General features: G+C 45.6%; 1 protein-coding gene and 1 long non-coding RNA gene across 3 annotated transcripts; both read left to right on the top strand.

Moving 5' to 3' along the window:
- Positions 1–27,804: 27,804 nt before the first annotated feature.
- LOC125512804 (uncharacterized) lies at positions 27,805–54,215 on the top strand. Its single transcript, XR_015609364.1, has 3 exons — positions 27,805–27,836; positions 27,952–28,124; positions 54,023–54,215. It is a non-coding gene; the product is annotated as an uncharacterized LOC125512804 (long non-coding RNA).
- Positions 36,903–38,759, top strand: LOC147964485 (uncharacterized). 2 transcript variants are annotated; one of them, XM_087531125.1, is made up of 3 exons: positions 36,903–37,476; positions 37,577–37,635; positions 38,611–38,759. In XM_087531125.1, exons 1-3 carry the CDS (start codon positions 37,021–37,023, stop codon positions 38,690–38,692), a joined length of 597 nt encoding a protein of 198 aa, XP_087387251.1. In that variant the 5' UTR covers positions 36,903–37,020; the 3' UTR covers positions 38,693–38,759. The 2 variants fall into 2 exon arrangements, 1 of the variants encoding a protein (XP_087387251.1); XR_015609363.1 differs by lacking the exon at positions 38,611–38,759 and adding an exon at positions 38,022–38,580 and having other exon boundaries at positions 37,389–37,476; positions 37,577–37,858.
- Positions 54,216–72,089: the final 17,874 nt, after the last annotated feature.

Genomic DNA, 72,089 nt, shown 5'->3' with positions numbered 1-72,089 from the left:
CACCAAAAGGAAGCGACGACGAGGAACGTAAGGACGCAGCAAAGGATCGTTCGCTAGAAAAGCACTCAAAGCGGCGGCGCAAGCGCCGCCCCAAACCCCGCCTCGACAGAAATAGTGGTCATGCGGACCCAGCGATAGAGTAGGGTAAGCCGGCGGACGACGAACATGGCATCGAACAACCGTCCGACCAGGGCGACACGGATAATCAAACCGAACTACCCGTCTCCGGTGAAGATAACAGCCCAGATGACCTAACGCCGGACAAGCTCACGAAGTAGCAGAACCTCCATAAAAGGCTCGTCGCCATAGCGCGTAGCCTGAAAAAGCAGAAGTGGAAGCTCAAGACTGTGGAAGATGCACTCAGAATCAGATGGAGCAAAGTACTCAAACCCACAGACAAATATGGCAGCAGTCACCACATCAAGAGCTACCCAAAGCGAAAGCTACTGCCTGAGTTCGATGAGGAGGCCTTAGAGCCCCCGCAATCAAAAAACCAAGCAGCCATATGGTCGGATAGACGACCTCATGGCCAACATAGGGAGGCAAATAATGCTGCACACAGGCCAGCACACGATCCACATAAGGGCTTGCATCCAAAAAATGGCCCAACTAGATCTATCTACGGGCCAAGAAGGCATGCTCCAGCAAGCAATGCAACACAAAGAAAATCCGAACACCTCGGTACACCCAAATACAGGGGTGCCGCCCATCCCCTATGTTTCACCGATGAGGTGCTGGACCATTAATTTCCAGAGGGATTGAAACCCGTAAACATAGAGGTATACGACGGAACGACAGACCCTGGGGTCTGGATTGAGGACTACATCCTCCATATCCACGTGGCTCGAGGAGATGACCCCCACGCCATCAAATACCTACCCCTCAAGCTCAAAGGGCCAGCCAGGCATTGGCTCAAAAGCCTCCCCAAAAACATTATTGGAAGTTGGGAAGAGCTCGAGGACGCCTTTCGGGCAAATTTTCAAGGGACCTATGTCCGACCACCGGATGCAGACGATTTAAGTCACATAACTCAGCAGCCCGGAGAGTCAGCCCGAAAACTTTGGAACATGTTTCTTACTAAAAAGAACCAAATAGTCGACTGTCCGGACGCCGAAGCCTTAGCGGCTTTCAAACACAGCGTTCGAGACGAATGGCTCGCTAGACACCTTGGCCAGGAAAAGCCAAGAACAATGGCCGCATTAACAAGCCTCATGACCCGCTTTTGCGCGGGCGAGGACAGCTGGTTGGCAAGATGTAGCACCAGCGACCCAAGTACATCCGAAGTCAGGGACGGAAACAGGAAGCCACGACGCAGCAAAGACCAGCGTCGGAATAAGGAAAACAGCCCGAAGAGCACGGCCGTTAACACCGGATTCAAAAGCTCTCAGCGGGGTCAGCAAAAGCTGCCTCTCAAAGACAACAGAGACGAACTATCTAGTCTCAACAAAATTCTGGACAAGATATGTCAAATCCACAGCACCCCCGATAAACCTGCAAATCATACCCATGGAGAATGTTGGGTATTCAAGCAATCCAGCAACCTCAACGCCGAACACAAGGGGCTGGATACACCAAGTGAAGACGATGATGAACCCCGTAAGCAAAGCACTGGGGAACAGAAGAAATTCCCATCAAAAGTAAAAACAGTAAACGTGCTACGCGTGACAAAGGGGAGAAGCAAAGTGGTGCCCATAGAGATATGTGCCCTAGAGCCTATCACAATGGAGTTCCGCCACTGGTCATCCAAACCGATTACCTTCGACAGTCGGGATTACTCTGCAAGTATCCGGCACGCAGGATGGGCTGCCCTGGTGTTAGACCCAATAATTGACGGATACTACTTCACACGAGTCCTGATGGATGGCGGCAGGAGTTTAAACCTGATATATCAGGACACGGTCCGCAAAATGGGTGTAGACCCAACAAAAATTAGCCATAGAAATATTTCCTTTAAAGGAGTAACACCAGGCCGAGGGGCTCATTGCTCAGGCTCCCTCCTACTAGAAGTCATATTCGGCTCTCCCGATAACTTCCGTAGCAAAAAGCTAACCTTCCACATCACTCCGTTTAAGAGTGGCTATCAAGCACTATTTGGACGCGACACTTTCGCTCGCTTCAACACAATACCGCACTATGCGTCTCTCATGCTTAAGATGCCCGGTCCACAAGGCATCATTTCAGTAAAGGGAAATATTGAACGCTCCTTACGTGCGAAAGACTGTGCGGCTGCCTTGGCAGCCACACACTAAACTGCCTCACCAACCAGAACGCCTAATAGGTCGTTAAGACCACGGACACGGCTGGACGAGTCCGGCGTAACTGTATAATTATTAAAGGTTTGATGGTTATACACCCCTATACAAGGCGCTCCGCGCATATAAACAAGCAGCAATAAAACTCAATTCTTCCCACCTTGGATCATACTTTGTTTACTTATTATAACACACATTTCGCACGACTACTTTTTCAACTAAGTTCCTCTCTTTTACAGATGAACATCATGCTACACCTGTCTAGGATACGACACAACGGAGACACAGGCGCAGACGTGTAGCAGGGACCCGTTCCAAGGATTATTTTTATATTAAGGCCCTGCGTAACCCTTTTTTTACTGTCTCTCATTGATACACATCTCCCGTATTCTCAGAATGACCGCGGGGGAGGCTGGCGTTTTGGCATGTGGCCACGTTAGAGTATTGCATGTACCTGGACACCAGGGGCTTATTGCAAAGGGCGCCGTTCAGCCCGTTTTATATCAAAAAAGACCGAATACCCTAGGGAGTATTCGGCGTCACGAGTTTGGCCTTATATGCATCAGCTCCGAATCATGTCTTTGGTCAAATGTTGGGTTTGCCCGGCTCCTGTGTTTTGCTGCCTTATGTTCCGCTCTATCGGCTAAGGCGGCACCAGGAGAACTACTGCGATTGTGCCCCGGTTCAGCCAGGCGAGCACCTCAGTAGAGAAAGCCAAAAACTGACTGTCATGATATAGCGTGAGACTGGTCAACCACTTAATGACCTCACGGAATCTTTGAGATTCCTCCGCCTTAACGAAGGGCCGTTTCCCGACCAGGCAAACACGCGCCCCGAATCCGGGTGAGCGCGGAGCCACCAGGGGCTATATAGTAGCCCCACTTTCAAACTCCTATGGCTAAGTGAAAGTGATAAAGCATCACAGTCTGATTGCCTAGTTCGGTGCGCTATCACCTCCTTAGTGGACCAAGACGTTGGATCAAGTGTGAATGTGCATCTTCTGCGAACACCCCCACATTATATGCGTGGGGGCTGAAGCTGACGACTACCATCTTTCAGGTTATATACATATATACATAAACGGCCGCACAGGAGGTATAATAATTCTTGAAGGCACAAGTATAAAATAGCCTTTACATATTAGCAAAACATTGTTTTCAATGGGAATACATGGCATTAGAACATAATATTCTTCGAGCACTGCGCCTCTATCGAACGAGCGCGCTCCAAAACTTCTTGAAAGTAGTGCTCGGCAGGTACACGGCTTTTGACCGAATGATGGGCTGCAATGGCGGTGGCTTCCTTCTCTGCCCAGTATGTCTTGACACGGGCAAGGGCCATCCGCGCGCCCTCCACGCACGCTGACCTCTTCATCGCGTTGGTATGCGGCACTACACCAAGGAACTGCCGCACCAAGCTAAAATAACTGTTCGGCTTTGGCCTTTCTGGCCACAGATGATCCACAACATACCTCATGGCAATTCCGGACAATCTATTCAGCTCGGCCCATTCGGCCAGCTGATCAGTCAATGGAAGCGGACGCTCCGGATCATTAAATTGCGACCAGAACAGCTTTACCACTTCGCGATCCTTTTGATCTCGGAAGTGTTCGGTCGCATCAGCAGCACTCACTGCTAAGTCCTGATATGTGTCCGCAGAGCTCCACATCCGGTCCAGAGGAGCATATTTAGGATCGCCGAACTTCATCCGCAGCATAAAGGGCTTCCCAGCCGCGATATCTCCGGCCTGACGCGGCTCCTCCTTCAATGCTCTCATCGCAGAGCGAGTATCCTTGGCTGCCACCGTGGCCTTCTCTAGGTCCGACCTCCTCGCTTGATCTTCCTTTTCAAGAAGCTCGTAACGGTCAGTAGCACTCTTCAACTCCACAGCCATTTTGGCCATTTTCCCCTTGCTTCGGCGGTGAGCAGCCTGTTCGGCTTTCAGCTCCTCGATTGCCTTTAGGGTAGCCGCATCGCTTCTCTTTGCTTGTTCCTTGGCTCGGGCAAGTTCCGCCCGAAGGTTCTCCATGGCCGCAGCTCCATCTGCATTTAAAACATATGTTATACATACTGGCATCATGCTCCTCTTATCATGTGTCACTGGAGAATTACATACCTTGCGCCTCGTCAAGCCGTTTGTTGACAAGTACGATGTCGGCATCCGCCACGTCAAGTTGCTGCTTCAGCTCGGCAAATTCGTCAGTCCGGCTGGCCACCGGACACTTCGCTGCCTGCACATTAAGGCGGCAGGATCAAACCTGGGAATATGATCCTCTGCGCACTGTCGTCTACGACAGCACCCAGAGTCTCAGGGGCTACCATCTACACAGGACGCATCTTAAAGTATGCGGCATCACCAAAAAGGTACAGCATTTCACGTACCTCAAAACCTGTCAGTAGACTCATGACAGCTTCATGCAATCCGCTCTCCGCGGACGAAATTCTTTCAGTTACTATACACATCAACGTACCGTGCTCTTCTGAGATGGACGCTCGGCCTAGCAGATCCCTCAGCACTCCCGACCATGCACCATACAGTGCCAGACTCATTCGGCTGCTTCTTCCGACAGCCGGATATTGAGGGCTTCAGGTGGCCATATGACTGCCTTCTGGCCTTGCCGGATCAGGAGAAACCCTCCGTGACGACACCTCGGGGTCGCCCGCCTCATGAGGCGGTACAGTAGGGGGAGGCGTTCCGCTCTCCATCATCTCCGGAAGAAGATCCCTCGAAGACGAGCTCTGCTGAGAAGGCCTAAGATCCGAACTGCAAGATAAACGCTTCGGTTATTTTCCTCAGAAGTAAAACACGGGTCTCTCTCATTATTAAAACACCCTTTTACTTACGGCTCGGTGGAGGGCTGACCCCCTTGAGGGCATAGTACGGCTGGGATATCCCTCGGTGTAGGACCCTCTGGCGAAAATTTCATCCCCCGCTTTGAGACCATTGTCTCCGGGTCTTCAAAGGTGGTCCTCTTTTTCCCCTGAGGAGGGGAATTTTTGATTCCTCCCTTCTGGTGAACCCCCTTCGCAAAGGCGGTAGCTTCCTTGTTCCCCCCTTCATCTTCTCCCGAACGTGCGATCTCCAGCATCCTGGTTAACACGGGATCCAGCGAGGTCTCAGGGAGGGGGGCCGGACACCTGATCATCTTTGCCTTCGCTATCCACTCCTGGTTCAAGAGCGGATCTTTTTCATAGAAGTAATGTTGCGGTAAATGAATGAATAGTGTGTTCGGACACAGAGCTACTTACTTGGGTATCCGGACGGTTGCAGCTTAGGCCTGCATCCTCAGTAGAGTCCGGACACATCGTTTGTGGTCCTAAGAACAATTGGTGCATCTCCGCGGGCGTCATACCGAGGAAATGCTGAAGAGCTCGCGGTCCCTCTGGATTGAACTCCCACAAGGAGAGGGGCCGACGTTTGCAGGGGAGAACTCGGCGAATTAACATAACCTGCATCACCACGACCAGACTGACATCTCTCTCCAAGAGGTCTCGGATGAGGCTCTGCAATATAGGAACGTCCTTTGCCAGCCCCTAGTCTAATCCCTTGCTGACCCATGACGTTAGTTGTGGCGGGGGACCCGAGCGAAAAATAGGCGGAGCCACCCACTTGGTACCCCTGGGAGCTATGATATAAAACCACTCTTGTTGCCATAAGCTGGACTCCTCTAGGAAAGAGCCCTCGGGCCATGGGGCGTCAGCATTCTTGCTTATTACGGCGCCTCCGCACTCTGCTTGCCGTCCCTCGACCGTTTTCGGCTCCACCTTGAAGGTCTTGAGCCATAATCTGAAGTGAGGGGTAATACGGAGGAAAGCTTCGCACACGACTATGAACAATGAGATGTGGAGGATAGACTCCAGGGCTAAGTTGTGGAAGTCCAGCCCATAATAGAACATGAGCCCCCTCACGAAGGGATCCGGCGTCAAGCCTAGCCCTCAGAGGAAGTGAGAAACAAACACGACGCTCTAACCGGGCTTGGGAGTGGGAATAACCTGCCCTTGAGCAGGTAGCCTATGCGGGATTTCGTCGGTCAAGTACCTGGCCTCCCTTAGCTTTATTATGTCTTCCTCTGTGACGGAGGAAGGCATCCATCGACCTTGGAGGTTGGATCCGGACATGATTGAAGGTCCGAAGCGTCTGAATCTGAAGCTTCGGGTGTTGGAACTCGAGGTGGCAGGCGGATTCGATTGAGATCGAGAGAAAAAGTAAGGCCTTGGTCTCTTTATAAAGAGGTGGAATACCGAGAGCCCTCCATATGACCGTTTGGGACTTACCTTCGATCGAGGAGACATACCAACGGGCACGGCTGGGTTACCCACGTCCGTATTGATGAGAATCCCGTGATAAGGGGACACGATCTCTGCTTCGACAAAACGTGCCAACGAAACCGCCTCGCAAAACGCACTGAGGTGGAACAGTAAAAAACGATTCGAATAAAGGCTTGGCTGTGGTGTGATGTCATGCTACAGAATACGTCAGCATATTAGATTTGTGAGAATATTACTCTCTCTACGGTGGTATGTGGAACTTGTTTTGCAGAGCCGGACACAATCCTCGTGTTCAAAATCTTCTATGAAGTATTCGGAGGAGGAACCCGCCTTGCAATGCCGAAGACAATCTGCGCGCCGGACTCATCTTCAATGAAGCCTGGTTCAGGGGCTACTAAGGGAGTCCTGGATTAGGGGGCATCCGGACAGCCGGACTATAACCTTTGGCCGGACTGTTGGACTATGAAGATACAAGATTGAAGACTTCATCCCGTGTCCGGATGGGACTCTCCTTGGCGTGGAAGGCAAGCTTGGCAATACGGATGTGTAGATCTCCTTCCTTGTAACCGACTCTATGTAACACTAGCCCCCTCCGGTGTCTATATAAACCGGAGGGTTTAGTCTGTAGGACAGAACAATAACAACAATCATACCATAGGCTAGCTTCTAGGGTTTAGCCTCTCCGATCTCGTGGTAGATCAACTCTTGTACTACCCATATCATCAATATTAATCAAGCAGGAGTAGGGTTTTACCTCCATCGAGATGGCCCAAACCTGGGTAAAACATCGTGTCCCTTGTCTCCTGTTACCATCCGCCTAGACGCACAGTTCGGGACCCCCTACCCGAGATCCGCCGGTTTTGACACCGAGAGCTTGCGTCACGGGCTCCTCGCGAGGTGCCCCTTCCTTGATCTCTCCGCCTCCTCGCGAGCCTGCCTGATGAGGCTGCCTTTGAGGAAGCTTCCTGTCGTCCGCCCCACGAGGCTTGGCCCCTCGCGAGGGTCTTGAGCTTGAGTTGATGAAGATGGGCCGCGCTGGGCCCCCACTTGAGCCACGCCGCAGGCCGCAGGCAGGCAAGTCTGGGGACCCCCGTTCCCAGAACGCCGACACCATCATATGCATATCATATTTTATTTGCATTTTGGTTGCGATCCTAAAAATCCTAAGCAACTCAAGGACCCACGGAGAGAGTTGGGGATTTCATTTATTTTCATATTTGAATTTTTCTCACATTGGAAAAAAGGATCATTTTGATTTTAATAAATTTTCTCTCCGAAATATTTCTGATATTAAAATAAAAAGAGAGAAGATAATATGAATTCTTCAAAAAGAGAGAAATATTGGAGGAAAGAATTTTAAAATCAAATAAATATTTTATTTGGATTATATTCGAGATTTATTTGAATTAGAAAAAAAATATGCATTTTGCAAAATTGCATTTTTAGGCAAGAAAAATGTTCACTTTGTTCTAAATATTTTATTTAGACGGTGAAAATTGTTTTTGGTATTTTTAGAATTTTTCTTAAATTTATTTAGGATTTTTCTTCGGCGGAATTTATTTTTAAAAAAAGTTCTCGACCGGCCCGAGCCGAGCTGAGCCAAGCCCAGCCGCGTCGCCGCCTTGCCCGCGTCGCCCGCCGTGGAGTCGCCGGACTCCCGAAGGAGTCCAACTCACCGTCGCCTCGCCGACCCCCTCTCCAAGTTGGAGAACGAGGGGGGCTTTATAAGCAGCCCCGAGGCCGCCGCCTCCTCCTCGTCTCGCACCGCAGCCCCGCCGCCAGCGCCGCCACCGCTGCCTTGCGTTGCCGCCTAGCGCCGCTGCCCACGCCGCGCCGCCGCTTCCCCGCACCACCGCCCCGCCTAGCCGCCGAAGCCGGAGCCGCCGGATCTCGCCGCCACCCGCCGGATCTCGCCGCTGGTTTTCTCCCGTTAAACAGTATAAAATTAGTTTGGTTTTTTTGGTTTATTTTTTTAGATCGGTTTAGGTTAGATCATTTTTTTATTTGTTCATTAATTAGCGAACGTTCGTCAGATTAGTTTCTGTAATGAAGGAATTCGTTCATTTAGTTCTGTTAGCGAACGTTCGGTCGTTAGTCTTTTTCTTTTTGTTTTATTTTCGGCCAGGGACTTATCCGTGATTATTTTTTATCGCAGATTAGCCCCTGATCTTCAAACCCTCGCAACTTTTTAACCATTCGTCCAAATCCAGTGAAACCAACGCCAAAATATTCGACTCGAACCCCTATTTCCCGTTAATCAACTTGAAAATGATTTTGACAATTTAAAATTTTCTTGCAAGCAAACTTGAATTTGAACTTCTTTTGATCGTAGTTTGAGTTTCGTAGCTCCGGTTGGAGTGATTCTTTTTTCACATCGAAGCTCTTTAGTTGAACTTTCAGTTTAGACTTTCTCATCTGAGCTTTACCCTTGCATCTATGCTTGAGTGCGTATGTATGCTATTGTTTATTTGTGATAGAATTTCTAGAGTGCGAAGCATGCTATTACGAGTCTCTAGGGTTTGCGAATCATCAGCAAGGCAAGTAACACTTTGATCATACCCCGTTTTTACCCAAGTTTTTATGCATTAGTTTCAACCCTCAAACATTGCATGAGTAGGATTGATAACATGTGGGTATTGGGAAGTAGATGATGAGGTAGAACCTATTGTCCTTTATATCAAACCCTGGGAGTTACTTCTATGTTATGCTTATACTGCTATGCTATGCTCGTAGACTTGGTTTGGTTTAAGTGATCCATGACAGATGTGAGAGATGTTAATTAATGGTTAACTTAAGGTGGCTACTTTAATACACATCTGGGTGGATTGGTTGCGGGCACCTGGAGAATCTAGTGTTGTCCTAGGATATCCCGGAGTAACCGTGTGATCATCCTATGGTTCGCCACCCAGGCTCAAAGGGATCATAAGATTATTCATGCTAGAAACTTCCGTGTGCAGCCACAAGCCATTACGGGCTCTGACATAGTTGAGTATGTTGTGTGACCTCTTTCAGTGGTAGGCTAGCAGATGTAGAGGATGTAGGTGGTACTATCTACCCAGAGTAAAGATTTAATGCTTCTGAAAGACTGTGTTTTGGTCATTCGTTTCTCAAACACCATGTAGTGTGAGAAAATCCAACAGAGGAGATCGAGTCTTGTGGGGAAAAGTGCGCAAACCTCTGCAGAGTGTACAAACTAATCATGATTAGCCATGTCCCCGGTTATGGACATCTTGAGTATCTGGTTCTTGAATTATTGATTTTGATCTCATCACTTTAAATTAATTTGTTGGGTACTAAATACTGTTTAATTGGGATTGAGTTGGAGGAACCTTCTCAATGTTTATCAACTACCATGATCATTAAACAAAATATATTCCTTTGTTGTAGGGAAAAATTGGCTTTATGCAAAAATTTAACTTAGAGCTTTCACCAGCCAAATATGCATGCAGTGATAGCTATTTTTCATCATTATCTTATGGTGTGAATTTGCCAATACATTCAATATACTGACCTATATGGCTGCAACGTCTCATGTTGCAGGAATCTTACGACAAGTAAGTGATACGTTAGGGTTACGATTTCTACACTCAACTTTGCCGTTGGTGTTGATGGGAATCCACAACCTTGTTGTTACTTCCGCTATTTGGATTGAGCTAATAGTATTTACGTTATTTCATACATGTGATTTATCTCTGTTATAAATCCTCGAGTATTGTGTGTGTCAGCATACCGATCTAGGGATGACACTTAAGCATAGAGACTTGACCCATTCGGGTCGGGTCGCTACAAAATTGCTCTCTCTAAATATGTATGATCTATTAGTGTGAAGAAGATAAGCTTTATACGAACATGTGATATGTAATAAATAAAAGCGATGGACTGCATAATAAAGGTCTTTATCGCAAGTGGCAATATAAAGTGACGTTCTTTTGCATTAAGATTTTGTGCATCGAACCATAAAAGGGCATGGTAACCTCTGCTTCCCTCTGTGAAGGGCCTATCTTTTATTTTTATCTCCTACCCTTATGCAAGAGTCATGGTGATCATCACCTTTCCTTTTTACACTTTTTCCTTTGGCAAGCTCTATGTGTTGGAGCGATCCGGATATATATATCCACTTGGATGTAGGTTATCATAAAGTATTATTGTTGACATTACCCTTGAGGTAAAAGGTTGGGAGGCAAAACTATAAGCCCCTATCTTTATCTGTGTCCGATTAATACTTTGTACCCATAAGTATCACGTGAGTGTTAGCAATTGTGAAAGTTTATATGATAGTTGAGTATGTGGACTTGCTGAAAAGCTATTATATTGATTGTTTTCGATGTTACGATAAACTGCAATTGCTTCAATGATTGAGATCATAGTTTGTTAGTTTTCAATGAAGTTTCTGATTCGTAATTCGCCTTGTGAATGAATTGTCACTTTATCATAAGAAATTATATGGCAATATATGTTGTTGTTCTAAAGATGATCATGATGCCCTCATGTCCATATTTTATTTTATCGACACCTCTGTCTCTAAACATGTGGACATATTTATCGATATTGGCTTTCGCTTGAGGACAAGCGAGGTCTAAGCTTGGGGGAGTTGATAAGTCCATTTTGCATCATGCTTTTATATTGATATTTAACACATTATGGGTTGTTATTACACATTATATCACAATACTTATGCCTATTCTCTCTTATTTTACAAGGTTTACATGAAGAGGGAGAATATCGGCAGCTGGAATTCTGGACTGGGAAAGGAGCAAATATTACAGACCTATTCTGCACAACTCCAAAAGTCCTGAAAGTTCACGGGGCTTATTTTTGGAATATATAAAAAATATTGGGCGAAGAAAGAACTAGAGGGGGCCACCAGCCAGCCACAAGGGTGGAGGGCGCGCCCCCCGACCTTGTGGGCCCACTGGCAGGCTTCCGGTGCCCATCTTCTGCTATATGTTGTCTTTTACCCTAGAAAAAATCATAAGGAAGCTTTCGGGATGAAGCGCCGCCATCAAGAGGCGGAACCTGGGCAGAACCAATCTAGGGCTCCAGCGGAGCTGTTCTGTCGGAGAAACATCCCTCCGGGAGGGGGAAATCATCGCCATCATCATCGCCATCATCATCGCCATCATCATCGCCATCGATCCTATCATCAAGGGAGGGTCAATCTCTATCAACATGTTCACCAACACCATCTCCTCTCAAACCCAAGTTCATCTGTTGCATTCGATCTTGGTCCCAAAACCTCAGATTGGTACATGTGGGTTGCTAGTAGTGTTGATTACTCCTTGTAGTTGATGCTAGTTGGTTTACTCAGTGGAAGATCATATGTTCAGATCCTTAATGATAATTAATACTCCTCTGATTATGAACATGAATACGCTTTGTGAGTAGTTACGTTTGTTCCTGAGGACATGGGAGAAGTCTTGTTATAAGTAATCATGTGAATTTGGTATTTGTTCGATATTTTGATGAGATGTATGTTGTCTTTCCTTTAGTGGTGTTATGTGAACATCGACTACATGGCACTTCACCATGATTTGGGCATAGGGGAAGGCATTGGTAAGTAATAAGTAGATGATGGGTTGCTAGAGTGACAGAAGCTTAAACCCTAGTTTATATGTTGCTTCGTAAGGGGCTCATTTGGATCCATATGTTTCATGTTATGGTTTGGTTTAGCTTAATACTTCTTTTGTAGTTGCGGATGCTTGCGAGAGGGGTTAACCATAAGTGGGAGGCTTGTCCAAGGAAGGGCAGCACCCAAGCACCGGTCCACCCACATATCAAATTATCAAAGTAATGAACACGAATCATATGAGCATGATGAAAACTAACTTGACAATAATTCCCATGTGTCCTCGGGGGCGCTTTTCTTTATATAAGAGTTTTTCCAGGCTTGTCCTTTTCTACAAAAAGGATTGGGACACCTTGATGCACCTTGTCTACTTCCATTACTTGTTACCCGTTATGATTTATCCTATCACAAAACTATCTGTTACCGATAATTTCAGTGCTTGCAGAGAATACCTTGCTGAAAACCACTTGTCATTTCCTTCTGCTCCTTGTTGGGTTCGACACTCCTACTAATCAAAATGACTACGATAGATCCCCTATACTTGTGGGTCATCAACCACCTTTGGATCTGTGCCTTCGGCGTTGTTGATTTTTATGGCACTGGAACGATAGACCTCCTCGATAATGTAAGGGCCTTTCCCATATAGAGAGAAGCTTTCCTTCAAAAAATCTTAAATGAGAGTTGTATATCAAATCATGATCACCTACATTAAAGTTGCACTTTTGTATCCTTTTATCATGCCATCTTTTAACTTTTTCTTTAAACAACTTGGCATTCTCATAGGCGTGGGTTCTTCATTCATCATGTGAGCTAATGTCCAATAACCTCTTCTCACCGGCAAGTTTGAAATCATAATTGAGCTGTTTAATAGCCCAATATGCCTTATGTTCTAGTTCAAGAGGTAAATGACATACTTTTCCATAAACCATATTATATGGAGACATACCCATAGGATTCTTATAAGCAGTTCTATAAGCCCACAAAGCATCATCAAGTTTCTTAGACCAATTATTTCTAGATCTATTAACAGTCTTTTGCAAAATTAATTTAATCTCTCTATTTCTCAATTCTACTTGACCACTAGACTGAGGATGATATGAGATGCAATTCTATGGTTAACATCATATTTAGCAAGCATTTTATGGAAAGCACCATGAATAAAATGTGAACCACCATGAGTCATTAAATATCTAGGGACTCCAAACCTTGGAAAAATAACTTCTTTAAGCATCTTAGTAGAAGTGTTATGATCAGACACTACTAGTTGGAATAGCTTCTACCCTCTTAGTAACGTAATCAACAGAAACTAAAATATGTGTATACCCATTAAAGGCAGGAAAAGGTACCATATAATCAAAGCCCCAAACATCAAATGGCTCAATAACAAGTGAATAATTCATAGGCATTTCCTGACATATACTAATATTACCAATTCTTTGGCATTCATCACAAGACAATACAAACTTACAAGCATCCTTAAAGAGAGTGGACCAATAGAAACCGGCTTACAATACCTTGTGTGCAGTTCTATCTCCAGCATGGTGTCCTCCGTAAGACTCGAAGTGGCACTTGCGTAGGATCTGTTCCTGTTCATGCTCAGGTACACAACGTCTAATAACACCATCTACTCCTTCTTTATAAAGGTGTGGATCATCCCAAAAGTAATGTCTTAAATCATAGAAAACCTTTTTCTTTTGCTGGTATGTGAAACTAGGTGGTATAAATTTAACAACAATATAATTAGCAAAATTAGCATACCATGGAGTATTCCGAGAACCATTTATGACATTTAGTTGCTCATCAGGAAAGATATCATCAATAGGTACTGGGTTATCAGGAACATTTTCTAACCTAGACAAGTTGTCTGCAACGGGGTTCTTAGCTCCCTTTCTATCAATAATATACAAATCAAATTCTTGTAGCAAGAGAACCCATCTAATAAGTCTAGGTTTAGCATCTTTCTTTTCCATAAGATATTTAATAGCAGCATGATTAGTGTGAACAATTACTCTGGGATCAACAATATAAGGTCTGAACTTATCACATTCAAATACAACTGCTAAAAATTATTTTTCAGTGGTAGCATAATTTCTTTGAGCAATGTCTAGAGTTTTACTAGCATACTGAATAACATTCAGTTTCTTATCAACTCTTTGACCTAGAACAGCACCAACAACATAATCACTAGCATCACACATGATTTGAAAAGGCAAGTTTCAATCAGGTGGCTGAACAATAGGGGCAGAAATCAAGGCTTTCTTTAGTATTTCAAATGCTTCCACACAATCATCATAAAAAACAAAAGGAACATATTTTTGTAAGAGATTAGTGAGAGGCCTAGAAATTTTAGAGAAGTCTTTAATAAACCCCCTACCTCCTATAGAAGCCAGCATGACCAAGGAAACTTCTTATACATTTGATATCTTTAGGACATGGCATCTTTTCAATAGCATCTACTTTATCTTTATTAACTTCAATACCTCTTTCAAAAATTTAATGCCCCAAGACAATGCCTTCATTAACCATAGAGTGGCACTTTTCCCAATTCTAACTACTGCAGGATGCTGCTAACGTGACACTACGATCAGAGACCCTTCAATGAAACTGTGTGCGATGCAATAATCGTAAATGGTGGTGTAAAAGAACCATCAAAAAGGTGCAAAATGTTTGCTATGGCGGAGCCATCAAACACTGTTCATATTTTAGTTGCGTGTGCGATCCAGGGCATACGGTTCAGTCCAATGAACTGTTTGCGATGAGGCAGAACAAAAGAAACGGGCAACCTGATGAAGGCGTGTGCGATATAGAGCATACAATTCACTCAGATAAACTATTTGTGATTAGGCAACACAAAAGAAACGGTCAGCTAGGTCAAGGTGTGTGTGATTGAGGGCATACACTTCAGAAGGATTAACTGTTTGCAATTAGGCAACATAACAGAAACGGGTCAGCCAGATCAAAGTGTCTGCGATTGATGGCTTACACTTCACATGGATGAACTGTTTGTGATTGGCCACAACAAACTGAAACAGCTAGATAGATCAACGTGTGTGCGCTAGACGGGCACACACATTCTAATTAAAAGAAGCATGTGCGATGGTAATAACGAGCATGCACGGTTGTTGGAACAAGACGTGTGTTGACTAATGTCTACTACACAACCTTCTTCTTGTAGACGTTGTTGGGCCTCCAAGTGCAGAGGTTTGTAGGACAGTAGAAAATTTCCCTCAAGTGGATGACCTAAGGTTTATCAATCCGTGGGAGGCGTAGGATGAAGATGGTCTCTCTCAAGCAACCCTGCAACCAAATAACAAAGAGTCTCTTGTGTCCCCAACACACCCAATACAATGGTAAATTGTATAGGTGCACTAGTTCGGCGAAGAGATGGTGATACAAGTGCAATATGGATGGTAGATATAGGTATTTGTAATCTGAAAATATAAAAACAGCAAGGTAACTAATGATAAAAGTGAGCGTAAACGGTATTGCAATGCTAGGAAACAAGGCCTAGGGTTCATACTTTCACTAGTGCAAGTTCTCTCAACAATAATAACATAATTGGATCATATAAATATCCCTCAACATGCCACAAAGAGTCACTCCAAAGTTACTAATAGCATAGAACAAACGAAGAGATTATTGTAGGGTACGAAACCACCTCAAAGTTATTCTTTCGGATCGATCTATTCAAGAGTTCGTAGTAAAATAACACGAAGCTATTCTTTCCATTCGATCTGTCATATAGTTCATACTAGAATAACACCTTAAGACACAAATCAACCAAAACCCTAATGTCACCTAGATACTCCAATGTCACCTCAAGTATCCGTGGGTATGATTATACGATATGCATCACACACTCTCAGATTCATCTATTCAACCAACACAAAGTACTTCAAAGAGTGCCCCAAAATTTCTACCGGAGAGTCAAGACGAAAACGTGTGCTAACCCCAATGCATAAGTTCACAAGGTCACTGAACCCGCAAGTTGATCACCAAAACATACATCCAGTAGATCACGTGAATATCCCATTGTCACCACAGATAAGCACATGCAAGACATACATCAAGTGTTCTCAAATCCTTAGAGACTCAATCTGATAAGATAACTTCAAAGGGAAAACTCAATCCATTTCAAGAGAGTAGCGGGGGAGAAACGTCATAAGATACAACTATAATAGCAAAGCTCACGATACATCAAGATCGTACCACCTCAAGAACACGAGAAAGAGAGATCAAACACATAGCTACAGGTACATACCCTTAGCCCCGAGGGTGAACTACTCCCTCCTCGTCATGGAAAGCACCGGGATGATGAAGATGGCCACCGTTGAGGGATCCCCCTCCGGTAGGGTGCCGGAACAGGGTCCCGATTGGTTTTTGGTGGCTACAGAGGCTTGCGGCGGCGGAACTCCCCGTCTATTCTGCTCCCCGATGTTTTTAGGGTATATGGATATATATATATATATATATATATAGGCGAAAGAAGTCGGTCAGGGGAGCCAGGAGGGGCCCATGAGGGTGGGGGGCGCGCCCAGGGGGTAGGGCGCACCTTCCTGCCTCGTGGTATCCTCGAAGCTTCCCTGACGTCTACTCCAAGTCTCCTGGATTGCTTCCGTTCCAAAAATAACTCTCCCGAAGGTTTTATTCCTTTTGGACTCCGTTTGATATTACTTTTCTTTGAAACACTGAAATAGGCAAGAAAACAACAATTTGGGTTGGGCCTCCGGTTAATAGGTTAGTCCCACAAATAATATAAAAGTGTATAGTAAAGCCCATTAAACATCCAAACAGGAGCCTATTACTACTCGGTTATAAATACTACTACTCCAAGATGACTGCACATACCTCCTCAACTCCTCATCCACAAAAACAAACAAGTCATTCATCATCGTTCCCTTGCGTCCGCCATGGCCAGCGTGAGGTTGCCACCAGGGGGAGGCGAGTCTGGAAGCAGGATCACGAGAGATGTCTCGTCTTGCCGCGAAAGCAACCAACATGTCCCGCTGCGCGGCCGTAGCAGCAAAGAGGTCCCGCCGCGCCGCCGAAGCAGTAGGGAGGTCCCACTGCGTCGTCGATGCAGCAGACTGGTCCGGCCGCACCGCAGAAGCAGAAGAGATGACCCGCCACGCGGCGAATGCAGCAAAGATGTCCTCCCGTGCCGCGGCAGCCTGGGAAAATGTCTCGTAGGTAGGCGAGGACTCTTACAGGCGCATGCGTGCCCTCGTCCTTAGGCAGCTGGACTAGATCTCCAGTTGGGCGAGGTTGCAGGATGACCTGAAAGCCTCGTTTGAACAGTCTACGGCGTCATCCGACAACTAAATGAGAGCAATGTGAAGCTCCGGGCCGAGCGCGACCTGCTGAGGGCGAAGATCGTCGGATGTGTGGAGCAGCAGGAGCAGACCACTGCCTTGATGAAGAAGACCGGCGTAATCATCGAGAAACTTATAGACGAGAATGCCATGCTGCGCATCGAGCACAGAAGGCTGGTGGAGGAATCCGTGGATGCTCTCAAGCAGCATCTGGAGGACAAGAAAGAGCTCATCACCGCTTGCCACGGAGACTAGTTCCCGCGGCCTGCAGCAAGGCATCAAGGAAGTAGAGATCAGCGAGCCAGATCGTTCTCTTCCTTCTTCTTTTCCCTTGTGTATTTCGGGCGTCACCACATGTGGCTTTTTTAATTATGTTCCTAAATATGTAAGACAATTATTATCCACTGTCATCGTCCTTATATTCATCATGCTTGCTATAAGTCGCAGTCGATGCTATATAGGTCCGTCGGATCTTACATCAAGATCCGTGCAAACCTTTCTTTTCAGATTTTCATTTTTCTCTCTTAAATCTCAGTCCAGTGAGACATATAGACACGCCGTAGAACAGGTGCTCGGGCGCCATTAATGCAGACGTTGGGAGGGAGGTGCGCGGCGGGTAGCGGTCAAAGGGCTCTCCTCCCGATGTGCACACGCAGGGGTCTGATCGCACGCCCCCCGTACTCAAATAGCTACCCCACACGGCACCTCCTAGCCAATAAAAAAAGGGGACGCGTGGCGGCACGTAATTGGTAAGTAGAACGCCCACGGTTTCAATAATACTTGTTTTTCCGATTTGTAACGTGACAACACTTGTTCCAAAATGACTTTGTGATTGTTAATGTGTGCGCCTTCACAAATCGGATAGAAAAATTACCACAACATGTTGGTGCCATGTCATGACACCATGCCAAGTTTCATGACTTTCAAGCGTGTTTTGGGTTTATAGGAATTAAAAAACCAAGTTTCACAATCTTTCCGGCCGAGCCACAACGCTTAGTTGTTTGAATTTCATTCCCATCTCTTGCATACGACCTAGAAATTCACCCAAGGACACCCATGTGATTTTTCAAACAACTTTGGTGCACTGGAGCATGTGCTTGTAGTTCCAAAATTTGAATTATGCACATTAAATGCGCAGAAACTCAATTAATGTATAAAAAGGCCAAACGAATCCGGAATAATTCCAAAATTTAGCACGATACTTCTATTCGGTCTAATATGCCTGTGTAAAAAAATTAAGGCGGGAGAAGGCAGTGTACGTATGTCGTTTCGCACATGGAGGTGACATGTTCCCTCTTGGAACCATGAGCCTTCTTGAGGGAAGCTCCAGTTTGCAAGAAGCTTACGCGAAAGCTTGTCTCAATTCGGCCAAATAAATTACCGCAGCATGTCGGTGCCATGTCATGACACCATGCCAAGTTTCATGATTTTCGGGCGTGCTTTGGATTAATAGGAATTAAAAAACCAAGTTTCTCAATCTTTTAGGCCGAGCCACGACGCCCAGATGTTTGATTTTCATTCCCATCTCTTGCATAGGACCTAGAAATTCACCCAAGGACACACATGTGATTTTCAAACAACTTTGGTGCACTAGAGCATGTGCTTGTAGTTCAAATTTGAATTATGCACATTAAATGCGCAGAAACTTAATTAATGTATAAAAAAGGCCAAACGAACCCTGAATAATTCCAAAATTTAGCACAATACTTCTATTTGGTCTAATTTGCCCGTGTAAAAAAATTAAGGTTGGAGAAGGCAATGTATGTATGTCGTTTCGCACACGGAGGTGACATGTTCCCTCTTGGAACCACGAGCCTTCTTGAGGGAAGCTCCGGTTTGCAAGAATCTTACAGCAAAGCTTGTCCCAATTTGGCCAAAAAAATTACCGCAGCATGTTGGTGCCATGTCATGACACCATGTTGAGTTTCATGATTTTCAGGCGTGTTTTGGATTTACAGGAATTAAAAAACCAAGTTTCTCAATCTTTCCGGGCGAGCCACGATGCCCAGATGTTTGAATTTCATTCCCATTTATGGCATGGGACCTATAAATTCACCCCAGGACACACATGTGATTTTTCAACCAACTTTGGTGCACTGGAGCATGTGCTTGTAGTTCAAATTTGAATTATGCACATTAAATGCGCAGAAACTCAATTAAAGTATAAAAAAGGGCAAACGAATCCGGAATAATTCCAAAATTTAGCACGATACTTCTATTTGGCCTAATCTTCCTGTGTAAAAAAATTAAGGTAGGAGAAGGCAGTGTACGTATGTTGTTTCGCACACGAAGGTGACACGTTCCCTCTCGGAACCACGAGCCTTCTTGAGGGAAGCTCCGGTTTGCAAGAAACTTACACCAAAGCTTGTCCCAATTTGGCCAAAAAAATTACCGCAGCATGTTGGTGCCATGTCAAGACACCATGCCAAGTTTCATAATTTTTAGGCGTGTTTTGGATTTACATGAATTAAAAAACCAAGTTTCTCAATCTTTCCGGCTGAGCCACGACGCCCAGATGTTTGAATTTCATTCCCATTTCTGGCATGGGACCTATAAATTCACCCAAGGACACACATGTGTTTTTTCAACCAGCTTTGGTGCATAGGAGCATTTGCTTGTAGTTCAAATTTGAATTATGCACATTAAATGCGCAAAAACTCAATTAATGTATAAAAAAGGCCAAACAAACCAAGAATAATTCCAAAATTTAGCATGATACTTCTATTTGGTCTAATTTGCCTATGTAAAAAAGTTAAGGCGGGAGAAGGCAGTATACGTATCTCATTTCGCACACGGAGGTGACACGTTCCCTCTCGGAACCACAAGCCTTCTTGAGGGAAGCTCCGGTTTGCAGGAAGCTTACACCAAAGCTTGTCCCAACTCGGCCAAAAAAATTACCGCAACATGTTGGTGCCATGTCATGACACCATGCCAAGTTTCATGATTTTCAGGCATGTTTTGGATTTACAGGAATTAAAAAACAAAGTTTTTCAATCTTTCCGGCCGAGCCACAGTGCCCAGATGTTTGAATTTCATTCCCATTTCTTGCATGGGACCTATAAATTCACCCAAAGACACACATGTGATTTTTCAACCAACTTTGGTGCACTGGAGCATGTGCTTGTAGTTCAAATTTGAATTATGCACATTAAATGCCCAGAAACTCAATTAATGTATAAAAAAGGCCAAACAAACCCGGAATAATTCCAAAATTTAGCACGATACTTCTATTTGGTCTAATCTGCCAGTGTGCAAAAATTAAGGCGGGAGAAGGCAGTGTACGTATGTCGTTTCACACACGGAGGTGACACGTTCCCTCTCAGGACCAAGAGCCTTCTTGAGGGAAGCTCCGGTTTTCAAGAAGCTTACACCAATGCTTGTCCCAATTCGTCCAAAAAAATTACTGCATCATGTTGGTGCCATGTCATGACACCATGCCAAGTTTCATGATTTTCAGCCGTGTTTTGGATTTACGGGAATTAAAAAACCAAGTTTCTCAATCATTCCGGCCGAGCCACGACGCCTAGATGTTTTAATTTCATTCCCATTTCTTGCATGGGACCTATAAATTCACCCAAAGACACAGATGTGATTTTTCAACGAACTTTGGTGCATTGGAGCATGTGCTTGTAGTTCAAATTTGAATTATGCACATTAAATGCCTAGAAACTCAATTAATGCATAAAAATGCCAAACGAGCCCGGAATAATTCCAAATTTAAACACGACAATCATGTACTAGTTGCATGTTCACTGTAGGTAAATGTTCTAGCAATTCAAACACCATCCTTCCCCTCTAACACCATTTTGTCTTTCAAAACATAATGAAAAAAATCAGGTATACCATAAACAGTTTACTTGAAGGAATCATGTGGGATGCGATATAGAATATATTGGCACACCGTCTTGTCTGGCTTACGCAGGAAGCTTCGTCGTCTACAGTCCATCGCCCCCGCTTGAACCACACTTGCGCGCTAGTTTCTCGTGGCACCGAGCGAAGTTTTTTTTCCACCACGGATATATCTATCTCCCCGCCCCCTCCCTCCTACCAAAAGCCACATTTCCATTGTTCCTCCTTGCTTTCCAAGTTCAAACCTTCACTGCTGCTTACTGGCAGCTCAACCTCCTCACCGGCGATCCTTCTTCTTGCAGCGCTGCCTCCTCGCCGGTGACCCTTCTTCTTGTTGCACGGCCTCCTCGCCGCCGACCCTTCTTCTTGCTGCGCGGCCTCGTCGATATGGTCAGGTAATCCACACCCCACCCACACCATCCTCCTACTTTCCCGTCCCACATGCCCCGACCGACGGAGCGACACCTTCTACCAAAATCACTGCCCCCCATCCAATTAAGCGCTGCCCACAGCCATTTTGCACGCAGTATAACATGGAGCTCAGTAGCATGCGGCTACACATGCGAACGAGGTCGCTATGGCTGCCATGCGTGTTGACCGCCAGATCTTGGAGGAGCACCCCGTCTTCGAGGCCACCGCCGACACAGCCATGCGGTTGTCTACTTTATAATACAGTTCGTGATGATTTCTCGAGGCCACCGCTGGTGCCTTCTAGTGATTTGTCCTCTGTAATGTTAATACGCAATCTAATGTTCAGTTAACAGTTTGGTCCTCTGAAATGTAATGTTTAGTTAACACTTTAGTCCAACAATTGCTACATTTCGTAGTATTGTTCTCAAGCATTCTTTGGTTTGCTAACTGTCTTATCTTCTAGTACATGTTTCTATTCTGCAATGTCGTGCTCGGTTAACTATTTTGGTTCATTTGGTCTGTTGTCCATTTAACTGTTTGGTTTAGTTCTGCAATTTGATTTTCATTTGCTATGGGTACAATTTTGTATTGTTATGCATGTGACACCAACCGAATTTGGTTGTACTCAATATATATTCTACTGATAGTATGGAAACTCTCAGTTAACCTGATCAAGATCTTCCTTATGTGTGTTGAAGGGAAAAAATGGGAGACACTGCGGTTTACCATCGAGGTTTGTTCAAGCAGGGTCCTTTGGCTAATATCACATTATTGTGCAGTTGCAGGAATCATTCTAATATTTAGATTTCTTACAATCTGGTCTTGCACATGTAGGTCCTGCTGTCAGAGGCTTGGACCCACTATTCGACCCATTTTGCATATGCGGAAATGAGATGTCCATGGATATCAGTCAAGTCAAGAAACTCAGAAAGATTGTTAGGATGAAGAAACTTGCGACAAATAATAGCAAGATCTTTGTTTGCACAATGAAGAAGACACCAGTCAACTATAGGATGGTATGAACTCTATTACCTTGTTTTTACCCCATGCACCATTTCAAAATTTACAACAGTGATTTATGCATAGCTTTGTTTTTAGTACTTTTCAAAGTAGTTCACCAATGATTACCTCTCAAACCACCTGCATGGTCAAGAGGCGAGGAAGGTATTCATTCAACACCCACGGTACAATATTGAAGTCTTGCTGAAGAGGACGAAGGTTGGGCGGGCAATTATCCATAGCCACTGGCCTAAAGTTGCAAGGACATTCAACGTCACTGAAGGCTCAATATTTGCCTTCCGCTTCTGTAGTTTCCAAGATGAGATTCATCTGTCTATTTACCGTGTATGATGCTACTTTCCAAAGGTTTTTGATGCTGCATGTGAAACTTGGTGCTATTCTGTAATGGCGTAACTGAGTGCCGAAGCTATCTGATGTAATTCGATTATGAAATCCTGGTTGCTTTTATACGAATATGAAATATTTGGCGTGTTTTGTAAGAAATATCAGTTTGATTAGTACATGGATTATCAATAATAGGCTAATTACCCTGCTTATTGGGATTTTCTATTGCAAGCGGTTACTCAGACAACACTGTGGGCGTTGAACTGAAACAACCTGCATGGTTTCTAGAAAGTAGGCATGTTCGATCAACTAACAATCACACATGGCTTCCGGCAGCGAACTGTTTGCGTTAGACCACCTTGCACAAACGTTTCCACACAAAGAACTGTGTGTGATATACATACCTACGGAAATGTTTTTCTAGGATTCACCATGTGGGATGTACATACCTACGGAAATGATTTTCTGGGATTCACCATGTGGGATGTACATACCTACGGAAATGATTTTCAGGGATTCACCGTGTGGGATGTACATACCTATGAAAATGATTGGGTTTTGATGCCTCGCCCGATCGCACACGGCCCCAGCCTGGGTCCCAGGAGGGCCTATCCCCAACGATTTCTGGGTCATGTGGGAAGGACCCCCTATCGCCCACACTCACTTGGCGATGGTTCCAAATGCCGTCACCGAAAGGGGTTAAAAACTATTTGTTTAGCACGTTGATGTACTAGTGTCAAGACAAGATTAGTTTCTTCACATCTCTGCAAAACTCGATCAAGGTTGCTTAAGAAATCATCAAAAGAAGTTCCGTAAACGGAGAAATCATCCATGAAAACCTCAACAATCTTTTCACAAAAGTCAGAGAATATAGCAGTCATACATCTTTAAAAGGTAGTAGGTGCATTGCATAAACCAAAAGGCATACGTCTATAAGGAAAGGTACCGAAAGGGAAAGTGAAAGAGGCTTTCTCTTGATCCTCTTTTGACACAGGTATTTGAGAGAAACCAGAATAACCATCTAGAAAGCAAAATGTGTATGCTTGGATAATCTTTCTAACATTTGATCAATAAAATGTAGAGGGCAATGATCTTTTCTAGTGGCTTTATTTAATTTGCAAAAATCAATTACCATTCTATAACCTGTAACAATTCTTTGAGGAATCAATTCATTCTTATCATTAGAAACAATAGTGATACCTCCTTTCTTAGGGACACAATGAACAGGACTTACCCACTGACTATCAGCAATAGGATAAATTATACCTGCCTCCAGAAGCTTTAGTATTTCATTTCTTACCACTTCTTTCATCTTAGAATTTAACAGTCGTTGATGATCAACAACTGGGTTAGCATCTTTCTCCAATTTTATTTTGTCCTAACATAAAGTGGGACTAATGCCCTTAAGATCATCGAGAGTATATCCAATAGCGGCACGGTGCTTCTTCAGAGTTTTCAATAATTTCTTTTCTTCATGCTCTGAAAGGTTAGCACTAATAATAATAAGATATATCTTCTTTTCATCAAGGTAAGCATATTTCAAGGTATGAGGTAATTTTTTAAGCTCAAACACGGGATCACCCTTGGGTGGAGGAGGATCCCCGAGGATTTCAACAGGCAAATTGTGCTTCAAAATAGGCCCTTGATTAAAGAATACTTCATCTATTTCTCTTCTTTCATTCATAGACAAATCATTCTCATGGTCTAGCAAATATTGTTCTAAAGGATCAGAAGGAGGCACGACAATAGAAGCAAGACCAATAATTTCATCTTTACTAGGCAATTCTTTATCATGAGGTTGTCTATGAAATTTAGGGAAATTAAAATCATGAGACATATCTCCTAAACCAACAGTAGCAATATCTTTCTCACTATATATCTTAGCATTAACAATATTCAAGAAAGGTCTAACAAATATAATGGCACAAAAATTATCTTGTGGGGAACCCGGAACAAGAAAATCAGTAGGATATTTAATTTTTCCCACACAAGACTTCAACATATCTAACAATCCCAATTGGTGATATGGTATCTCTATTGGCAAGCTTAATAGTAACATCAATATCTTCTATCTCCGCAGGTGCAATATCATTCATAATTTCTTTATATAAGGTATAAGGAATTGCACTCACACTAGCACCCACATCACATAAGTCATGATAACAATGATCTCCTATTTTAACAGAAACAACAGGCATGCCAACAATAGGTCTATGTTTATCTTTAGTATTAGGTTTAGCAATTCTAGCAGCTTCATCACAGAAATAAATAACATGCCCATCAATATTATGAACCAGGAGATCTTTAACCATAGCAATACTAGGTTCGACTTTAATTTGCTCAGAGGTTTTGGGAGTTCTAATATTATTTTTGTTATCCACAATTGAAGCATTAGCATGATCCTCTATTCTAACAGGGAACGGTGGCTTTTCAATATAAGTAGTAGGAACAATAGGATCAACATTACAAGTAATAGTTACTTCTTCAACTTTAATAGGTTCAACTACTTTAACTTCAATGGGAGGACGATATTTAAACCACTTCTACTTAGGGAGATCAACATGAGTAGCAAAAGATTCATAGAAAGAAGCTACTATCTCAGAGTCAAGTCCATATTCACAAAAATCAACCCCTTATGAAGCAACGCATAAACTAGGGTTTAAGCTTCTGTCACTCTAGCAACCTGTCATCTACTTATTACTTCCCAATGCCTTCCCCTAGGCCCAAATCATGGTGAAGTGTCATGTAGTAGACATTCACATAACACCACTAGAGGAAAGACAACATACATCTCATCAAAATATCCAACGAATACAAAATTCACATGATTACTTATAACAAGACTTCTCCCATGTCCCCAGGAACAAATGTAACTACTCACAAAGCATATTCATGTTCATAATCAAAGGAGTATTAATTATCATTAAGGATTTGAACATATGATCTTCCACCGAATAAACCAACTAGCATCAACTACAAGGAGTAATCAACACTACTAGCAACCCACAGGTACCAATCTGAGGTTTTGAGACAAAGATCGGATACAAGAGATGAACTAGGGTTTGAGAGGAGATGGTGCTGGTGAAGATGTTGACGGAGATTGACCCCCTCTCGATTAGAGGATCATTGGTGATGACGCTGGCTCGATTTCACACTCCCGGCGGGATGTTTCCCTGGCAGAATCGCTCTGCCGGAGCTCTAGATTGCTCCTGCCCAGGTTCCGCCTCGAGACGGCGGCGCTTCGTCCCGAAAGCTTCCTTCTTATTTTTTCCAGGTCAACAGTACTGCAGGATATCGCTAACGCGACACTACAATTAATGACCCTTTGCCGAAACTGCGTGCGATGCAATAATCGCAAACGGTGGTGTAAACAACCATCAAAAAAGGTGCAAAACATTTGTTGTGGCGGAGCCATCAAACACGGTTCAGATTTTAGTTGCTTGTGCAATGCAAGGCACACGGTTAATCCATTCCAACTGTTTGCGATGAGTCAGAACAACAGAAATGGGAAGCCAAATGAATGTGTGTGCGTTGTAGGACACACGGTTAATCCATTCGAACTGTTTGCAATGAGGTAGAACAACAGAAATGGGCAGCCATATCAATGTGTGTGCGATATATGACATACGGTTCACTCGGACGAACTGTTTTCGATTAGGGAACACAAGAGAAATGGTTCAACTTAACAAGACGTGTGTGATATGCGGCATACAGTTCACATGGATGAACTGTTTGCGATGAGCCAAAAGAACACAAAGGACTCGTGTAAACAAGATGTGTGTGGTACGGGGAAAATAGCTGACTCGGATGAACTGTTTGCGATGATTAATTACAACACAAACGGTCAATACAGTTACTTCGTGTGCGATTCTTTGTGTAAAAAAAACTTTGAAAAATGCAAACTAGTTGCTTGCGGTGGCTAGGAGTATCACACACGATGCGTCTACGAGTACTTGTGTGCGATGCTTAGTATGCTACACATACGTTTTCTTATGTTAACATGTGTGTGAATTTGCAATATGGACAGTTAATATGCAAATGCCTTCTGGACATCGGGCACACGCTTAAACTCAATGAACTGTGTACGATACTAATACTTTCCATGAAAATTTATGAACTTGGGTAACAACATTTGAGTAACATATATATAGTGGTTACACTATTCGACAAAAGGAGGATCTTCATAACAGGGTTTTGACAACCATATGGTCCATATCTACATACTTAACATAGTAACAACTATCACATTTTAAGAGGCTAAGGGCCAACAACCATATGGTCCATATCTACATACTTAACATTAAGGATAGTAAAATTGAGCCTAAACCGAGCTCTCTCAGCGAATTAGCTTCTTCGGCCGTCCGTTTCACGATCTGATCTTTCCTGACCGTTAGATTCCGTTTAAAAGCCAATTTGTCCCATAATCTGGGTAACTTGGGCCAGTTGTCCTATGGGCTGCTGCTCCAGAGGCTGAAACGAAGGCCTCCGGTGCACTGGGCCGTCGGCCAGCCCATTCTACCACTAGGCCTCGAGGGATGGGAGCAAAAAGCTGCCGATGCGAGCCGCACAGAGGAGCCACCGGTTTCATCGAGTACTGCTGCAGGCGCACAGAGGAGACGTGGGCGATCATCCGACGCTGGTGGAGATTAGGCCAGGTTCGCGAGGGATTCCGGCGAGGTGGGAATCGACTCGAGGCGAGGCATCTAGCCCGGATCGACCGGACGTGACGTGCGCGAGGGTGCGGTGCGGCGAACCCTAGCGCCGCCGGGTTGCCCTCCTACTCACGAAGGTCACCCCTCCTCCAAGGGAGGCAAATCTCTGATAGCTATTGTAGGTCAGTGTTTGATAATTTGTTTATTTGGCAAATAAATCTGTCGTTGTATGCTTATACTTCCACTGCTTCCCATCCACAATTATCCACATCGACTAATATGACTATTTTCGTACAGTCTTGCTCTCGATGCCATATCAGATTGACTATGCATACGCGGGAAGACACCTAGCGGACTGTAGACCTTCCTTTCTATCGGCTGGATCTTCAGCAGCAGAAGACAGTGCTGCTTCCAGCCTCACCTCGTTCCGCTGGTGTTTGTTTTACCGTTGCCCCACCCTGCCTACCCAGGTACCCAACAAATCATTATCATTAGTACTGGTTATTGTTGACTAGACAACTTTCAGAATTTGAATTGTAAGGGTCACATTACAGAGCAAGTAGCAGAAGCAATAATGGCTTACATCTCTCAGTTGTGTTCTTTCCTTTGAGAATTGAGGTTCCAATTCCAATGAACAAATAGCTCCACATTTGGTGTTATGAGGAATAGTAGATATCTTAATGGTGGCAATTGTCGGTGTTCTGGGAACGGGGGTCCCCAGACTAGCCTGCCTGCGGCGTGGCTCAAGTGGGGGCACAGCGCGGCCCCTCTTCATCAACTCAAGCTCAAGACCCTCGCGAGGTGCCAAGCCTCGCGGGGCGAACGATAGGAAGCTTCCTCAGAGGCAGCCTCATCAGGCAGGCTCGTGAGGAGGAGGAGAGATCAAGGCAGGGGCACCTCGCGAGGAGCCCGTGACGCAAGCCATGACGATCGAGACCAGGCGGGCGTCGGCCTGCGCAGTGTCCTTGTTTCCCCTTTGGTGCAAAGGGGGCAAGCACAGGCCAAGGCATCAGGCAAAGGTTACCCTTCCGATGCAACGAGACCAAGACTAGCCGAGCGGCAGGACGGAGGTCACCGTGGAGCCCAAGACGGCGTCATCACCAGTGCTTTTGGCAGCCAAAGACCACCTTTGGTCAGGATAACTTGTACTAGATGTTCCCCTTCAAAATGGCCAACTGTTGGCGCCCTTTCCGCTCATTATTTGGGGAGAGGCCCAAGGCCTCTATAAATAGAGCGAGCCACCACAGAGTAGAGGCAGCTAGATCTAATCGGATAGAGAGACCAAGTAGAACACACCGCACCAGCTCAAGAACACCCCTCGCGAGGCTGTTCTTCCTCTGTACTGTTCATCTTCAGCCCCTGAGGCAATCCACCACACCACACACTGGAGTAGGGTATCACACCACAACGGTGGCCCGAACCAGTATAAATCTCGTGTGCTTTGCGTTGTTCATCGTTTCCAGCTTACATCGCACGAGGAGATCGGATGTAGATCGTTAGGGGAGAGATCTCGGCGCGCACCCCAGTGTTCGAACCTCAAGGGTCTGCCGGAACCCGAAATCCGACATTTGGCGCGCCAGGTAGGGGTGCGCCGTGTTGGAAATATGCCCTAGAGGCAATAATAAATTTGTTATTATTATTATATTTCATTGTTCATGATAATCGTTTATTATCCATGCTAGAATTGTATTGATAGGAAACTCAGATACATGTGTGGATAAATAGACAACACCATGTCCCTAGTAAGCCTCTAGTTGACTAGCTCATTGATCAATAGATGGTTACGGTTTCCTGACCACGGACATTGGATGTCGTTGATAACGGGATCACATCACTAGGAGAATGATGTGATGGACAAGACCCAATCCTAAGCCTAGCACAAGATCGTGTAGTTCGTTTTCTAAAGCTTTTCTAATGTCAAGTATCATTTCCTTAGACCATGAGATTGTGCAACTCCCGGATACCGTAGGAGTGCTTTGGGTGTGCCAAACGTCACAACATAACTGGGTGGCTATAAAGGTACACTACAGGTATCTCTGAAAGTGTTTGTTGGGTTGGCACGAATCGAGACTGGGATTTGTCACTCTGTGTAAACGGAGAGGTATCTCTGGGCCCACTCGGTAGGACATCATCATAATGTGCACAATGTGATCAAGGAGTTGATCACAGGATGATGTGTTACGGAACGAGTAAAGAGACTTGCTGGTAACGAGATTGAACAAGGTATCGGGATACCGACGATCGAATCTCGGGAAAGTATCATACCGATGGACAAAGGGAATTGTATACGGGATTGATTGAATCCTTAACATCGTGGTTCATCCGATGAGATCATCATGGAGCATGTGGGAGCCAACATGGGTATCCAGATCCCGCTGTTGGTTATTGACCGGAGAGTTGTCTCGGCCATGTCTGCATGACTCCCGAGCCCGTAGGGTCTACACACTTAAGGTTTGATGATGCTAGGGTTATAGGGAATAGATATACGTGGTTACCAAATGTTGTTCGGAGTCCTGGATGAGATCCCGGACGTCATGAGGAGTTCCGGAATGGTCCGGAGGTAAAGATTTATATATGGGAAGTCATCATACGGTCACCAAAATAATTCGGGGGTTACCGGTATTGTACCGGGACCACTGGAGGGGTTCCGGGGGTCCACCGGGAGGGTCCACCTGCCCCGGAGGGCCTTATGGGCTGTGTGTGGAGAGGGACCAGCCCCTTAGTGGGCTGGGCGCCTCCCCCCTAGGGCCCATGCACCTAGGGTTTGGGGGAACCCTAAAGGGGGGGCGCCCCCCTTGCCTTGGGGGGCAAGGCAACCCCCCTGGCCGCCGCCCCCTCCTCAGATTGGATTTGAGGGGGTCGGCCCCCCTCTCCCTTGCCCCTATATATATGTGCGGGGTGGGAGGGCAGCCGCACCCTAGTTCTGGCGCAGCCCTCCCCCTCTCCCAAGTCCTCCTCCTCTCCCGCGGTGCTTGGCGAAGCCCTGCAGGATTGCCACGCTCCTCCTTCACCACCACGCCGTCGTGCTGCTGCTGGATGGAGTCTTCCCCAACCTCTCCTTCTCCCCTTGCTGGATCAAGGCGTAGGAGACGTCACCGGGCTGCACGTGTGTTGAACGCAGAGGTGCCGTGGTTCGGCGCTTAGATCGGAATCAACCGTGATCTGAATCGCTATGAGTACGACTCCTTCATCCGCGTTCTTGCAACGCTTCCACTTAGCGATCTACAAGGGTATGTAGATGCACTCTCCTTCCCCTCGTTGCTAGATTACTCCATAGATTGATCTTGGTGATGTGTAGAAAATTTTAAATTTCTGCTACAATCCCCAACGGTGGCATCATGAGCTAGGTCTATGCGTAGTTTCTATGCACGAGTAGAACACAAGTTGTTGTGGGCGTCAATTTTGTCAATTTGCTTGCCGTTACTAGTCTTATCTTGATTCGGCGGCATCGTGGGATGAAGCGGCCCGGACCGACCTTACACGTACTCTTACGTGAGACTGGTTCCACCGACTGACATGCACTAGTTGCATAAGGTGGCTAGCGGGTGTCTGTCTCTCCCACTTTAGTTGGATCGGATTCGATGAAAAGGGTCCTTATGAAGGGTAAATAGAAATTGGCATATCACGTTGTGTTTTTCGCGTAGGTAAGAAACGTTCTTGCTAGAAACCTATAGCAGCCACATAAAAACTTGCAACAACAATTAGAGGACGTCTAACTTGTTTTTGCAGCATATGCCTTGTGATGTGATATGGCCAAAAGGATGTGATGAATGATATATGTGATGTATGAGATTGATCATGTTCTTGTAATAGGAATCACGACTTGCATGTCGATGAGTATGACAACCGGCAGGAGCCATAGGAGTTTTCTTAATTTATTTATGACCTGCATGTCAACATAAATGTCATGTAATTACTTTAGTTTATTGCTAAAGCGTTAGCCATAGTAGTAGAAGTAACAGATGACGAGACAACTTCAAGAAGACACGATGATGGAGATCATGATGACGGAGATCATGATGATGGAGATCATGGTGTCATGCCGGTGACAACGATGATCATGGAGCCCCGAAGATGGAGATCAAAAGGAGCAAAAATGATATTGGCCATATCATGTCACTATTTGATTGCATGTGATGTTTATCATGTTTTACATCTTATTTGCTTAGAACGATGGTAGCTTAAATAAGATGATCCCTCACTAAAATTTCACGAAAAGTGTTCCCCCTAACTGAGCACCGTTGCGAAGGTTCATTGTTTCGAAGCACCACGTGATGATCGGGTGTGATAGATTCTAACGTTTGAATACAACGGGTGTTGACGAGCCTAGCATGTACAGACATGGCCTCGGGACACATGCGAAACACTTAGGTTAACTTGACGAGCCTAGCATGTACAGACATGGCCTCGGAACACGGAAGACCGAAAGGTCGAACATGAGTCGTATAGGAGATACGATCAACATGAGATATTCACCATTGATGACTAGTCCGTCTCACGTGATGATCAGACACGGCCTAGTCGATTCGGATCATGTTTCACTTAGATGACTAGAGGGATGTCTATCTGAGTGGGAGTTCATTAAACAATTTGATTAGATGAACTCAATTATCATGAACATAGTCTAAATTGTCTTTGCAAATATGTTGTAGATAAATAGCTCACGTTGTAGCTCCCTGTTTCAATACGTTCCTAGAGCAAGATTAAGTTGAAAGATATTGTAAGCAATGATGCGGACTAGGTCCGTAGTCCAAGGAGTGTCCTCACTTCTACACAAAAGGCTTACGTCTTTGATGCACCGCTCGATGTGCAAACCCCTACAACGTCGTCTGTGGATGTTGTGAACACCTGTCAGACACATCCTGATGACTACTTGATAGTTTAGTGCACCATACTTTCCGGCTTAGAATCGGGATTCCAATGACGTTTTGAACGCCATAGAACATATGAGATGTTCCAAGAGCTGAAATTGGGATTTCAGGCTCATGCCCGTGTTGAGAGGTGTGAGACCTCTGACAAGTTCTTTTGCCAACAAGATGGAGGAGAATAGCTCAGCTAGTGAGCTTGTGCTCAGAATGTCTGGGTGCTACAATCACTTAAATCAAGTGGGAGTTAAACTTCCAGATAAGATAGTGATTGATAGAGTTCTCTAGCCACTATCACTGAGCTACTAGATCTTCGTGATGAACTATGACATGCAAGGGATGGAGTTGATCACGGAGCTATTCGCGGTGCTTAAGACCGCAAAAGGTAGAAATCAAGAAGGAGCATCAAGTGTTGATGGTTTGACAAGACCACTGGTTTCAAGAAGGGCAAGGGCTAGAAGGGAAACTTCATGGATGGCAAACCAGTTGCTGCTCCAGTGAAGGAACCCAAGGTTGAACCCAAACCCGAGACTAAATGCTTTTATTGTAAGGGGAACGGTCACTGGTAGCGGAATTACCCCAAATGCATGGTAGATAAGAAGGTTGGCAACTTCAACAAAGTATATACGTGTTATTAATGTGTACCTCACTAGTACTCCTGGTAGCACCTGGGTATTGGATACCGGTTCAGTTGCTATTATTGGTGACTTGAAGCAAAAGCTACGGACTAAACGGAGACTGGCTAAGGGCGAGGTGACGATGTGTGTTGGAAGTGTTTCCAAAGTTGATGAGATCACCATCGCACGCTCCATCTGCCTTCGGGATTAGTATTGAACCTAGATAAATGTTATCAGGTGTCTACGTTGAGCATGAATATGATTAGATCATGTTCATTGCAATACGGTCATTCATTTAAGTTAGAGAATAATGGTTATTCTGTTTACATGAATAATACCTTTCATGGTCATGCACCCTATGTGAAAGGTTCATTGAATCTCGATCGTGGTAATACACATGTTCACGCCAAAAGATGTAGAGTTAATAATGATAGTACCACTTTCTCATGGCATTGCCGCTTAGGTCATATTGGCGTAAGATGCATGAAGAAACTCCATGTCGATGGATGTTTGGAGTCACTTGATTTTGAATCACTTGACACATGCGAGCCATGCCTCATGGGCAGGATGACTAAGACCCCGTTTTCAAGTACAATGAAACGGGCAAGTGACTTGATGGAAATCATGCATGCTGATGCGTGTGATCCAATGAGAATTGAAGCATGCGGTGGATATCGCTATTTTCTCATCTTCACTGACGATTTAGGTAGATATAGGTATATCTACTTAATGAAGCACAAGTCTGAAATGTTTGAAAAGTTCAAGCGATTTTAGAGTGAAGTTAATAATCATCATAACAATAAGATCATGTTCCTACAATCTGATCAAAAAGGGATTTTCTGAGTTATGAGTTTGGCAATCACTTAAGACATTGTGGAATTGTTTCACAGTTGAAGCCAACTGGAACACCACAAGGTAGTGGTGTGTCCGGACGTCGTAATCGAACCCTATGAGATATGTTGCGATCTATGATGTCTCTTACCAATCTACCGTTTTCATTTTGAGGTTATGCGTTAGAGACAGCTGCATTCACTTTAGATAGGACACCATCTAAGTCCGTTGAGATGACGTTGTATGAACATTGGTTTGGCAAGAAACCAAAGTTGTCGTTTCTTAATGTTTGGGGCTGCGATGCTTAAGGCTTCAGCCGGAGAAGCTCGAACCCAAAGCGGACAAACACATCTTCATAGGATACCCAAAGGTGACAGTAGGGTATATCTTCTACCTCAGATCCGAGGGAAAATTGTTTGTCACTAAGAACGGGTCCTTTCTCGAGAAGGAGTTTCTCTCAAAAGAATTGAGTGGGAGGAAGATAGAACTTGATGAGGTTGTCGAACCTTAACTTCAACCAGAGAGTGATGCAACACAGAAAGATGTTTTCTGTGGCGCCTACGTCTGTTGAATAGGAAGTTAATGATAGTGATCATGAAGCTTCGGATCAAGTTGCTATCGAACCTCGTAGGTCGACAAGGATATGTCCTACTCCTAAGTGGTACGGTAATCCTGTCTTAGATATCATGTTGTTAGACAACAATGAACCTACGAGCTATGGAGAAGCGATGGTGGGCCCCTATTCCGACAAATGCTTAGAAGCCATGAAATCCGAGATAGGATCCATATAACAGAACAAAGTATGGACTTTGGTGGAGTTGCCCGATGATCGGCAAGCCATTGAGATAAATGGATCTTTAAGAAGAAGACGGACGTGGGCGGTAATGTTACCGTCTATGAAGCTCGACTTGTGGGAAAGAGTCTTTTCACAAGTTCAAGGAGTTGACTACGATGAGAATTTCTCACCCGTAGCGATGCTTAAGTCCGTCGGAATCATGTTACCATTAGCTGTATTTTTCGATTATGAAATCTTACAGATGGATGTCAAAACAAGTTTTCTTACCAGTTTTCGTAAGAAAAGTTGTATGTGATATAATAAAAGGTTTTGTCAATCCTAAGGATGCTAAAAGGTATGCTGGCTCCAGTAATCCTTCTATGGACTAGAGCAAGCATCCCGGAATTGGAATATTTGTTTTGATGGAGTGATCAAAGCTTTTAGGTTTATACAATGTTTGTTAAAAACTTGTATTTACAAGAAAGTGAGTGGGAGCACTACAACATTTCTGATAAGTATATGTGGATGACATATTGTAGATCCGAAATAATGTAGAATTTCTGGAAAGCATAAACGGTTGTTTGAAGAGTGTTTTTCAAAGGAAGACCTGGATAAAGCTGCTTACATATTGGGCATCAAGATCTATAGAGATAGATCAAGACGCCCGATGATACTTTCAAAGAACGCACACCTTGACATGTTTTTGAAGGAGTTCAAAATAGATCAGTTAAAGAAGGGGTTATTACCTGAGTTGTAAGGTGTGAAGTTGAGTAAGACTCAAAGATTGACCATGACAGAAGAAAGAGGAAGGACAAAGGTCGTCCCCTATGCTCTTGTCATAGGCCCTATACGGTATGCCATGCTGAGTACCGCAACTGATGTGTGCCTTGTCAGATGTCTGGCAAGAGGGTACAAAGGTGATCTAGGTTTGGATCACCAGATAGCAGTCAAAATTATCCTTAGAGGAATAAAGAAATGTTTCTCGGTTATGGAGGTGATACAGAGTTCGACATAAAGAGTTACGTCGATGCAAGTTTAACACCTATCTGGATAGCTCTGAGTAGAGATACCGGATACGTATAATGGAGCAATAATTTGCAATAGCTCCAAGTGGAACGTGGTAGCAGCATATACGATATGACATAAAGTTTTGCGAAATACATAGGGATCTGAATATGGCAAGACCCATTGACTACAACCTCTCTCACAAGCATAACATGATCAAACCCAGAACTCATTAAGTGTTAATCACATAGTGATGTGAACTAGATTATTGAGTCTAGTAAACTTTTTGGATGTTGGTCACATGGCGATGTGACCTGTGAGTGTTAATCACATGGCGATGTCAACTAGATTATTGACTCTAGTGCAAGTGCGAGACTGTTGGAAATATGCCCTAGAGCCAATAATAAATTAGTTATTATTATTATTATTATATTTCATTATTCATGATAATCGTTTATTATCCATGCTAGAATTGTATTGATAGGAAACTCAGATACATGTGTGGATAAATAGACAACACCATGTCCCTAGTAAGACTCTAGTTGACTAGATCGTTGATCAATAGATGGTTACGGTTTCCTGACCATGGAGATTGGATGTCGTTGATAACGGGATCACATCATTAGGAGAATGATGTGATGGACAAGACCCAATCCTAAGCCTAGCACCAGATCGTGTAGTTCGTTTGCTAAAGCTTTTCTAATGTCAAGTATCATTTCCTTAGACCATGAGATTGTGCAACTCCCGGATACTGTAGGAGTGCTTTGGGTGTGCCAAACGTCACAACGTAACTGGGTGGCTATAAAGGTACACTACAGGTATCTCCGAAAGTGTCTGTTGGGTTGGCACGAATCGAGACTGGGATTTGTCACTCCGTGTAAACGGAGAGGTATCTCTGGGCCCACTCGGTAGGACATCATCATAATGTGCACAATCTCTACTTCTCTACTACTAATCTCTATCTCTACTACTAATAAACAATCAAACATAAATTTTTTTAAACGCACCCCATAAATATACACGAACCCATTACTACCGCAGGATTAGGCCCATTAAACTTAATCCAACCGCTAGGCTTCATCTAATCCGTTCTACGTGTGCATTTAGCAATTTATGTTGGCTGACCATACTCCACCATCCGCTACCTCTCTTCCGTGATTAGCGCCGACCTTCGCTACCTCTCCCGTGATTAGCGCCGACCTTCTCCACTCAATCCCTCCCGGTAGAAACCCTTCCGCCGCTACTATGCAAGCTATCACCGAGGACGCACGAGATGCCTGTCGTCACCACGGACACGAGCCACGATGGGGAGAGACCGAGAGAGGGAGAGGTGGCCAGCCATGGTAAGGTGTCGTTCATCCGGCGAGCATGGAGAAATTGGGACGGGAGGAAACAAAGAAGCCCCCACGCGCCCATGCCCACCACTGGAACCGTCGCCCCGCACCAGATGCCTACACGGATGGTGGCCGAGCGGAGGAGGGGGAGGCCGAAGTGCTCGCCGTCCCCTTCCGCAGTTCGGCGCTACCAGCACGCTGAAGGGGGTCCCCAGCACAGACCGGATCCCCGTCTATGGTCGGACGCTTCGACCTCCTGGGTAGGCATGGCAAGTCCCGCATCCGCGTCTGACACCGTCCCGCCGCGGCCGAAGGCCACCTCTTCGCCGAGTGGAGCGTCGCTGTCAGTGTCGTCTCCGACTGCCATCGTCGTCACCGACTCCATCAAGAACACCGTATGCCCCCCTCTCTCCCCGTGCCCCGTGGTTCTCTCCCCCGGTGCTCCCTGTCCTGGTTCCTTGATTGATTTGCCATGGCTTTTGTTTGCTTTGTCAGGTGTATGTGAAGGCAAGGAGTGTTTCCTGGGAAGGCATTTCACCTCACTATACCCACAGGTAGGTTCCTCCCCACACACCCGCCGCCGCCTCATGTCCATCTCGCTGCACCCTTCCCATTATGGTGTTTCACTTTCACGTCTCTCCTCTGAGGCACGGGCGTAGCGAGGCGCGATGGCCACTGTGCGGCGTGCGCGGCTCGGAGGGCTGAGGGAGCACGGGGTTAATGGCCAGAGGGAGTGCAGCGGCCGGAGGTGAAGGGCGAGCGCGAACTGCGGTCGAGGTTCGTGTGTGGTATGGACGAGCTGTCGGTTGGCTGAATGCGTGGTGCAGAGGCAGTAGTAGCAGACACGAGCTGTTTACGCTGCTTTTCTCTGTATTTTTCCTCCACAGAGGCAGTAGCAGGGTCAGGGACAGGACCAACAAATCTCTCTGAATTTTTGCAGGTCCATACTTGCATTCCCCCCTGTTTTTTTGTGTCAACTAGCTGCCATCTATTCGCCAACATGTGCTGTTGTGCGCAAGATTTAGTTATCGTAGTGCGCACACCATGTGCTTGTGTTGCTATTGTGAGGCCATGGTGGAGGAGGGGGTGGCCCTGTTCTATGGCGGCGCCGTCGGGGAGAGGCTGGTGGAGGACGTGCAGATTGCGGTGACTCAACTGAGACAGGCAATAAGCATCGGATTATACATCGTATTCGGAGCTATAGCTTTTAATATTAATGTATTTTCAAAGTTGCTAGCCTATGCTTATATGGGGAGCTACAGCTTGTAGATGTATTCAGAATGATTTTCACGAAGTTGTGACATTGTCTAACAATTTGACATTTGCTCACTAGGAATTGAATGAAAACATCTACTAAGAAATTAAATGTGTATACAAGTGAGCATTCATCTCCTTCTTTATGTTCTCTTCCGAAATGTGTTTTTTAAGCTTATCAATTTCGTCAGTATAGTTGGAGAGTTAGTTTATGTGCTTATTCCCAGTTGACTATGCCCAATTCACTTAACATGATTTTTGGATTCAATTTTCAGAAATAACTCATATGAAGAACTGAGGCTTTGGTGTGGTCATTGGCCTCCTGAACTACCAAGCTGTAAATCTTCAGGTATTTAGATAGGTTGATACGAGGATTTGCTTTCAAATGCACCAAGTAAAACATATATATATATATATATATATATATATATATATATATATATATATATATATATATATATATATATATGCTGGAGCCAGATCTTTGATTCATGGTGATTTGTGTTGATTAATGACTAAATGCAAAATGAAGCTAGGTACTTGTGTCCATAGCAAGACATTAATTTGTCTCCTTCTCTAAAATATGTGTTTTATACTCTTGTGATGTACTTCATACAGAGGTTGTTCATGCCATATGACATGGAGAAGCTTGGATCATATTAGTATAGTTGTGATCTGTGTACAGTTCATTTGCAGTTCATTTTTACACATCTTGTTTGAAGCACCGCGGCAATTACATACAACACATTTCGTAAATTGATGTGAACTATGTAAATGACAATAGAACATTATATTTTCTTGTTATCATCCTTTCGTCACACATACACTTCATTGTTATACGGTATAATGTGAATGTCATGACGAACTAACATCTCACTTATGTGGCTTTCTGTATGCTTTATATAAATAATGACGTGCAGTGAAGAAGTCTTTTCAGAAGGTCAACAATTCATATTCAATAGTTATCACGGACCACACATGATAATTTTTCAGTTTGTATTTTTTCAGCCCTCTTTAGTTGTTGGCAGGGAACATTGTGATTAGTTTGCATGATATATCAGCTGCGAGGACTTGAGAAAATCTTGTTAGAGTGGCAACAATGTTTCGAGATAGGAAATAACCATAAACAATATATATCCTTCTATTATGCAATAGCATCAAACTTGAGAGAAGATGGCATGGATAATTTGATTAAGCGCGGCTGCTAGATGCACAAGATGAGAACAACGGTGGGTGAGCATCAACAAGTAATTTCTAGGTGTTTCCTATGTTTCAAAATTTGCCTGCCTTTCAGGTGGTACTTTTTTTATTTGTGATATATTTCATGACTGTATCTCTGGTTGTGTAGTTCTTATTTGTGGCTCCCTTTCTATTTTTTCCTTTTTTTGTAATGTCAATGGATGTCAAGTAATCTATGTTTGATTTACGATATATTTGTAATGAGAGCTCCAAGAATCGGTGAGATTTATCGAGTGTACTCACATTGAAGAGTGTTATTGGTACTATAATGAATTGTTGTTGGCTAATTTTGGTGCATGGCGTGCGATAGGCGTGGGCCAAGTGATGATCGGATTAGCCGCCCCGGCAGCCATTGGATGGCAAAAATGATGAGATTTCGGAAGGAAGAGGGGACCAAGGAGTGGTGGTGAAATCAACATGCAACATGATTATAATAGGGAGGTGTGCTGCCATGGGCACCCTCTTTGTGACAAAGGAGACGAGGGAGAGAGAAATGTGTGTAGGAGATCTATGCTAAAGAGAAAATATGGGGAACGAGCAATGGGAGGGCTTCACTTGGGCACGTGTAGTGCAGGAATGTCGATATACACAAGCGATGCTATACGTTAGGTGATGCCAAGCGTTTCCCTTGCAACACATGGCATCCATGGGTAGACTCATGGAAGGACCGCTGTAAGAGGTTTACTTCAACAAGTGTGATTGCGCCCATAAGAAAGAAACAAGTATGATTGTAATAATCACTCTACCCACGAGGCTACGAGCACTACAAGGAAGAAACTCGGATGTTTGGAAGAGGGCGGTGATAATATAAAAATGTTTCAACTTTTTTAAACACGGTACACACGCAAATGTTCATATACATGCGCGTACACTCACCCCTATGAACGCACACACGCACACCCTACCCCTATGAACACCTCCGAAAGATTGAGCCGGCATATCATCTTGAAATTTACGAAGTCAACGTAGGCACCTCGTTATCGACGGGAACGTCTTCTCCCACTGAGTGCACATCGTCGGAAATCCTGAAATAAATCCAGGAATAAATACGAGCACCAGGATTTGAACCCTGGTGGGCTGGGGATACCACAGTCCCTCTAACACCTGAGCAGCAATACCAAGATGGTCTATTTTGACACACGACAATGAAACCTTAACCATGAAGTGGTAAACAATTACGTAATTACGTGCATTGCACGTGCAAGCTTACTAGTGTGATCAAGGAGTTGATCACGGGATGATGTGTTATGGAACGAGTAAAGAGACTTGCCGGTAACGAGATTGAGCAAGGTATCGGGATACCGACGATCGAATCTCGGGCAAGTATCGTATCGATGGACAAAGGGAATTGTATACGGTATTGATTGAATCCTTGACATCGTGGTTCATCCGATGAGATCATCGTGGAGCATGTGGGAGCCAACATGGGTATCCAGATCCCGCTGTTGGTTATTGACTGGAGAGTTGTCTCGGCCATGTCTGTATGACTCCCGAGCCCGTAAGGTCTACACACTTAAGGTTCGATGATGCTAGGGTTATAGGGAATAGATATATGTGGTTACCGAATGTTGTTCGGAGTCCCGGATGAGATCCCGGACGTCACGAGGAGTTCCGGAATGGTCTGTAGGTAAAGATTTATATATGGGAAGTCATCATACGGTCACCGGAATAATTCGGGGGTTACCGGTATTGTACCGGGACCAATAGAGGGGTTCCGGGGGTCCACCGGGAGGGTCCACCTGCCCCAGAGGGCCCTATGGGCTGTGTGTGGAGAGGGACCAGCCCCTTAGTGGGCTGGGCGCCTCCCCCCTAGGGCCCATGCGCCTAGGGTTTGGGGGAACCCTAAAGGGGGGCGCCCCCCTTGCCTTGGGGGGCAAGGCAACCCCCCTGGCCGCCACCCCCTCCTCAGAATGGATCTGAGGGGGCCGGCCCCCCTCTCCCTTGCCCCTATATATATGTGGGGGGTGGGAGGGCAGCCGCACCCTAGTTCTGGCGCAGCCCTCCCCCTCTCCCAAGTCCTCCTCCTCTCCCGCGGTGCTTGGTGAAGCCCTGCAGGATTGCCACGCTCCTCCTTCACCACCACGCGCGTCGTGCTACTGCTGGATGGAGTCTTCCCCAACCTCTCCTTCTCCCCTTGCTGGATCAAGGCGTAGGAGACGTCACCAGGCTGCACGTGTGTTAAACGCGGAGGTGCCGTGGTTCGGCGCTTAGATTGGAATCAACCGCGATCTGAATCGCTACGAGTATGACTCCTTCATCCACGTTCTTGCAACGCTTCCGCTTAGCGATCTACAAGGGTATGTAGATGCACTCTCCTTCCCCTCGTTGCTAGATTACTCCATAGATTGATCTTGGTGATGCGTAGAAAATTTTAAATTTCTGCTACGATCCCCGAAATCCGACATTTGGCGCGCCAGGTAGGGGTGCACCGGAGTTCTCCCTCCCGACCACCTGCTCTCCACCAACATCGCGTTCCGCCTTCATGGCGGGCAACGCGCCGCCCTCTCCGGCTATAGATGTCGGCACTGGGGTCAGGGGGCTCCAGGCCTTGGCCCCCGCCTTGCGACAGGTGCAGTGGCCGTGCAAGTTCAAGCCCGAGATGCCACCGCGCTACAATGGCGCAACGGACCCGCTGGTCTTTTTGCTGGCGTACGAGGAGGTCGTCCTCAGAGCCGGGGCCGATGACCGGGTGATGGCCAACTGGTTACCCATGGCCCTCACCGGCATCCCGTGCATGTGGCTCCTCCACCTGTCGACGGCTTCTATGACCTCCTTGGAGGAGCTGCGCGACCTTTTCCTCGCTCGTTTTGCTGCACCAGCGCCGCCCGTCGTCGCAGCTCTCCTGGGTGGCTCCCAAGCACCACCCTCGAGCCATCACGTCAAGCCGTTCACCCGCCGGATCAGTACCACCTCCAAGCGTCGAGAAGCCCCCCCCGGGCTGGGCGGCGCCCGAGGCCGATCTGACCTTCGACTCGGATGATCACCCCTTCAACCACATCGGTTCGGGCGCGCTCCAGATGTTGTGCACCCCCACCATCTGCCAAGTGGCCGTCACCAAGACCCTCATCGACGGTGGTGCCGGCCTCAACGTGCTCTCGGTGGAGGCCTTCAGCCTCCTCCACGTGCCGCTGGAACGGCTCCGGCCCAGCAAGCCTTTCTTGGGTGTCGGAGTCGGCTCCACCGCCTCCTTGGGACAGACCCACCTCCCAGTGACCTTCGGCACCTATGACAACTTCCGCACGGAGCTGATCTAATTCGACATCTGTCAGGACCCCGATTCCAAGTCACGTCGATCTAGCCGGTAACACCTCATATCACTTTGCGGCCTCACGCACGGTATTCCCACGGGTGTCGCCTTACCATGGCCCGGGACCGTTTGCGCCTTTTGGCTCACGTATATGATAATGTCGCTAGCATCCATATGACAGAGAACCCGGGCCGACATGGCTAGTCGTGAACCCAAAGCGGCACTAACCTATGGGGACAGGCATACATGAATCACATCGAGCATGTCGGTCAGTAGCGTGTGAATCCGGGCTTTAGCGCTGGGCTAACAGGACTCCGGATGTCACCGCATGACATTTCCCCGAAGGGACAGACACAGGAACGAAGTGAAACACATGCCGGCCAGTCAAGTGATCTGAGCAGTAGTGCTGGGCTAGCAGGACTCCAGTGAACCGGGCTGTAGTGGACTACTATGGCTCAAGGAAGCACTGGACTACATTTCCCCATAAGAGAGGCTGCCAAGGATAAACAACTAGATTGTCGGATCCCACACATACCAAGCATTTCAATCATACACACAATATGATCGATATGTGTAAATACAACATGGCATCACAACATAACTCTACGACTCAAAGTATTTATTCATTAGGCTCCGAGGAGCGAGATATTACAAACATGGGTCTTATGACCCAACATACAGAGCACACAAGCAACAAGCACATGCGGAAGCTTAACTTGTCTGAGTACAGACAACTACAAATGAAGAAGGCTGAGAAGCCTGACTATCTACCAGATCCTGCCAAGGGCACAAGATCGTAGCTAAGGTATCAAGCTAAACGTCGAAGTCCACGCGGAACTACTAGCGAGACTGACGTCTCTCTGCAAAACATAAAATAGGAAAACGTGAGTACAAATGTACCCAGCAAGACTTACATCAGAAGTAGCTACATATGCATCGGTATCAACAAGGGGGGGTGGTGGAGTTTAACTGCAGCAAGCCAGCTTTGACTCAGTGGCTAACCTGAACTACGACTGCAAGCAACTCTTTTGAGGTGGCGCACACGAGTCCACATATTCACCATTCAATACACCACTATGGATCCACTCCCGTCTCCCTACGAGAAAGCCATCCATAGCACTCACACTTATCTTGCGAGTTTTAGAGTATCCACTTTCACTTATCTATGAACTGTTATAGGCAACCCAGAAGTCCATTACCACGGACGCGGCTATTCGAATAGATGATGTTAACCCTGCAGGGGTGTACTAATTCACACATGCCCTCACCACTTACCGTCGTTTACACGACATGTACTCGGCAACCTTCAAGCGGAAGCCCAACGAGGGTGTCGGCCACGGCCTACCTAAACACTTAAGTCTCTAGTCCAGGTTTATCGCCTATCCAGGTTCCATCCGCAGGGAGTCCGGCCGAAGTTTCCACATACGGCCCCGAACGATGTGAACAGGGTTCCCGAGACACCAAACGGGCGCCCGGTACACCGTGCCACGGTGTATCTACCGCAACATAGCCCACCCCTAGGGTCAGCGCTATGCACGGCCGCCAACACATAACCTACAAACACCAGAAACTATTTGTAACTCCTGGACAGAGTACTAGGGTGATTAAGAAGCCGAGAGGGTCCATTGGTTTCGGGCCCAATGCGTGGTAGTAACTGTTTCATGGATCACAAACACAGAACTCAGTTCCTGAGGACGGCTTCAATGAGACAACCCACCATGTACTCCTACATGGCCTCTCACCGCTACCTTTAGCAAATCGTGTTCACGCACTTAGCCCTCAACAGTAGGACATGTTTACACACCTCCGATTCATCCCCGATGAATCAGAACTGACTCAACTCTAAGTAGTAGCAGGCATGACAAACAAACAATAATGAGTAGGCACATCAGGGCTCAAACAACTCCTACTCATGCTAGTGGGTTTCATCTATTTACTGTGGCAATGGCAGGTCATGCAGAGGAAAGGGGTTCAACTACCGCAGCATGTAATAGTTAAATCATTGTTGTCCTAATGCGGTAAAATAGAGCAGGAGCGAGAGAGTGTGATTGTATCGGAATGAACAAGGGGATTTTGCTTGCCTGGCACTTCTGAAGATAGCACTGAGTCTTCATCAGTGTCAACGATCACAACGTCGAAACAACGTCTATCGAGAGGGGACAAATACCGGCAAGAGAGAAAGAAACACAATCAATGCAATGCACAATATGATGCATGATCATGACATGTCAATATGCTGTGGTTTGAGCTAATGCATCTGGCAACATGTTAAATGGAGTTGGTTTGAACCCTAGGTTCAAATTCAAATTCAAACTATGAATTCAAATAGTGCATTATCATGTTTTGGACTAAACAGTGAGGTTAAGTTGTCCAAACATGCATGAAAATGCCATTTCAGATTCCTTGGATTTTTCTGATCATTTTTCATATATAATTTATTTCATTTGGAGTTACGGTTGAATTTCTATGAATTTTAGAAGTTTATACTAATTCTGGAATTTTCAGAATTATTTTTAATCCAGAAAACGAATAACTGCGTCAGCAATGCGTAAGCATGACATGAGCGGGTCAAAGGGCTGGTCCAAGTCAAACCTGACAGTGGGGTCCACACGTCAGTGACACAGTTAACTAATAAGGTTAATTAAAATTAAACTAAACCTAACCTAGTTTAGTTAAGGCATGGACCCACATGTCAGAGGCTAATTAACTAACTAAATAATTAGCACCAACCTGGGTTAATTAGCAGGGCTGGCCCCATGCGTCAGTGACCCAGGGTGGTCAAACCCTGGTCAGACGGGGTCAAACCCCCGGTCAGCCGGGGCTAAACCACCGGCGTTTAGCCGCCGGCGATGACCAGACGCGGCGGAGGCCGTGGGAATGGGCTCTGGGGCCCCGTTCGCAGCGTGGTTGGGCTCGTTCGAGAGCCCAGACCAGCGCGCGTCGGATGGTAGCGCCAGCCAGGCCTGGGGCGGCTGGAGGCGACGGCGGGGAGCTCGACCGCGGCGGCCGGAGCTCGGGCGTGCTCGGGTTCGGCGCTGGGATGCACAACAGGGGTGTGGAGAGGGGCTACGGCCTCCTGGGAGTGTGGCAAACGCGGTGACGCGCTCAGTTTCGAGCCCGCATTGCTGTGGCCACGACGACGGCGTCGCCGGCGGAGCAGAGTGCTCAGGCTCGGTGGAGATGGCGGCTAGGGGGCGCAACCGAGGCGTAGAGGAGGGGGGTTAGGGGCAGGGGCTCACGGTGGATGCAGAGGTGGCCTCGGCGTGCTCGGGGAAGCACCGGAGTGAGCGGGGCGGCGAGAGGCATCACCGGTGGACAAAGGTTGAAGAAGACCTCGAAGGCGACGCTGCAGGGCTTCCGGCGGGGCGTGGTTCGGTGAGGGGGTCGAGGACGACGTCGCAGAACTCGTGGGCACAACAGAGGGGCGAGGGGGTAGCTGTGGCCGTGGTGGTTCTCGTTGGCGGCGGCGGCCGCGTTCGGTGGTGCGAGGGAGAGAGACAGGGGAGGGGATGAGCACGGGGGGGGGGGGGAGGGGGAGGAGTGAGAGGGCCGGGGGGTGCGTGGCCGTCTCCGTGGCGCTGGAAGAGAGCCTCAGGGGCGCGAGGTAGGCAGGGAGGAGGTGGCGGCCTCAGCGCGCGCCGTGCCCGCCTTCGCCTCTGCCTACTGGCAGAGGTTGAAGATGACTGGCACTGGCTAGCTGGGCTGGGCCGGCTGGAGGAGCTGGGCCACTACAGTAACAGGCCAGGTGGGCTTTGCCAGGTAGGTTCCTCTCTTTCTAATTCTGTTTCTGTTTTCTATTTTTCTGTAATTGTTTTGACTTAATTAAAATGCTTAGGCATTTTCTAAAACCCTGAAAATAATTGTGGGCTCTGTATGGAATATTTCCAACAGCCCTCACTTAAGTTCAGAATTATTTGGACATTTAATATATTATATAGCATTTTATTGTCCAAATGCAAATACGTATGAATTAACTACAAAATCCAGAAATGTCCTAGAAATGTGTGCATCATTTTTGGAAGAAGTTTTCACCCATTCGAAAATTGATGAACTTTTCTAAAAGCCATTTTGGGTAGATGGAAAAGATTTAATTTGACCCTAGTTGTATTTCACTTGCTGCTAGGGTTTATCAGTCCCCATTTCAAAATTAATAGAATTTAGACATGATGCATGGAGGCTAATGCAAAGGCAGGCAAGGCCTGAACTGGGGCTGTGACAACATCGCCCCCATCAGCCTCCCTTACAACGCCATCCTCGGCTATCCGGCCTTGGCCCGGTTCATGGCAGCAATTCACCCGGCGTACAACCTCATGAAGATGCCCGGGAGCAGCGGCATCCTTACCGTGTCAGGAGACACAAGGGTTGCGCTGCATGCGCTCTAGCTTGCTTTCAGGACAGTCGCGGTGGCGCAGCCCGCCAGCGCCGACGCCCTTGAGCCCAAGGGGGCTGCGCCTGCTAAAAAGAAGCAGTTGTTCACCCAAGACAAGTCGGAAACCAAGCAGGTACCGGTCGACGAGGACGGGTCCACTGATGCCACCTTCACCATAGGAGCCAACCTCGAGCCAGAGCAGGAGAAGGCCCTAGTGAGGTTCCTGCGCGCGAACGAGAAGGTGTTCGCGTGGGAACCTGATCAGTTAGCAAGGGTCTCGAGGAGCGCATGACCTCAACGTGTGCCCCAACGTGCGCCCCATGAAGCAGAAGGCGAGGCGACATTCCACCGAGAAACAAGCTTTCATCGTTCAAGAGACCCGGAAACTGGAAGCGGCAGGGGTTATCCGCGATGTCCGCTACCCTGATTGGCTGGCTAATCCGGTCGTTGTCCCAAAAAAGGGAGGAAAGGAGCGCATGTGTGTCGACTTCACCAACCACAACAAGGCTTGCCCGCAGGACCCATTTCCGCTCCCCTGCGTTGACCAGATAGTCGACTCCACCGTAGAGTGTGACCTATTGTGCTTCCTAGATTCCTTCTCGGGCTATCACCAGATCAAGATGGCGGTAGAAGACGTGGAAAAGACGGCTTTCCTGACCCCGTGTGGAGTGTACTGCTATACGTGCATGCCATTTGGGTTGCGCAACGCAGGCACAACCTTTCAGCGGCTGATGCACATCACCTTGGGCCGGCAGCTCGGGAGGAATGCTGAAGCTTACGTCGACGATGTTGTGGTCAAGTCTCGGGAGGCAAAAACCCTGATACAGGACCTGGAAGAGACTTTTGCGAGCCTCAACGAAGTGGACCTGAGGCTCAACCCGGAGAACTGCGTGTTTGGAGTCCCCTCGGGCAAGCTCCTTGGTTTCCTGGTGTCCCATAGGGGCATCGAGGCCAACCCAGAGAAGGTCAAAGCAGTCAAAGACATGAGTCCACCAAGGACCCTCAGAGAAATGCAGAAGCTCACCGGGCGTGTGACCACGCTAGGGCGCTTCATCTCCAAGCTGGGAGAACGAGCGCTGCCCTTCTTCAAGCTGATGAAGAAGAGGGGCCCCTTCGAATGGACTGAAGAGGCTGACAGGGCATTCCAAGATCTCAAGAGGTACCTTACCAGCCCACCGGTGATGGTAGCTCCGCGTCCTCAGGAGCCCCTGGTGCTCTACCTTGTGGCCACCCCCTACTCCGCTAGCGTGGCCCTGGTGGCGGTTAGGGAGGAGCGCCGAGCCATGGCCGCATCGACCGCCTGAACTGAAGCAGAGAAGAGCCAGGAGGGCCTCGCGAAGGCCGCGACCGCAGCCGGAGAGGAAAAAGCCGCAGCAGGAGAGCGCACCCGGAGAAGGAGAGGCCCCATCAAGCGACCAAGCGCTGGGGGCTCCCTCATCTCACGAGGTGTCTCGGCCTCAGGAGGATGCAAGCTGCGCCAGCACCCTCAACCTCGTCGAGCATCCCGTATACTTTGTCAGCACGGTGCTACAGGACGCAAGGGCGCGGTACCCCATGCCTCAAAAACTCCTCCTCGCGCTATTAGTGGCCTCATGCAAGCTGCGGCACTACTTCCAAGGCCATCCCATCAAAGTCGTCTCAGCATACCCCTTGGAAAGAGTGCTCAGGAGCCCAAACTCAGCTGGAAGAGTCGCCGAATGGAACATCAAACTACAAGCGTTCCAGCTAGAATTCATTACGACCAGAGTCATCAAGGGAGCAGCACTCGCAGATTTCATGGCGGAATGGACAGAGGCACCGGGTGTCGAAGCAGGCGAGGACCGATCTCTTTCCCCGGGAAGCGAGGCCCCGGATGGCTAGGTCATGTACTTCGACGGGGCATTCTCCCGGCACGGCGCGGGAGTTGGAGCAGTGCTCATATCCCCTACTCAGGACAAACTCTACTACACCGTACAACTCTGTTTCCAGCACGAGGAAAAGGTCTCCAACAACATAGCAGAGTATGAAGGCCTGATAGCCAGCCTGAAAGCCGCAGCCGCCCTAGGGGTAAAGCGCCTCATCATCAAGGGCGATTCGCAGATCCTCGTCAACTTCTCCAACAAGGTATACGAACCGAAGGACGAGGACGTGGAAGCCTACCACGCTGAGGTTCGCAAGATGGAGAAGCAATTCTGGGGGCTGGAGTTGTAGCATGTGCCTCGAGGCACCAATCAGGAGGCTGATGACATCGCCAAGAGGGCATCTAGGCGGCTGCCTCAGGAGCCTGGCGTCTTCGAGGAGCGGCTCTTCAAACCCTCGGCGGTGCCCTCATTGTCGAGCACGGCGCAACCAAGGGAGGGGCTCCCCCAGCCGCCTACTTTAGGAGCTCCGGTCTGCGGCCCAGCCTCAGGGGCACGCCTGCTCCTGATGTTGGAGCACCAGGAAGGATGCTAGATCGCAGAGCTCAAGAGTTACCTGATACAAGGGACCCTGCCGAAGAACGAGGAGGAGGCGGAGCGTGTAGCACGGCAGGCCACTGCTTACTGCATAAGGGATGGAGAGCTCTACCGGAAGCGACCGAATGATGTGTCCCTGCATTGCATCTCCAGAGAGCAAGGGAAGGAGCTGCTGGCAGACATACACGGCGGAGACTGTGGGCACCATTCATCATCACGAACTCTCATCGGCAAGGCATTCCGTAGTGGATTCTACTGGCCCACGGCACTCAGCGACGCCGTTGAGTTGGTGAAGGCTTGCGAGGCCTGCCAGTTTCACGCTAAGGAAATCCACCAGCCTACGGGGGGTCTATAGACTATACCCCTCTCATGGCCATTCGCAGTTTGGGGGCTGGACATTCTGGGCCCGTTTCCTCGGGCGCCAGGGGGGCTATCGCTACCTCTACGTCGCCGTGGACAAATTCACCAAGTGGGCTGAGGTGGACGCTCACAATCCCGGCAGGCTCCGCAGTCAAGTTCATCAAGGGCCTCGTGAGCCAATTTGGGGTGCCTAACCGCATCATCACCGACAACAGTTCGCAATTCACCAGTAATCTCTTCAAAACATACTGTGCTAACCTTGGAACGCAGATATGCTACGCTTCTGTAGCGCACCCCCGGAGCAATGGCCAGGCCGAACGAGCCAACGCGGAGGTCCTGAGGGGCCTCAAGGTCAGGACCTTCAAGAAGAAGTTGGAGGCATGTGGCAGGGGCTGGTACGACGAGCTCCAGTCCGTGCTGTGGTCAATCCGCACAACTGTGACCAAGCCGACTGGCGAGACCCCGTTCTTCCTCGTCTACAGAGCAGAGGATGTTCTCCCTCACGAGGTCAGGCGTCATTCCACACGGGTCCTGGCATTCGACGAGACGCAGCAGGACGCCATGCGGGGGACGGATCTCGTGTTGGGGGAGGAACGCCGTCGAGAAGCTGCACTGCGAGCGGCAAGGTATCAATAGGCGCTGCGATGATACCATTGCCGCAACATCCACCCCAGAACTCTTGAGGTAGGGGATCTCATTCTCAGACGGGTCCTCTCCAGGGAGGGGCTGCACAAGCTCTCTCCCATGTGGGAGGGCCCGTTCAAGGTTGTTCATGTTTCCAGGCCTGGCTCGGCGCGCTTGGAGACCATGGAGGGGGTACCCATCCAGAACGCGTGGAACATTCAACATCTCCGGAGGTTCTATCCCTGAGCGAGGCCTAGCATTTTGGGAAAGGCCGGGTGCCTATGAAGAAGGCCAATGCCTGTGAAGCTGCCGCGTTTTGGGAAAGGCCCGGTGCCTGTGAAGAAGGCCAATGCCTGTGAAGCTACCACGTTTTGGGAAAGGCCCGGTGCCTGTGAAGAAGGTTAATGCCTGTGAAGCTGCCGCGTTTGGGGAAAGGCCCGGTGCCTGTGAAGAAGGCAAACGCCTGTGAAGCTCGTCGCCCGTGACACTCTCATGTAATAATGAGTGGGGCTGTACACGCCCCGGAGTCTCCGGAGTGCCGCCCTTGGGCCTCGGGGGCTCCCACCGACGCCCAGTGGCAGCACTTAGCTCCACGCTGGTGAGAAGACGTCGAAGACTAGAATAGGTGTCGGACGCGGCTTTTTCATTTGATTTCTGCAGTTGGCTTGTTTATTCCCATTTGAGGTTTTATTGGAGCTGTTGCCGTTCCCAACTTGTGACTCTTTACCTTTTTCACTCGCTTGCCTCGCTTTCTCTCGCACAAGTCTCGCGAGGGAGGTTCGCGGGCGCCCTCGCGAGTGTTTTCTGCCCCGATCGTTTGGAACTTTCCTCTCCGAGTCCACTGCGGGAGCACCCCTCCCGGTCCGTGCCCCACGGGCATCGCGACACGGGCGCAGGGCCTGGGCCAATCGCCCCCACAACCAAGACTGAAAGCCACCCCTCCTACTAATCCTTGCAGGGCATGAAGCGCACGGCAAGGCCACGGCCTCGGGAGGCGAGGACCTTGTCAAGCCCCACCGAGCTAAAATAATCCCCGCACATGGGCGCACGGCGCGGAAACATAGCGCAGAAATAGTGGAAACAGCGTGATGGTTAATAGCAACAGTTCTAACACGCCCCCGCGGGGCCCTATACTACCTTCTGTTTCTGCGCAGGAAAAGGAGAAAAACAAAATGGGCGCGACTCGTCTGGCACCAACCCACAGCGAGAGTTCGAGCTGCTCCTGAGGCTCAAGCAGATCCCTTCTCTCGCTTCACCGGGGCGCGACGGCGGGCTGACCCGCTACCTTCACCCAGGCGAGCGCGGCGGCGCGGGGGCTGGTCATGGCCACCGCTGGAGGAGCTGCTGCCTGAGAGGGAGCCGCCGAAGCTTGGCGAACCCCGAGCACCGCCGCCTGTACGCCTGTCGCCGTCTTCATCCCGGTCGGTACCGGGGCTGGGCAGGCGGCCGCGGTCATCATCTTCGGGGCAGCACCCAGCACGGCGACCATCTTCCCCGAACACCCTCACATAGAGGGTGGTGTCACCATCGAACTTGAAGTGCAGGGTGCACCGCCGGCTCAGGCCGCGCGCGCGGGCAAATGTTTGCCAGCCGCGGGTCAAGGCCCCGCTCCTAGAAGCAGAGACCTCCAGCGAAGCCCAGGAGGCCCTGCTGCACCAGCCATCTGCCTGGAGCCAGAAGCCGCACCGGGCGCTGGCCAGCAATTCATCTATGAAGAAACGGGGGAGCTAGAGCCAGGTGCTGGTCGGGTGCGTCGACCATACGACGAACCCCGGCAGCACCTCCGCCGAGCGAAAGCGCGGCCTGGGGGGCCGCGCGGTCACGACGTGCCTCCCCTCGGCAGCCGGGCGTTCACCACTGCGCACGGCGCCGCCTCCATGGCCGCGGGAAGCCACTGCGGGGACCACGGGATGCTTGCGAGGGCGCCCCCGGCTACGCTTGGTCAGGGGGGAGTCAGGCCCTGCCTGGCGGGCCTTTCCTTTCTCTGTGGCCGAGAATCTCTTCGGAGCCATGGGAACGGCGAGTAGCCAAGAAGAAGGAAAGGAGTAGCAGGAAGGGATGGACTGAAGGGGCTCACGTAGTCCCGTACTTATAGTCGGAGAAGGCCAACCGTCGAGCACCACGATCGCAGGTAATCATGACCCATTTCTCTGCATGCAGGGACTTGTCAAGTCGTGCGGTTGCCGAGGCATCGTGGGAAGCGCAGACGCCCACGTCCCATCAATCGCCACGCGGCGCCCAAGGCCGCAGGCTATTGGGGGCCCGCGGCGCTTCACGCTTGCCCCTTCGCTTCTCTGCTAAGCCAAGCCCGCACGCGCCTTGGGCCCGGGGGCTACTGTCGGCATTCTGGGAACGGGGGTCCCCAGACTTGCCTACCTGCGGCCTGCGGCGTGGCTCAAGTGGGGGCCCAGCGCGGCCCATCTTCACCAACTCAAGCTCAAGACCCTCGCGAGCGGCCAAGCCTCATGGGGCGGACGATAGGAAGCTTCCTTAGAGGCAGCCTCATCAGGCAGGCTCGCGAGGAGGCGGAGAGATCAAGGCAGGGGCACCTCGCGAGGAGCCCGTGATGCAAGCCATGACGATCGAGACCAGGCGGGCGCCAGGCGGGCGTTGGACTGCGTAGTGTCCTTGTTTCCCCTTTGGTGCAAAGGTGGCAAGCACAGGCCAAGGCATCAGGCAAAGGTTACCCTTCCGGCGCAACGAGACCAAGACCAGCCGAGCGGTAGGACGGAGGTCACCATGGAGCCCAAGACGGCGTCATCACCAATGCTTTTGGCAGCCGAAGACCACCTTTGGTCAGGATAACTTGTACTAGATGTTCCCCTTCAAAATGGCCAATTGTTGGCGCCCTTCCCGCTCATTATTTGGGGAGAGGCCTAGGGCCTCTATAAATAGAGCGAGCCACCATAGAGTAGAGGCAGCTAGATCTAATCGGATAGAGAGACCAAGTAGAACACACCGCACCAGCTCAAGAACACCCCTCGCGAGGCTGTTCTTCCTCTGTACTGTTCATCTTCAGCCCCTGAGGCAATCCACCACACCACACACTGGAGTAGTGTATTACACCACAACGGTGGCCCGAACCAGTATAAATCTCATGTGCTTTGCGTTGTTCATCATTTCCAACTTACATTGCACAAGGAGATCAGACGTAGATCAGTAGGGGAGAGATCTCCGCGCGCACCCCAGTGTTCGAACCTCAAGGGTCTGCCGGAACCCGAAATCCGACAGCAATATTTCTTGTTGTGGCTTTATTTTATTAGAGTTTAAAGTTTAAAACTTGCTTGGTTGAGGCTTAGATTGCCTCTTTTACCATTTTTCTTCATTCTGGGGATATCAGCCACAGTTGACAGTCATGCACGGGCTTTTCTTTAATTCTTCTATATACATGTGGCAATAAGGGGTTCATGCAGGTGCACAGGGTCAAGGGCTCACACCTTCCGGTGACCTACCTGCATGTAGGTGAAACCTACATCCTCTCTTTTCTCATTGGTGTTTAATCTGTTGTCCTAACGTAATGCTCTGAAATTGTACCATGATGTGCAAGTTTAACAGTTAGTGGAATGAAGTACTATTTAAATAAATACACATACATGATTAGTACTTGCAACTTCTCCTTCTACCCATATTTACTTATATACAATACCAAAATTCAAATAGACATGCACAAATATTACCTATGACTTATGATTTGTCCATGACTATCCCGTGCGTGGCTGTGTACATGGCTCCAATATTGCTATTTATCATGTAATTATGGTGTATATTTTTGGCTAACAATCGTTTTTCATATACGATCAGTAGAGATTGACTTGGTGTCCTGCTGAATTTCCAAAAAGCACGTCCTACTCACCACTCTGGAGATATTTTAAAATTTTAGGCAGTTTAACTTGTTTTCGACCTATTTTATCCTGTAACTTTAATTTTTCATAACATGGAAAGATATGACATGCCCAAGTCTTATGGAATTTAATTGTAGTTTAGACATTTTCACTTTCATTATCTAATATAGATCAGTAAACTCCATGTTTCATTCCATATTGTTATTTAATTTCCTACCATTATATGGGGAAAATGTACGGGCATGACATTGCGTGAGCTGACCGATTTAACGTTTTGGTTGTTGTTGGTTGTTGGATGCATATATCTAAACAAAACCGTCTCTGATACATGGGATTAACATCATAGGGCGGCTATTCCCGTGCATTTTTTGAGGGTTTTGATTAGTTGGCCTACATGGGCTGTTCTATGTACAAAGCCCAGCCGTGGAAGGAACTTATGTGAGCAGCCAGGCAACCGATGGAATCCAAGTGCATGTGATGGAACAAAAAAATGTAGCCCAGCTCATATGTGTGCACTGCAACAAACTAGGTCAAGAGAACACTGAGCACATGTAAAAAAAAGGGCAGCCCGGTGCATGTAGCTCCCGCTTGCGCAGGGTCCGGGGAAGGGTCCGACCACTTTGGTTCTATTGTACGCAATCTTTCCCTACATTTTTGTAAGAGTCTGTTTCCAGGACTTGAACCCGTGACCTCATGGTCACAAGGCAGCACCTTTTACCACTGCGCCAAGTATATACAAGGCAGCAGCACATGTACAACGAATAAATTAGGCAAAGTATTCACTGACAAGTATATACACATTAGCTAATGCTAATTCTCAAACAAAGAAAATTCATTTATATATTTCTTCAATTACTAACACTATAGTGTAAAACGGAGGGGTGCAACAACGCGCACCATCAATGATTTAGTATATAGTAATAGCTAGCACATTTTAAGAGGCTGAGGGCCAAAAAATACAACTATCCACTGGAAGCAGCTTGATCACGGTGACTTGGCATCCCGTCAATGAAAAGGAAGAGCCCTCCTATGCCTTGGTAGAGCATGAGTAGAACAGTGTCTCCAATTTTCCAATATGGCTGCATTGCCACAAGAAGCGAGAACTTGTTAATTTGAATGGTTCAATTTCTGCGGGAAATGCAATACCTTGCAATCACTTTGGCGTTATTAGCAAGCACAAGTGTAATTCAACCACGCCGGGAAATCGATCTAGGAACTGCTACAGGGGGCAATTTCTGTTGACATGTAGAATAAAAACCAATTGTAACATATCATTGAAGATATATATAGTTTATGAGCATCAAAATTAAAATAAGACTTTTTACCAGCATTTTGTGCACACAATTGGTCTTGTTCAGTGTGTGCACCATAGTCTATTTAATCCCATCCAAAATCCAGCGTTCATACATTGTGCTATCTTTGTTAGGTTATCAACAAAGTTTATGACATGCTTCAAGTCCTTCATGTGAAATTTGGTACGCTTAGTAACATAAATATCGTTCACTATGCATCCAACATATCCTACTTAAAAGGTGGAAAGGTATTATTTATTCAGAACATGGCAGAAGAATATATAGTGCGCATAAATTGGTAAATAGAATTTGTTACTGCCTAGGAACGGAGTCAGAATATGATATCACAATTGGTTGCTTAAATAGTGATCAATTAGTCAGAACAAATACCCCGAGTTTGCTAAGTAATATGACAGCATGGAGAAAGTTGAAAGGACACTAATCTCGATCAGACTTTGATCGGCTGATGACGTTGGGGAAGTAAACATCCATGTTAATTACACCAGGTTGTGGTGCATGCACTAGAATTTTATTGTCAGCTTTCAGTTCATAACACTTAGACATTTTTCTCCAAAGGTCCGCATTAAAATAGAAGTGACCATCTTTATCAAGTTTTACGCTAACCGTCATTGTAAATCCATGCTGCATTGTTAATATGACATCTTGGGACTCATCAACAAAGTAAAGCCCAAGATTTCCTTCTACTCCTATTCTTGCAAAGCAAGGGATGTACTGCTTGAAATGAAAATTAAGATCATAAATTAGATATAGAAAATAACAGAGCAAGATGCAAATATGGGAGTAACTGATAGAACAGATCAATATATAGATGAAAGCAAAGTACAAAAATATAGATTTAAAAATAGATAATGTAACAAAGATTTGATGCAAATATATAGATAATGTAGCAACGGACGGTATATGTTCACAAATATAGGCCATGCTGACCGTGGTAGGTTGAGATTGAACATACCGACGCTCCCTGAAGTCGTCAGGAATGGCGAGATAGAACTTTAATGATTCCGACTGGCCATGGCCACAGTTGCTCGATTTGTGCTCGCACTGTGGACACATGAATGAACACCCATGAATCAGCTAGAACAAAAATGATTCCATGGCGATTTCTGTCGGTTGATTAACAGCGACGGACGGACCGCGATAAGAGATGAGTGAATATTTCGCTAAATTGATTACCTTCTACATGAGAAAAATCCCCGGCCCAATCCAGCAGAAAACCCCAGTCGACAAGAATCTAGAATGTTGGTGCAGATAGGCGGGAGAAAGCGGTAGGGGCAAAATATCGTGTTGTTTGGAGCACGACCTACGTCCACCGCCAACAGCCGTCGAGCTTAGGGTGCAGAGTTTTGGAGGAGTCCGTGGTGAGTGAGTGGGGATAAAGTGGGTGAGGGTTTTATTTTTTCCTTTTGCATGTGTGAGTGAACACACACGGTTCGCAGAGGCGACAGAGATGATTCGTGTGCGATAGTAAATCACCGACATTGAATGGGAATCCAAATTTCCTTTGTCCTTCATCCATGAGTTTTTTTCTATAATGAACATAAACCCTCCTAATCACTGTGTTCAAATTTGACACTTTTCCGGGTTCATTTACAATATTTAGGGGGATTATGTGCATTTTGTAGGCATTATTGCACATAATTCAAATTAAAACAATTGGTGCTTGAAAAGGTGTGCTACCTCTTGAGCACTGCGTTGGTTTCCCCTTGAAGAGGAAAGGGTGGTGTAGTAAAGTAGCTTAAGTATTTCTCTCAGCTTTTGAGAACCAAGGTATCAATCCAGTAGGAGACCACACTCAAGTCCCACGCACCTACACAAACAAATAAGAACCTCGCAACCAACGCGATAAAGGGGTTGTCAATACCTTCACGGCCACTTGCAAAAGTGAGATCTGATAGAGATGATAAGATAATATTTTTGGTACTTTTTATGATAAAGACTAAAAGTAAAGAAAGCAAAATAAATGGCGCCAGAAATAGCTTGTTGACGGGAGATTAATATGATGGAAAATAGACCCGGGGGCCATAGGTTTCACTAGTGGCTTCTCTCAAGATAGCATAAGTATTACGATGGGTGAACAAATTACTGTCGAGCAATTGATAGAATTGAGCATAGTTATGAGAATATCTAGGTATGATCATGTATATAGGCATCACGTCCGTGACAAGTAGACTGACTCCTGCCTGCATCTACTACTATTACTCGACACATCGACCGCAGTCCATCATGCATCTAGAGTATTAAGTTCATAAGAATGGAGTAACGCTTTAAGGAAGATGACATGATGTAGAGATATAAACTCATGCAATATGATATAAACCCCATCTTTTCATCCTCGATGGCAACAATACAATACGTGTCGTTTCCCTACTGTCAGTGGGATCGAGCATCGCAAGATTGAACCCAAAGCTAAGCACTTCTCCCATTGCAAGAAAGATCAATCTAGTAGGCCAAACCAAACTGTTAATTCAAAGAGACTTGCAAAGATAACCAATCATACATAAAAGAATTCAGAGGAGATTCATATATTGTTCATAGATAATCTTGATCATAAACCCACAATTCATCGGATCTCGACAAACACACCGCAAAAGAAGATTACATCGAATAGATATCCAAGAGAATCGAGGAGAACTTTGTATTGAGATCCAAAGAGAGAAGAAGCCATCAAGCTAATAACTATGGACCCGAAGGTCTGAGGTAAACTACTCACACATCATCGGAGAGGCTATGGTGTTGATGTAGAAGCCCTCCGTGACCGATGCCCCCTTCGGCGGAGTGCCGGAAAAGGCCCCAAGATGGGATCTCACGGGTACAGAAGGTTGCGGCGGTGGAAATAGGGTATTTTGCTCCTCCCCTGATGTTTTCGGGATACGTAGGTATATATAGGAGGAAGAAGTAGGTCGGTGGAGCTACGAGGGGCCCACGAGGGTGGAGGGTGTGCCCGAGGGGTAGGCACGCCCCTCTGCCTCGTGGCCTCCTTGTTGATTGCTTGACGTCCACTCCAAGTCCTATGGATCACGTTGTTCAGAAAATCACGTTCCCGAAGGTTTCCTTCCGTTTGGACTCCGTTTGATATTCCTTTCCTTCGAAACACTGAAATAGGCAAAAATCAGAAATTTGGGCTGGGCCACCGGTTAATAGGTTAGTCCCGAAAATAATATAAAAGTGTATAATAAATCCCATTGAACTTCCAAAACAGATAATATAATAGCATTGAACAATCAAAAATTATAGATACGTTGGAGACATATCAAGCATCCCCAAGCTTAATTCCTGCACGTCCTTGCGTAGGTAAATGATAAAAACAGAATTTTTGATGTGGAATGCTTCTTAGCATTTTCAATGTAATTCTTTTTATTGTGGCATGAATATTTAGATTTGAAAGATTCAAGATAAAAGTTTAATGTTGACATAAAAACAATAATACTTCAAACATGCTAACCAAGCAACTATGTCTTATCAAAATAACATAGCCAAAGAAAGCTCATCCCTACAAAATCATATAGTTAGGCCATGCTTCAATTTCATCACACCAAACGTTCTCATCATGCATAACCCCGATGACAAGTCGAGCAATTGGTTCATACTTTTTAACGCTCTTCAGCCTTTTCAACCCTTACGCAATACATGAGCGCAGGCCATGGATATAGCACTATGGGTGGAATAAAGTATAATGATGGGGGTTATGTGAGAAGACAAAAAGGTAGAAAGTCTCACACTAGCGCGGCTAATCAATAGGCTATGGAAATGCCCATCAATTGATGTCAATGAGAGGAGTAGGGATTCCCATCCAACGGATGCACTAGAGCTATAAATATATGAATGCTCAACAAAAGAAACTAAGTGGGTGTGCATCCAACTTGCTTGCTCATGAAGACCTAGGGCATTTTGAGGAAGCCCATCATTGGAATATACAAGCCAAGTTCTATAATCAAAAATTCCCACTAGTATATGAAAGTGACAACATAGGAGACTCTCTATCATGAAGATCACGGTGCTACTTGGAAGCACAAGTGTGGAAAAGGGATAGTAACATTGTCCCTTCTCTCTTTCTCTCTCCTTTTTTTCTTTTCTTTTTTTTCTTTTCTTTGTTGGGCCTTCTTTTTTTTTTCTTTAGCCTCTTTTTTTATTTAGTCCGGAATCTCATCCCGACTTGTGGGGGAATCATAGTCTCCATCATCCTTTCCTCACATGGGACAATGCTCTAATAATGATGATCATCACACTTTTATTACTTACAACTCAAGAATTACAACTCAGTACTTAGAACAAAATATGACTCTATGTAAGTGCCTCCGGCGGTGTATCGGGATATGCAATGAATCAAGAGTGACATGCATAAAAAAGTATGAAAGGTTGCTTTGCCACAAATACGATGTCAACTACATGATCATGCAAAGCAATACGACAATGATGGAGCGTGTCATAATAAATGGAACGGTGGTAAGTTGCATGGCAATATATCTCGGAATGGCTATGGAAATGCCATGATAGGTAGGTATGGTGGCAGTTTTCAGGAAGATATAAGGAGGTTTATGTTTGATAGAGTGTATCATATCACGGGGTTTAGATGCACTGGCGAAGTTTGCACCAACTCTCAAGGCGAGAAAGGGCAATGCACGGTACCGTAGAGGCTAGAAAATTGTGGAAGGTTGAGAGTGCGTATAATCGATTTACTCACATTAGTCATAAAGAACTCATATACTTACTGCAAAAGTTTATTAGCCCTCGAAGCAAAGTACTACTACGCATGCCCCTAGAGGGATAGATTGGTAGGAAAAGACCATCGCTCGTCCCCGACCGCCACTCATAAGGAAAGAAATAAAAGAACACCTTATGTGTCAAAATTGTCACACAACTTTTATCATACGTGCATGCTATGGGACTTGCCAACCTTAACACAAGTATTTCTCAATTTCACAATTACTCAACTAGCACACTCTAATATTACCACCTTTATATCTCAAAACACTTATCAAGTATCAAACTTCTCATGATATTCAATGAACTCAATATGGAAGTTTTTATTATGCTCATCTTGGATGCCTAACACATTTGGATTAATTTCACAATTAAAGCAAATTACCATGCTGTTTAAGAATCTCCAAATAATATAAGTGAAGCATGAGAGATCAATAGTTTCTATAAAATAAAATCACCACCGTGCTCTAAAAGATATAAGTGAAGCACTAGAGCAAAAACTATATAGCTCAAAAGATATAAGTGAAGCACATAGAGTATTCTAACAAATTCTGAATCATGTGTGTCTCTCTCAAAAGGTGTGTACATAAAGGATGATTGTGGTAAATTATAAAGCAAAGACTAAAATCATACAAGATGCTCCAAGCAAAACACATATCATGTGGTGAATAAAAATATAGCCCCAAGTAAAGTTACCGATAGACGAAGATGAAAGAGGGGATGCCTTCCAGGGCATCCCCAAGCTTAGGCTTTTGGTTGTCCTTGAATTTTACCTTGAGGTGACTTGGGCATGCCCCAGCTTAGGCTCTTGCCAATCCTTGTTCCATAATCCATCAAATCTTTACCCAAAACTTGAAAACTTCACAACACAAAACTTAACAGAAAATCTCGTGAGCTCCGTTAGGGAAAGAAAACAAAACACCACTTCAAGGTACTGTAATGAACTCATTATTTATTCATATTGGTGTTAAACCCACTATATTCCAACTTCTCTATGGTTTATAAACTCTTTTACTAGCCATAGATTCATCAAAATAAGCAAACAACACACGAAAAACAGAATCTGTCAAAAACAGAACAGTCTATAGTAATCTGTATCTAACGCAAACTTCTGGATCTCAGAAAAATCTACCAAAATAGGACGACCTAGATAATTTGTTTATTGATCTAATTCAGTTGTAATCAGTATTTTATCACGTTCTGGTGATTTTAAACAATTGTTTTTGTGAACAGAAAGTTTCTGGAATTTTCAGCAAGATCAAATAACTATCATCCAAGAAGATCTTATAGGTTTTACTTGGCACAAACACTAATTAAAACATAAAACACATCTAACCAGAGGATAGATCAAAGATGTATTACTAAACATAACCAAACGCAAGAAAATTAAAATAAAATTGGGTTGCCTCCCAACAAGCGCTATCGTTTAACGCCCCTAGCTAGGCATAAAAGCAAGGATATATCTAAGTATTGCCATCTTTGGTAGGCAATCCATAAGTGGCTCTCATAATAGATTCATAAGATAATTTAATCTTCTTTCTGGGGAAGTGTTCCATGCCTTTCCTTAACGGAAATTGGAATCTAATATTACCTTCCTTCATATCAATAATTGCACCAATTGTTCTAAGGAAAGGTCTACCAAGAATAATAGGACATGAAGGATTGCAATCTATATCAAGAACAATAAAATCTATGGGCACATAGTTCCTATTTGCAACAATAAGAACATCATTAATTCTTCCCAAATGTTTCTTGATAGTGGAATCCGCAAGATGCAAGTTTAAAGAACAATCATCAAAATCACGGAAGCCTAGCAAATCACACAACGTATTTGGAATCGTAGAAACACTAGCACCCAAATCACACAAAGCATAGCATTCATGATCTTTAATTTTAATTTTAATTGTAGGTTCCCACTCAAGTTTTTCTTCGTAAGATTGCATCAAAGCATCAACGATATGTTTAGTAAAGGCTTTATTTTGGCTATAAGCATTAGGAGAATTTAGCACGGATTGCAACAAGGAAATACAATCTATCAAAGAGCAATTATCATAATTAAATTCCTTGAAATTCAAAATAGTGGGTTCATTTCTATCTAAAGTTTTAACCTCTTCAATCCCACTTTTACCAATTTTTGCATCATGATCTAAAAACTCCAAATTTTTGGGATGCCTTTTAACTAAAGTTGACTCATCTCCAGTCCCATCATTATCAAGATTCATATTGCAAAACAAATATTTAATAGGAGACACATAAATAAGTTTTATATCTTCATCTTTATTCTCGTAAAAACTAGAAGAACACGCCTTCACAAAGCAATATTTCTTAGGACGCTTCCTAGTGGTTCTTTCTTTGCACTCATCATTAGAAATTCTCATGGCTTTGAGAGACTCATTGATATCATGCTTAGGTGGAATAGATCTAAGTTTCAAAGAATCAGCATCAAGAGAAAATCTATCCACGTTCCTAGCCAATTCGTCAACCTTAAGCAATTTTTCTTCAAGCAAAGTATTGAAATTATTTTGTGAATTCATAAACTCTTTAACACTAGTCTCAAATTCAGAGGGCATCTTGTTAAAAGTTCCATAAGAATTGTTGTAGGAATTACCATAATTTTAGAGGAATTACTAGGGAAGGGCTTAGGATTAAAGTTTCCTCTATACGCGTTGTTACCAAAATTATTCCTACCAACAAAATTCACATACATAGATTCATTATTATTCTCAATCAAAGTAGACAAAGGCATATCATTAGGATCAGAAGAAACACTCTTATTAGCAAACATTTTCATAAGTTCATCCATCTTTCCACTCAAAACATTAATTTCTTCTATCACATGCACTTTTTATTAGTAGATCTTTCAGTGTGCCATTGAGAATAATTAACCATAATATCATCTAGGAGTTTAGTAGCTTCTCCTAAAGTGATTTCCATAAAAGTGCCCCCCGCGGCCGAATCTAAAAGGTTTCTAGAAGCAAAATTCAATCCGGCATAAATTTTTTGTATAATGATCCACAAATTCAAACCATGAGTACGGCAGTTACGTATCATTAATTTCATCCACTCCCAAGCTTGTGCAACATGTTCATGATCAAGTTGATTAAAATTCATAATATCGTTTCTAAGAGAGATGATCTTAGCGGGAGGAAAATACTTAGAGATAAAAGCATCTTTGCAGTTATTCCAAGAATCAATACTATTTTTAGGCAAAGATGAAAACCAAGTTTTAGCACGATCTCTAAGAGAAAAAGGAAATAGCTTTAATTTAACAATATCATTATCCACATCTTTATTCTTTTGCATATCACACAAATCAACAAAGCTATTTAGATGGGTAGCGGAACTAGGAAGGCCGGCGAATTGATCTTTCATGACAAGATTCAGCAAAGCAGCATTAATTTCACAAGATTCAGCTTCGTTAAGAGGAGCAATCGGAGTGCTAAGAAAATCATTGTTGTTGGTATTGGCAAAGTCACACAATTTAGTATTGTCTTGAACCATTGTGACAATCAAGCAATCCAACACACGAGCAAACAAGAACCAAGCGAAAAAGAGGCGGACGAAAAGAGAGGGCGAATAAAACGGCAAGGGTGAAGTGGGGGAGAGGAAAACGAGAGGCAAATGGCGAATAATGTAATGCGAGGGATAAGAGTTTGTGATGGGTACTTGACTGGTGCGTAGACTCCCCGGCAACGGCGCCAGAAGTCCTTCTTGCTACCTCTTGAGCACTGTGTTGGTTTTCCCTTGAAGAGGAATGGGTGATGCAGTAAAGTAGCGTAAGTATTGCCCTCAGTTTTTGAGAACCAAGGTATCAATCCAGTAGGAGACCACGCTCAAGTCCCACGCACCTACACAAACAAGTAAGAACCTTGCAACCAACGCGATAAAGGGGTTGTCAATCCCTTCACGACCACTTGATAAAGTGAGATCTGATTGAGATGATAAGATAATATTTTTGGTATTTTTATGATAAAGACTAAAAGTAAATAAAGCAAAATAAACGGCACCAGAAATAGCTTATTGACGGGAGATTAATATGATGGAAAATAGACCCGGGGGCCATAGGTTTCACTAGTGGCTTCTCTCAAGATAGCATAAGTATTACAGTGGATGAACAAATTATTGTTGAGCAATTGATAGAATTGAGCATAGTTATGAGAATATCTAGGTATGATCATGTATATAGGCATCACGTCCGTGACAAGTAGACCGAGTCCTGCCTGCATCTACTACTATTACTCCACACATCGACCGCTATCCAACATGCATCTAGAGTATTAAGTTCTTAAGAACGGAGTAACGCTTTAAGCAAGATGACATGATGTAGAGGGATAAACTCATGCAATATGATGTAAACCCCATCTTTTTATCCTCGATGGCAACAATACAATATGTGTCGTTTCTCCTACTGTCACTGGGACCAAGCACCGCAAGATTGAACCCAAAGCTAAGCACTTCTCCCATTGCAAGAAAGATCAATCTAGTAGTCCAAACCAAACTGATAATTCGAAGAGACTTGCAAAGATAACCAATCATACATAAAAGAATTTAGAGGAGATTCAAATATTGTTCATAGATAATCTTGATCATAAACCCACAATTCATCGGATCTCGACAAACACACCGCAAAACAAGATTACATCGAATAGATCTCCAAGAGAATCGAGGAGAACTTTTTATTGAGATCCAAAGAGAGAGAAGAAGCCATCTAGCTAGTAATTATGGACCCGAAGGTCTGAGGTAAACTACTCACACATCATCGGAGAGGCTATGGTGTTGATGTAGAAGCCTTCCGTGATCGATGCCCCCTCCGGCGGAGCACCGGAAAAGGCCCCAAGATGGGATCTCACGGGTACAAAAGGTTGCGGCGGTGGAAATAGGGTTTTTTGCTCCTCCCCTGATGTTTTCGGGGTACGTAGGTATATATAGGAGGAAGAAGTAGGTCGGTGGAGCTACGAGGGGCCCACGAGGGTGGAGGGCGCGCCAAGGGGGGCGGTCGCGCCCCCCTGCCTTGTGGCCTCCTCGTTGATTGCTTGACGTCCACTCAAGTCCTCTGGATCACGTTTGTTCAGAAAATCACGTTCCTGAAGGTTTCATTCCGTTTGGACTCCGTTTGATATTCCTTTCCTTCGAAACACTGAAATAGGCAAAAAACAGCAATTTGGGTTGGGCCTCCGGTTAATAGGTTAGTCCCAAAAATAATATAAAAGTGTATAATAAAGCCCATTGAACATACAAAATAGATAATATAATAGCATGGAACAATCAAAAATTATAGATACGTTGGAGACGTATCAAGGTGCACAAGAACGGTCTGGAAAAACCATACTCGTTGTATTTAGTAGTTTCTCAAGTCTTTTACAAAGAATGGGTAGAGATTTCAATGGAATGCGTGGCAATAGTGTAACATCCCAAATTTTCAATTTAGAATGTTATACATCGATCATTCATGCATATCATATTTTATTGCATTTCGTTTCGCGATCCTCGAAATTCTAAGCAAGTCAAGGACCCTCGGAGAGAGTTGGGGACTTCATTGTTTTCATATTTGAATTTTATCAAATATTGAAAGGAGGATTATTGTTTTTAATTATTTTTCTCTCCAAAAATATTTCATATTAAAATATATGAGAGGAGATAATACGACTTCTCAAAATAATTGAAATATTGGAGGAAAAATATTAAAATCAAATATTTGATTTTATTCAGATTTTATTGCTATTTTATTTGCATTAGAAAAATTGCACGTTTTCCAAATTGCATTTTAGGGCCAAGAAAATGTTCATCTTGTTCTAAATATTTTTTTTAGACAGTGAAAATTTGTTTTGGTATTTTTAGATTTTTATTTATTTTTCTAGGATTTATTTAAGTTTCGGCGAAATTATTTAAAAAAACTCTAGCGCCCGACTCGGCCGAAGCCCGGCCGAGCCAGGCCGGCCCGCCGCGCCCCCACCGCCTTCCCCCGCGCGCCCGTGCCCGCACCGGACTCCGTCGGAGTCCGGGAGTCTGCCGCCACCCCGGTTTCCCCTTCCCCAAGCCGACCCCGCCCCCACTTTATATGCCGCCCCACCCCGCCGCCACCACCCCATCCCACCCGCCGCCCGCAGCCGCAGCAGCAGCAACCGCCGCCGCCCGCCGCTTGCAGCCGCCGCCGCTTGCAGCCGCCGCCGCTTGCCGCGTCGCCGCCCTCCGCCGTCTCCGCCAACGCCACCCAGCCCCACCAGATCCGACGAGGTAGCCACCGCTGCCGGTTTTCTTCAGAAAACTGATCCGTTTTTTTAGAAAACCCTAGTTTTCGTTTTTTAATAGACCGGTTTTTTTCTCGGTATAGTTTATTTAGCGGACGTTCATCCGTACGTTCGTTTTAACGAACGGTGTTCACTCGTTAGCCGCAGACAGCAAACGTTCGTTGTTAGCCTGTTCGTCAGCTTTTCTTTTTCATAGATTTTTCGCGATCATTTTCGATCGCGATTTCTGATCCGATTTTCGTTTCTGTTTATCTTTTCGCTCGTTTATTGCAATTAGGCGATTCAAGCGCCTAGATCTTCGTCTTGAAACCCTCTTTCTATTTAATCAACTTGAACAAGATTTTGGTACTGTAAAATTTGACTTTAGTTCAGATTAGTAAACTGATCTTGTTTCTTTCGCAGTTTGAGTTTTTTTGCTCCGTTTGATTTGATTCTTTTCGCAAACCGGAGTTCTTAAGTTGAACTTTCTGGTCAATTCTTCTTATTTGAGTTTTGCCTATGCATCTTTGCTTGAATGCTTACGTATGCTATTGTTGTTGGGTAACGTAGTAATTTCAAAAAAATTCCTACACACACGCAAGATCATGGTGATGCATAGCAATGAGAGAGGAGAGTATTGTCTACGTACCCTCGTAGACCGAAAGTGGAAGCGTTAGCACAACGCGGTTGATGTAGTCGTACGCGTTCACGATCCAACCGGTCAAGTACCGAACGCAAGGCACCTCCGAGTTCTGCACACGTTCAACTCGATGACGTCCCTCGAACTCCGATCTAGCCGAGTGTTGAGGGAGAGTTTCGTCAGCACGACGGCATGGTGACGATGATGATGTTCTACCGATGCAGGGCTTCGCCTAAGCACCGCTACGATATGACCGAGGTGGATCATGGTGGAGGGGGGGCACCGCACACGGCTAAGAGATCAATTGTTGTGTCTATGGGGTGGTCCCTGGCCACGTATATAAAGGAGTGGAGGAGGGAAGGGGCCGACCCTCTCTATGGCGCGCCCTAGGGGAGTCCTACTCCCACCGGGAGTAGGATTCCCCCCTTTCCTAGTAGAACTAGGAACCCTTCCAAGTAGTAGGAGTAGGAGGGAAGGAAAGGGAAGGGAAAAGGAGAAGGAAGGAAGGGGGTGCCCCCCTCCCTAGTCCAATTCGCACCAGCCCTTGGGGAGGGGTGCGGCCACCCTTTGAGGCCTTTCTCTCCTTTCCCGTATGGCCCATTAAGGCCCAATACGAATTCCCGTAACTCCCTGGTACTCCCGAAAATACCCGAATCACTCGGAACCTTTCCGATGTCCGAATATAGTCATCCAATATATCGATCTTTACGTCTCAACCATTTCGAGACTCCTCGTCATGTCCCCGATCTCATCCGGGACTCCGAACTCCTTCGGTACATCAAAACACATAAACTCATAATATAACCGTCATCTAACTTTAAGCGTGCGGACCCTACGGGTTCGAGAACTATGTAGATATGACCAAGACACGTCTCCGGTCAATAACCAATACCGGAACCTGGATGCTCATATTGGCTCCCACACATTCTATGAAGATCTTTATCGGTCAGACCGCATAACAACACACGTTGTTCCCTTTGTCATCGGTATGTTACTTGCCCGAGATTCGATCGTCGGTATCTCAATACCTAGTTCAATCTCGTTACCGGCAAGTCTCTTCACTCGTTCCGTAATACATCATGCCGCAACTAACTCATTAGTTGCAATGCTTGCAAGGCTTATAGTGATGTGCATTACCGAGTGGGCCCAGATATACCTCTCCGACAATCGGAGTGACAAATCCTAATCTTGAAATACGCCAACCCAACAAGTACCTTTGGAGACACCTATAGAGCACCTTTATAATCACCCAGTTACATTGTGACATTTGGTAGCACACAATGTGTTCCTCTGGTAAACGGGAGTTGCATAATCTTATAGTCATAGGAACATGTATAAGTCATGAAGAAAGCAATACCAACAAACTAAACGATCAAGTGCTATACTAACGGAATGGTTCAAGTCAATCAAATCATTCTCCTAATGATGTGATCGCGTTAATCAAATGACAACTCATGTCTATGATTAGGAAACATAACCATCTTTGATCAACGAGCTAGTCAAGTAGAGGCATACTAGTGACACTCTGTTTGTCTATGTATTCACACATGTATTATGTTTCCGGTTAATACAATTCTAGCATGAATAATAAACATTTATCATGATATAAGGAAATAAATAATAACTTTATTATTGCCTCTAGGGCATATTTCCTTCAATTGTTTGGTTGCGATAGAATTCCCGGAGTGAGAAGCGTGCTACTATGAGTCCCTAGATTTTGCGGATCGTCAGCAAGGCAAGTAACACATTGATCATACTATGAGTCCCGGAGTGAGAAGCGTGCTACTTTATTATTGCCTCTAGGGCATATTTCCTTCAGTCTCCCACTTGCACTAGAGTCAATAATCTAGTTCACATCGCCATGTGATTTAATACCAATAGTTCACATCACCATGTGATTAACACCCATAGTTCACATTGACATGTGACCAACACCCAAAGGGTTTACTAGAGTCAATAATCTAGTTCACATCGCTATGTGATTAACACCCAAAGAGTACTGAGGTGTGATCATGTTTTGCTTGTGAGAGAAGTTTAGTCAACGGGTCTGCCAAATTCATATCCGTAAGTATTTTGCAAATTTCTATGTCAACAATGCTCTGCACAGAGCTACTCTAGCTAATTGCTCCCACTTTCATTATGTATCCAGATTGAGTTTAAACTCATCTGGATCAGTGTCAAAATTTGCATCAACGTAACCCTTTACGACGAACCTTTTGTCACTTCCATAATCGAGAAACATATCCTTATTCCACTAAGGATAATTTTGACCAATGTCCAGTGATCTACTCCTATATCACTATTGTACTCCTTTGCCAAACTCAGGGCAGGGTATACAATAGGTCTGGTACACAGCATGGCATACTTTATAGAACCTATGGCTGAGGCATAGGGAATGACTTCCATTCTCTCTCTATCTTCTGCCATGGTCGGGTTTTTGAGTCGTACTCAACTTCACACCTTGTAACACAGGCAAGAACTCCTTCTTTGACTATTTCATTTTGAACTACTTCAAAATCTTGTCAAGGTATGTACTCATTGAAAAACTTATCAAGCGTCTTGATCTATCTCTATAGATCTTGATACTCAATATGTAAGCAACTTCACCGAGGCCTTTCTTTGAAAGAACTCCTTTCAAACATTCATTTATGCTTTGCAGAATAATTCTACATCATTTTCGATCAACAATATGTCATGCATATACTTATCAGAAATGCTGTAGTGCTCCCACTCACTTTCTTATAAATACAGGCTTCACCGCAAGTCTGTATAAAACTATATGCTTTGATCAACATATCAAAGCGTATATTCCAACTCCGAGATGCTTGCACCAGTCCATAGATGGACCGCTGGAGCTTGCATATTTTGTTAGTACCTTTAGGATTGACAAAACCTTCTAGTTGCATCATATACAACTCTTCTTTAATAAATCCATTAAGGAATGTAGTTTTGTTTATCCATTTCCCAGATTTCATAAAATGCGGCAATTGCTAACATGATTCAGACAGACTTAAGCATAGATACGAGTGAGAAACTCTCATCGTAGTCAACACCTTGAACTTGTCGAAAACCTTTTTGCGACAATTCTAGCTTTATAGATAGTAACACTACTATCAGCGTCTGTCTTCCTCTTGAAGACCCATTTAATCTCAATGGCTCGTCGATCAATAGGCAAGTCACTCAAAGTCCATACTTTGTTCTCATACATGGATCTCATCTCAGATTTCATGGCCTCAAGCCATTTTGCGGAATCTGGGCTCATCATCGCTTCCTCATAGTTCGTAGGCTTGTCATGGTCAAGTAACATGACCTCCAGAACAGGATTACCGTACCACTCTGGTGCGGATCTCACTCTGGTTTACCTACGAGGTTCGGTAGTAACTTGATCTGAAGTTACATGATCATCATCATTAGCTTCCTCACTAATTGGTGTAGTAGTCACAGGAACAGATTTCTGTGATGAACTACTTTCCAATAAGGGAGCAGGTACAGTTACCTCATCAAGTTCTACTTTCCTCCCACTCACTTCTTTCGAGAGAAACTCCTTCTCTAGAAAGGATCCATTCTCAGCAACGAATAACTTGCCTTCGGATCTGTGATAGAAGGTGTACCCAACAGTTTCTTTTGGGTATCCTATGAAGATTTACTTCTTCGATTTGGGTTCGAGCTTGTCATGTTGAAACTTTTTCACATAAGCATCCCAGTCCCAAACTTTAAGAAACGACAGCTTAGGTTTCTCGCCAAACCACAGTTCATACAGTGTCATCTCCACGGATTTAGATGGTGCCCTATTTAACGTGAATGTAGCTGTCTCTAATGCATAACCCCAAAACGATAGTGGTAGATCGGTAAGAGACATCATAGATCGTACTATATCTAATAAAGTACGGTTATGACGTTCGGACACACCATTACACTTTGGTGTTCCAGGTGGCGTGAGTAGTGAAACTATTTCACATTGTTTTAACTGAAGGCCAAACTGGTAACTCAAATATTCTCCTCCACGATAAGATCGTAGAAACTTTATTTTCTTGTTATGATGATTTTCCACTTCACTCTGAAATTATATGAACTTTTCAAATATTTCAGACTTTTGTTTCATCAAGTAGATATACTCATATCTGCTCAAATCAGCTGTGAAGATCAAAAAATAATGATACCTGCCGTGAGCTTCAATATTCATCGGACCACATACATCAGTATGTATGATTTCCAACAAATCTGTTGCTCGCTCCATTGTTCCAGAGAATGGAGTCTTAGTCATCTTGCCCATGAGGCATGGTTCGCAAGCATCAACTGATTCATAATCAAGTGATTCCAAAAGCCCATCAGCATGGATTTTCTTCATGCGCTTTACACCAATATGACCTAAATGGCAGCGCCACAAATAAGTTGCACTATCATCATTAACTTTGCATCTTTTTGGCTTGAATATTATGAATATGTGTATCACTACGATCGAGATCCAACAAACCATTTTTGTTGGTGTGTATGAACATCAAAGGTTCTGTTCATGTAAACAGAACAACTATTGTTCTCTAACTTAATGAATAACCGTATTGCAATAAACATGATCAAATCATATTTATGCTCAACGTAAACACCAAATAACACTTATTTAGGTTCAACACTAATCCCGAAAGTATAGGGAGTGTGCGATGATGATCATATCAATCTTGGAACCAATTCCAACACACATCGTCACTTCACCCTTAACAAGTTCATGTTCATTCTGTAACTCCTGTTTCGAGTTGCTA

The sequence above is a fragment of the Triticum urartu genome, chromosome 6A (genome assembly GCF_056163025.1).
Source record: "Triticum urartu cultivar PI428250 chromosome 6A, HENAU_Tu73, whole genome shotgun sequence".
Classification (NCBI taxonomy): Eukaryota; Viridiplantae; Streptophyta; class Magnoliopsida; order Poales; family Poaceae; genus Triticum; species Triticum urartu.
The sequence above is the reverse complement of the archived record's forward strand: the minus strand, read 5'-3'. Positions and strand labels throughout refer to the sequence as shown.

Bases quoted from the DNA above. Each gene is read 5' to 3' on its own strand.
- LOC147964485 (XM_087531125.1), top strand. From the start codon at position 37,021: ATGCCTGTCGTCACCACGGACACGAGCCACGATGGGGAGAGACCGAGA. The intron at 37,477-37,576 runs GTATGCCCCCCT...TTGCTTTGTCAG, and splicing joins CCGACTCCATCAAGAACACC to GTGTATGTGAAGGCAAGGAG. The intron at 37,636-38,610 runs GTAGGTTCCTCC...TTCAATTTTCAG, and splicing joins TCACCTCACTATACCCACAG to AAATAACTCATATGAAGAAC.